We start from the raw sequence: 56276 nt of genomic DNA, 5'->3' as shown, positions 1-56276 counted from the left end.
GCTCACCTTGTCTTCTCCGGACAAGCTTTTTTCCGGATGCCCCAAACAATCGGAAAGGGGATTCATCAGAGAAAATGATTTTACCCCCAGTCCTCAGCAGTCCAATACCTGTACCTTTTGCAGAATATCAGTCTGTCCCTGATGTTTTTCCTGGAGAGAAGTGGCTTCTTTGCTGCCCTTCTTGACACCAGGCAATCCTCCGAAAGTCTTCGCCTCACTGTGCGTGCAGATGCACTCACACCTGCCTGCTGCCATTCCTGAGCAAGCTCTGTACTGGTGGTGCCGTGATCCCGCAGCTGAATCAACTTTAGGAGACAGTCCTGGCGCTTGCTGGACTTTCTTGGGCGCCCTGAAGCCTTCTTCAAAACAATTGAACCGCTCTCCTTGAAGTTCTTGATGATCCGATAAATTGTTGATTTAGGTGCAATCTTACTGGCAGCAATATCCTTGCCTGTGAAGCCCTTTTTGTCCAAAGCAATGATGACGGCACGTGTTTCCTTGTAGGTAACCATGGAAGAACAATGATTGCAAGCACCACCCTCCTTTTGAAGCTTCCAGTCTGTTATTCGAACTCAATCAGCATGACAGAGTGATATCCAGCCTTGTCCTCGTCAACACTCAAACCTGTGTTAACGAGAGAATCACTGACATGTCAGCTGGTCCTTTTGTGGCAGGGCTGAAATGCAGTGGAAATGTTTTTGGGGGATTCAGTTCATTTGCATGGCAAAGAGGGACATTGCAATTAATTGCAATTCATCTGATCACTCTTCATAACATTCTGGAGTATATGCAAATTGCCATCATACAAACTGAGGCAGCAGGCTTAGTAAAAATGTATATTTATGTAATTCTCAAATGTTTTGGTCACGACTGTATGTCAAATGTGAGTATTGTTGTTTTTCGAACTTTGTCTTGTCTTTTTTAAATTTGCTATATAGCATGATAGTGTCACTATCCATTAATTAGACCAACCGCTCATCCAGGCTCAGCACCACGTTGGTCTGGTCCAGGACACGTAGGCTCCTCTTGCCCTTGCTGGGGGGTAGCGTGCGCCCCAGGCTGTTCCTCTCCTGGCAGGCCTGTCCCAGGCTGCCCCGGGGTATCCTCTGGGTCTTCTGGGGAGGCTTCTCCACTGTACACTCCTTAGCAGAATTGTGTTGACTTATTAAGGGACTCAGGCTGTGTTAGAAATGGCACCCTAWTCCCTATTTAGTACACTGCTTTTGACCAGGGCCCATTGGGCTGATGTAGTGCATTATATAGGGAATAAAGAGCCAATTCAAACATAATCGAAGATACCCATTAGTACATCAGGACTTACCTTCCTGAGTTGACTCTCAAACACACAATAGTCGAAAAAACAAAATATGAAGCACAAAAAATAAACCCTTTTCGATACACAGGCCTTGATAAATAAATAAACAAATATGAACAAAATCTTGAATAAACCCAGCAAAATTCAGGAATTTCTTAAAGAGCAACTGCTTTTAAAAAGCAACAAATCCCTTTTAAACCTGTGGCATTTTGTTTTTTCGGCTATTGTGTGAGCCAGAAAAAGGTTTTCTAGTGTCAGACTACAAAGTGTAAATAGGATAATTTTGCTCATAAAGTCAGTCTAAAACAGAGTTTGGAACATCTGTGCRTCAATGGGTAAATGAAGATAGGGTTTTGATTTGATGATGTCCATTAGTCCACTAACATGGGGTGAACAGCTGCGGTGAATACTCTCTACCCCATAGCATAGACAGCAGGTAGCTTATTTAAACAGTCTCACTAATAGCCATAATGGCGCTGTACAACGTGACCGTGTGTGTGTTTGAAAGAGTATTTTCCAGTAAGAAACCATTTGTTTACCTTTATTAGACAACTTTGTTCCAATATTTCTGTAATTCAGTGATATTTATTCCCATAGTAATTCATTATGGATCCATAACTAAATAAACAAACATCGGTATTTTGAAAGAGTATTTTTATCATTATTTTATTAACGAAAGCATAAAGATGCCATTATTAGTTACATTGTTTTAGTTTGAACGTGCAGACTGGCACTAAGAACAGCGGGAACGTTTCCCTAGTCAGCAGCATTATTAGTGCAATGCCCCTTAAAGTGTTGTTCTGTGCTACCCAGTGTGGCGGGGTGGGGGACCACCCCCCTTCCTCCCCCATGGACTAGGTCTGTCTTCTGTGCGAGGCTCTGCAGCCCAAACCCATGCCGCCTGCCCTCGTGCCTTGAACCTCATGCRCTTTCAGTGGATACAGCTGGAGAACGGCAAGGCAATCCCATTGTGCGCCACTCTGGAACCATGACCAGTATATACAGTTGAAATCGGAAGTTTACATACACCTTAGCCAAATACATTTAGAATCAGTTTTTCACAATTCCCGACATTTAATCCTAGTAAAAATTCCCTGTCTTAGGTCAGTTAGGAGCACCACTTTATTTTAAGAATGTGAAATGTCAGAACAGTAATAGAGAGAATGATTTATTTCAGCTTTTGTTTCTTTCATCACATTCCCAGTGGGTCAGAAGTTTACATACACTTAATTAGTATTTGGTAGCATTTTGGGTAGCCTTCCACAAGCTTCCCACAATAAGTTGGGTGAATTATGGCCCATTCCTCCTGACAGAGCTGGTGTACCTGAGTCAGGTTTGTAGGCCTCCTTGCTCGCACATGCCTTTTCAGTTCTGCCCACAAATTTTCTATGGGATTGAGGTCAGGGCTTTGTGATGGCCACTCCAATACCTTGACTTTGCTGTCCTTAAGCCATTTTGCCACAACTTTGGAAGTATGCTTGGGGTCATTGTCCATTTGGAAGACCCATTTGCAACCAAGCTTTAACTTCCTGACTGATGTCTTGAGATGTTGCTTCAATATAAAAACACAAATTTTCCTTCCTCATGATGCCATATATTTTGTGAAGTGCACCAGTCCCTCCTGCAGCAAAGCACCCCCACAACATGATGCTGCCACCCCCGTGCTTCACGGTTGGGATAATATTCTTCGACATGCAAGCCTCCCCTTTTTTCCTTCAAACATAACAATTAGAGGTCGACCGATTAATCAGAATGGCCGATTAATTAGGGCCGATTTCAAGTTTTCATAACAATCGGTAATCTGTATTTTTGGACACCGATTTTAAAATATATATTTTTTTTTAACATCTTTATTTAACTAGACAAGTCAGTTCAGAACACATTCTTATTTTCAATGACGGCCTAGGAACGATGAGTTAACTGCCTTGTTCGGGGGCAGAATGACAGATTTTTACCTTGTCAGCTCGGGGATTCGTTTTTGCAACCTTCCGGTTACTAGTCCAATGCTCTAACCACCTGCCTTACATTGCACTCCACGAGGAGCCTGTTACGCAAGGGCAKCAAGAAGCCAAGGTAAGTTGCTAGCTAGCATTAAACTTATCTTATAAAAAACAATCAATCTTAACATAATCACTAGTTAACTACACATGGTTGATGATATTACTAGTTTATCTAGCGCGTCCTGCGTTGCATATAATCGATGCGGTGCCTGTTAATTTCTCATTGAATCACAGCCTACTTCAACAAATGGGTGATGATTTAACAAGCRCATTTACGAAAAAAGCACTGTCGTTGCACCAATGTACCTAACCATAAACATCAATGCCTTTCTTTAAGTATATATTTTTAAACCTGCATATTTAGTTAATATTGCCTGCTAACATGAATTTCTTATAATTATGGAAATTGTGTCACTTCTCTTGCGTTCCGTGCAAGCAGTCAGRGTATATGCAGCAGTTTGGGCCGCCTGGCTCATTGCGAACTGTGTGAAGTCCATTTATTCCTAACAAAGGCCGTAGTTAATTTGCCAGAATTGTACATAATTATGACATAATATTGAAGGTTGTACAATGTAACAGCAATATTTAGACTTAGGGATGCCATCTGTTAGATAAAATACGAAACGGTTCCGTATTTCACTGAAAGAATAAACGTTTTGTTTTCGAAATGATAGTTTCCGGATTCTACCATTTTAACGACCAAAGGCTCGTATTTCTGTGTGTTATTATGTTATAATTAAGTCTATGATTTGATAGAGCAGTGTGACTGAGCGATGGTAGGCACCAGCAGGCTCGTAAGCATTCATTCAAACAGCACTTTCGTGCGTTTGCCAGCAGGTCTTCGCAATGCTTCAAGCATTGCGCTGTTTATGACTTCAAGCCCATCAACTCCCGAGATTAGGCTGGTGTAACCGATGTGAAATGGCTAGCTAGTTAGCGGGGTGCGCGCTAATAGCGTTTCAAACGTCACTCGCTCTGAGACTTGGCGTAGTTGTTCCCCTTGCTCTGCATGGGTAACGCTGCTTCGAGGATGGCTGTTGTCGATGTGTTCCTGGTTCGAGCCCAGGTAGGAGCGAGGAGAGGGACGGAAGCTATACTGTTACACTGGCAATACTAAAGTGCCTATAAGAACATCCAATAGTCAAAGGTATATGAAATACAAATTGTATAGAGAGAAATAGTCCTATAATAACTACAACCTAAAACTTCTTACCTGGGAATATTGAAGACTCATGTTAAAAGGAACCACCAGCTTTCATATGTTCTCATGTTCTGAGCAAGGAACTTAAACGTTAGCTTTTTTTACATGGCACATATTGCACTTTTACTTTCTTCTCCAACGCTTTGTTTTTGTATTATTTAAACCAAATTGAACATGTTTCATTATTTATTTGAGGCTAAAATTATTTTATTGATGTATTATATTAAGTTAAAATAAGTGTTCATTCAGTATATTTGTAATTGTCATTATTACAAATAAAAAATAAAATTGGCTAATTAATCGGTATCGTCTTTTTTTGGTCCTCCAATAACCGGTATCGGCGTTGAAAAATCATAGTCGGTCGACCTCTAATAACAATGGTCATTATGGTCAAACAGTTCTATTTTTGTTTCAACAGACCAGAGGACGTTTCTCCAAAAAGTACGATATTTGTCCCCATGTGCAGTTGCAAACCCTAGTCTGGCTTTTTTATGGCGGTTTTGGAGCAGTGGCTTCTTCCTTGCTGAGTGGCCTTTCAGGTTATGTTGATATAGGACTCGTTTTACTGTGGATATAGATACTTTTGTACCGGTTTCCTCCAGCATCTTCACAAGGTCCTTTGCTRTTGTTCTGGGATTGATTTGCGCTTTTCGCACCAAAGTACGTTCATCTTTAGGAAACAGAACGCGTCTCCTTCCTGAGCGGTATGACGGCTGCGTGGTCCCAATGGTGTTTATACTTGCGTACTATTGTTTGTACAGATGAATGTGGTACCTTCAGGCGTTTGGAAATTGATCCCAAGGATGAACCAGACTTGTGGAGGTCTACAATTTTTGTCTGAGGTCTTGGCTGATTTCTTTTGATTTTCCCATTATGCCAAGCAAAGAGGCACTGAGTTTGGAGGTAGGGCTTGAAATATATCCACAAGTACACCTCCAATTGACTCAAATGATGTCAATCAGCCAATCAGAAGCTTCTAAAGCCAAGACATAATTTTCAGGAATTTTCCAAGCTTTTTAAAGGCAGTCAACTTAGTGAACCACTGGAATTGTGATACAGTAAGATATAAGTTAAATAATCTGTCTGTAAACAACTGTTGCAAAAATGACTTGTGTCATGCACAAAGTAGATGTCCTAACTGACTTGCCAAAACTAGTGTGTTAACAAGACATTTGTGAAGTGGTTGAAAAACGAGTTTTAATGACTCTAACCTAAGTGTATGTAAACTTCCGACTTCAACTGTATTGTCCTGCTAATAACAGGGTTAATAATATATCTGTAAGAATATCCAAGGGGTTTTTATATAATTATAAATTAATAATAATCGCTTTGTTTAAACAATTATATTTTGGAGATGATTTTGTTTTCAAATAACGTAAAATTAGTGAGAAAAAGGCCATTCTTGAACATGGGATGAGACATTGTTACTAATTTGTAAATAAAGCCAGTTTGTTATTTAGAATAATTTATTTCTGTTTTTAGAGGGAGAGAAACCAAAAACCTAGTCATCTCAGTCTCCCAGTCGAGGCCGGCACGGGTATTGAACCAGCATCTGTAGCAACACAGCTTGCACTGCCTTAGACCGTTGCGCCACTCAGACGCTGTGCAACGTGCCCGGTCGGGAGTGGCCTACACTACTACAGTAAGAGAAAAATAATCCTAACAAAATAAAATAATGAAAACCTTAGTGTAAAAACAGTTTTAGTAAGTAATACTGAAGTCGTGCACAGTTATCAGTTTCTATTTAGGTTTATGCAGGTTTATCCAAAAGCATAATCAGTGCTCTAACTCCCCCTTGCGCTGGTCTGGAGCAATGAAGTTGTGATGCAGGGTACCGTACTTAAACACAAATTAACTCTAAGTAACGAAGGATAATCTCAAAACTTTTAGTGGAACAACCACATTACAAGAGTGAAATCAGTTTTTTCTAATGAGCAACAGAAAAACACACGTGACAGTCGGAATGTTCAGTGGCTCTTTAAACATATGTATATTTACCCTGACCACCATGTAGAAGCGCCAGTCCTCCCTGAATCCTCCACTGGACTTCTCCTGGCTCCACAGGGCAGAGCTCATGGCTTTAGGGGCTGGGGCAGCTGGGGCATAGCAGGGGGAAATACAGGGTCCGCCTGTCTAACTAACCCAATATGAAGCCCCTCTCGCTTCCCTTTATGGCCGTTCCTCTATCCCCAAAGCAGTGACAAGGGCATAGCAAGGGTGAGAGAAACTAGGCCTACCACCTGAAGGGAAGTTTGTCTGGTTAGAGAGTAGACAGAGAGGGTGTTATGGTCGCTCACAGGCTCCTGCTGGCCTGGGGTGCCCTCATAACGGTCTCAACTGTCTGCCTGCATGCCTCAATGTACTTCGAAGGACCTGTGTATGAAAAGAAAGGCATGGTGTTATTATGACAATGTTGTTAAAAGGTAATGGAAAGCCTCCAGGTTAATTCTATTAAATCACTGACTTATAAATCCCAGGTCAATTTCTCTCCCCCCCAAAAAAAATTGGCCTATGGCTAGGCTATATTAACCCAAATAAGTATTGAGTTGTTTTTCAAAGATTTGCAAGAAATTGGCCTTTTCGGGAAAAGAACAAAACATTTAGGCAATAGAAATCTGGGATAAGCTCTGAATAAATKGCATTCAAAGATTAAAATTGGTATCTAAACAAACAGGATGTAGCCTCATTAGAATGTAGGCCTAATATCTGAGTGAAGCCTGATTGCACCATTAGCTACAGGCTGCTACTGTACCTCATAAAACTGACGGTGAAAACCAGTTGAGCACAAACATGATTAGGCCTAACCTAGTGTACTACCGGTATCTTGCAACCAAATAGGCCCAAAAAAATKTACTACCTGTATTCTGATTCCTGACAAACCTATTTGACATAAGGGTAAAATCGATTTGAATTCAATCGCTTTTTGACAGCTCCCCTTTTGATTTGAACGAAACCTTCCATACATATTTGCCCACTGTAGAAGTGCTCAGAAAGTGACTTTTTGTAGCTGAATGCCAAAACATTCTGGAGATAAAGGTTCTCAAAGTTGACTTTCTTTGCATACCCCACCATACCATGAAACATCAATGTCTTCATCACTGGAAAAAATAAAGAGTTTGGGATTGATATAATTTAAAAGCTTACAAACAGGGTTGTCAAACTATTTAATAGTTTCTGGAAAAAGAAAATGGCAATTATATTACATTTCTTTTCAAGAAATAATAAAATAGTTTGACAAGCTTTTAAATGATATCAAGCTGAACCGCTTATCTTTTCCAGTGATGAAGACACGGATGTCTCATGGTATGGTGGGGTATGCAAAATGGATCAACTTTGAGCACTTTTATCTCCTGAATGTTTTGGCATTCAGGTACAAAAAGTAACTTTCTTAACACTTCTTCCATGGGCAAACATGGAAGTGCATAGAAAATTGACAGGGATGCTGTCCAAAAACKGATTGAATTCAAATGGCTTTACCCTGAAGGCAATTTTGAAGCAGGCAGATAATATGCTCAAAACCTGTTGATACTCTCCTCTTAAGATGAGAAATGGGTGATGCCACACAGGCCTTGGTACTACTGTCAGTATTAACAGAAATGGAATCTAAGCCAAGCGTTATTCAAACACACTGTTATAAACATGTTACTCAAAACACATTTTGGACTTCCCCTAGCTATGTGTTAAGGGAGCTGTGAGGGGGAATTCACAGACTAAAGCAGTCAAACGCCTCTTCCTGACAAACAATAGAGTCACCTGTATTACAGTGGCGACTTGTTTGACAAACCCAATATGAAAGGGGGATCCAAGCACCACTGACATGACTCCTCTTTATGGTTCTCTGGCCACTCTCACATCTAGGCTATTCACACCTCATGTCTGTGCATCAAGCAAGCAACTTTAGGCTCTCGAGTGGCGCAGCAGTCTAAGGCACTGCATCTCAGTGCTAGAGGCTTCACTACAGACCCTGGTTCGATTGCAGGCTGTATCACAACCAGCCATGATTGGGAGTCCCATAGGGCTGCGCACAATTTGCCCAGCGTCGTCCAGGTTAGAGTTTGGCCGGGGTAGGCCGTCATTGTAAATAAGAATTTCTTCTTAACTGACTTGCCTAGTTAAATAAAGGTTAAATAAAACCTTCTTTAAAAAAAAAAAATCTATGACAGGGTGCAGCTGTGTTAGCCTTGGTTTGCATTGCAACTCCTCTTAGGCTGTGTATCTGTGCTTAACATCAATTTTCACATTTCAAATTTCACAGAGGACTTGTTGTTTATCATGCAATGTTGACCATGCCCCTATTTGAGCTTGAGGAGTGAGCATGGAGTGAGCAAAAGAACGTGACAGAATTTTACTATGTTGTGATGTTATTCTAGCAGTCTACCATAAGGAAGGAGTGGCCTTTTGCCCTTTCAAAATACACATTATTGAATGACCCTTGGTCAACAACATGCACTACTGCATGTCAGATAATGCCCAAGTAAGAAGCACTGCTTACTTGGGCATTATCTGACATGACAACTACATCTGAAAGTAGCCCACTGGTCCCGTTTGCTTTGCCTTTTAACAGTGTGAATGTGTGATGTATAACGTAGCCACGTACTGATGGTGCTGACATTACATTTACATTTAAGTCATTTAGCAGACGCTCTTATCCAGAGCGACTTACAAAATGACATCCTGAATATAAAATGACTGGGATGCAACACTGACTATCTAAACAACACACCATCATGTTTCCATTTTCAATCACAACATTCAAAAGCCCCAACAGATTAAATACAATATTATTAACAGCAGAGTAATTGTATCATTATTGCAGTTGTCTTGCAAGTTCCATCAGTGACATCACTGAATAAAGCCAGTCAGCAGCAGCGAGTGATGATGACGCGTGAGAGAAGAAGGAAGAATGTGTCACTGCCAGGCCTTGCTAAATCATGGCTGAGGAAGGACACTCATTGAGAATACACCCATGGAACATGTCAATTAGTGTAAAACAGCACATATACTAGCACATGTTTGCTGTAGGGCTAACTAGCCAGTATAGCAAACCATGCAATCTGACGTATGACGAGGAAGCAAACACGAAATGTAGCTATCATTTTGACATAACGTCGTTAGCTAGCTCGTTTTCTTACCTTATTCAAACGTCAGTTCGGTGCTGGAGTGTCATGTCACCTGCTCATTCCAATGCTGTCCTTTAGTAGCTGAGGTTTTGATACGTTTGTACAATTAACTGGCTAGTTTGTTGATAGCAAACCAGCTGAGAACTGATATGACAGCCTCGAAATTAGCTAGCCAAAGTAGCTAGTATTGCTGGCTAGCTAGCTGCCACCATGCAACACAGAGCATGGTATCTACGGCATTTAATGTAGATAACTATTTTTCTGAACGACTCTTAGACTATACTATTAAATACTGACAGACAAACGAAGCAGCCCTTATAGCGAGAGGAATAAATATTATTTACAGAACCAATAGACACCGAAATGTGTGTCGCCTGAGATTGTGCCAATTAAAAAAACATTGGCCAATCTGCATCCATCACAAGTGCCAATTGGCTGGGCTTCAGGTTAGTCATTAARTCCCACCCCCCGGGGTTTTCCCACGAGTTTGGTTGACGGGTATTGAAGAATCTGCGAATGAGGGGTTGTCTACTAGCATTTTCAAAACCGTGCTACTAGTCTCTGGCAGACGGTCTTCACTAGTTACCACAGCCACAAAGTCTTAAAACCCACATATTTCTACGATGTATCTTCTTAAAAAGTGAATATAAACCTAGCCATAACCTTAACCACACTGCTAACCTTATGCCTAACCTTAAATGAAGACCAAAAGGCACATTTWCGTTTTCGTGAATTTTTACGGAATTGCCCATTTTGACGCTGTGGTAACTAGTGATAACCCTGGCAGACCCTGTACACTAGATTACTGATAGGGGGCGCTGTGTTGAAGCCACTGTGCCTCCATCTTGGCCTGATCTTAAAGTGATACCCTCTATATGCAATATTCCAGTCAAGAAAAAAGTAACATACCTTGGGATTACTATATATTTGGGGCGGCAGGGTAGCCTAGTGGTTAGAGCGTTGGGCTAGTAACCGAAAGGTTCAAATCCCCGAGCTGTCGAACAAGGCAGTTAACCCACTGTTCCTAGGCTGTCATTGAAAATAAGAATTTGTTCTTAACTGACTTKCCTAGTTAAATAAAGATAAAATAAAGAAATATAAGGATCAACATGAAAGATGCTTATTAAATTTCAAACATTTTATTGAAAAAAACTAAAATAAATTGAACCAGAGGGATTTATCCTTGAAAGGTTGAGTATTGCTTTCTAAAGCTGAATGTATCTCCAGACTTACTTATGCAGCCCGGCCTCTACATGTTGACAACAAAATAGTTAAAGCTGTTGACCATATGCTTTTCAACTTCAGCTGTAAAAATCATACACATTATAATTTGGAAATCTGTCGTTATGAACACATAAGAATATGGTGATTTTCCTACTTTGAATAATTATTTTAAGATAAATTGTGCTAAACATTTCTTAAAGAATCCAATTTCATTTTGGAATTTCATCCCTCAATATAACTTATCCCGTTTTGGTGGCCTCAATTTTAAGTTACTTTGTAACTATAACATTGATAAGATTCCTACAAAATTATCTGCTTTTCATAGACAAGCATTCTTAGTGTGGTCGTTATTATATTAACACATTGCTTCCCCGCATAGGTATTCCATTTGAAACAATACGGATATTTTGTATAGAAACAAGTCTTCATTTTTTTAGAACTGGTTTAATAATCATATCCTGCTGGTGAGTCAACTTTTTAATGCAGGATTGTTACTCAATTTTTCTTGTTACAATATCCCTGTTACACCTAGAGTTCGCCATAGTCTTTGATGCTATTCCATCTGGAACTATCATGTTGTTTAGAGGTGTAACCAGACCTCACCTTCTTGACCTACCCTCGCTTAATCCAGTTGACTCTCCAATAGGAGACATTTGTTTCTGCTTACTCCCTCAGAACAACAGTTCTATACGTGCTTTATTTCAAATGGATATTGTATCCATTCCTTGTCACAATTTACTGGAATACATTTGTCAATAATATCTGTTGGAAAAAAGTCTGGTTATTACCACACAAATACCTGCTTGTTAACAAGGTCAAAGAGGTCTCTTTCAGAATAATCCATAAGTATTACCCTTCGAATCAGTACCTGAAGAAACTCAAAAAAGACATTAACATTGACTGTACTTTTTGTGTTGAGCATCCAGAAACAGTTTTGCATTTCTTTTGGCATTGTCTACATGTAAAACAATTATGGAAAGGTATTCACAGTTTTATAACTGTTAATATTCTTGATGACTTTGTTTTTTATGGGAGAATATGCTGCTCGGTTTMCTTAACTATAATAAGGATAATGAAAAACAATTTTATCTCATAAATCTAATTGTGCTAATGGCAAAATGTCATAATCATAAATGTAAATTCACTAATAAAAAAACACTCTTACGTGTTTTCTATAAGGAATTCAAGCAGTACATTAAGACCATTCTACATTCTTCTAATAAAAAAGCTGTTAAAACAATCAATATGTGCATCTTTTAAGGTCTTTGTATAATCTTGTCACACCCTGGCCTTAGTATTCTTTGTTTTCTTTATTATTTTAGTTAGGTCAGGGTGTGACATGGGAAGTTTGTGTGTTTTGTCTAGTTTAGGGTGTGTGTATTGTTTAGGGGGTGTTGTATAGTGTATGGGGTTGTGTTCAGGAGAGMGTTCTAGGAAAGTCTATGGTTGCCTGGTTTGGTTCTCAATCAGAGACRGCTGGTTATTGTTGTCTCTGATTGGGAGCCATATTTAAGGSAGCCATAGGCTTTAGGTGATTGTGGGAGATTGTCTATGTCTAAGTGTTTAGTGTCAGCACTTATGTTTCTTAGCTTCACGATCGGTTGTTTTGTTCATTTTGTAAGTATTTGTTTTTTCCTTCATTAAAAGAAGATGTATTTTTCACGCGCTGYGCCTTGGTCCTCTCTCTCTTATCAAGACGATCGTGACAAATCTTTAATTTGTTGTACCCCCTAGCATATGTTATCATTGTCTGTTTGTATACTTCTTGTATGTATACTGGTTTATCTGCAAACAAAAAAAAWTATAATAAAAAAATCTTGGCCTGATCTTGGTACTCCCCCGCCATTGTGATCTACATCAATTTTTGCCAAATTTATTCTATTACAATCACCTTCATACATAGGTTTAAATTATATTGTGAGCTAAACACAACATTTTTAAAACATATAAAAACATTTTCGTTAAAGTATCACCTTAGAGATTACTAATAATACTGTCACCACTACAACAACAAAATACTTAAATATGTAATTTTGTCCTTGAAAAGTTGAATTACACATTCCTATGGAGGACTGCTCCTTCTGGGGAGTGCCAATATGGCCGACCAGGTGYTTCAAAGCCAATACAATGGCCAATACAAACCATCAGCAGTACAGGGTTTATATTCATAATTGATTGCCTCCCACATTAACAGTGCTGTTGACAGGTCTGGGATCCACTATAATGTGACTTGTACAGTGTACACAGATTAATGTCATTCAAACCAGGCATGTGTGTGTGTTGACATGCAAATTACTTGTTCTGAATGCAGAAGGATGTGCAAATATTGATAAAAGCAGCATGTGAATTCTTCATATTATATTTTGGAGAAATTATATTTCATTAATTGTACTCTGAATTGCTGTTTTACTTCAAATTAAAGCTGCAATATGTAACTTTTTGGGATTCTCTACATTATACTTGCTTGTTGCCACACACTGAAATTAAGCAAACTATTAGAAATTTAGCAACCAGCAAATGGCAGAGAGATATCTGCATAGTGCATCTTTAAAATGTAATAGCCTACATTAACATTTCTCTGTAGGCAAGGTGACATAACAAGCCGTTCTTTCCCCACCATAGAGCACTGACACAATAGGACTAATGTAATCACTGTTAGTGATTCACTGATAAAATAAGAGTCGTGTCACCGCTGAATCAACCCTTGTCATCAAACATACTAGCACTGCCAGTCGGTGTACAATAGGGTATATAAGAATACTGATGTACCAGTTCAAATACCTGAGTGTTATTTGATAATTAGCCAGAAACAATAGGGTCACACAATGGTGCTTACTTAAAACAAGTGTCAGACCAGTTCCTTATCACAATGACAAATATGACTAATATGAAAAGAATGCTACCAAACAAGCTGCCTGTAGTAGCAGAGCAGGTCAGAAGTTGCTACTTATTGTGAATGGATAAAACAAGCTTGCCCACACTGTTTACATCATTGGGAACATCACATCCAACATGATCCATAATGTACATTAAAACATATAAATATCACAACTACCATTTTAAGGGAAATGCTACTAAAGAAGTTACATAAATTACAAACAGACATACACATGGCTGTAAACAATAATACTCCAGTATAGTTGACCYGCACTTGGYATCATCAGAATGTAAGCCTGGGTTCCCGCTGTGTCATCTCCTCCACCTCTTCTGGGCTGAGCTCATTACCTCTCAACCTAGAAAGAAAACAATTATTCTCTTAACTCTAATTTACAGTCTTTGGATTAGAGACCTTCTTAAGTGATTWGAGATCCATTCTTCACGTGTATGGGGAGGTATAGGAGACTACAACATACTGTACTGTATGTATAGGACATAACACTTTGTAAATTACATTTCTCAGCCAGTATATAACTGTCTAAATGATTAAAGCATAATGTTAACATACCACACTGCCTTCACACTAGTGTTGCYTTCAAGAGCCAGTATTAGACACTCCACACCTGTTCTTGTGATGCAGTTTTTGGTTAACCTGTGGAGGGCATGAGAGAGCAGAGTGAAAAATGTGTTTAGCACAACCACAACTTTCAAAATGTCAGTTGAGGCAAAACGGAACGTGGGTAGCTGCAAAGTCCTTTTCAGTATTCAGGATGTGCTATCAATATACTCACCACAGCTCCTCAAGYGTACTGTTCTTGATGAGTGGGGCAAGAGCACATGCTCCTGCACTGCCAACACCATTGTCTACCAGGCTGCCATGAAACATACATCTGACAGTAAGATTTATTCCTATGTTGAAGTATTTGAATGATAACAGGGCTGTCTGGACATATAGTTGCCCATTATAGTATGGATGTGTTAGTAATGTTCATGGTTCAACCTATCACTAGTMWMAYWWYMYSWGMSMCACMMMRRKKTKKSKSTSYYYTWKAGMRYWKKSRMWRKSSYCTSYRCMYYTWTMWCMYMTWTTWTKTYYCCMMARMSYMWAAAAMASRRAGRRWTWAWWWRRWYWRYMARWYAKATWWTWMMRSMWTKKKRWWRGSMWWAAAACAACTTTGTCATTCTCAGAGAGATAGGGTAGTCTGCTTCCTACCCCAAGAACTGTAGTGACCGATTGAACCTCAGTCCCTCCGCCAGTTGCCCTGCCCCTGCTGCTGTGATGTTATTGTTTCCCAGCCTGCAATACAAAGTCAGAGAAAGTGTTCGATTGAATATGGTATTAGCTATTGCTATGTGAGGTAACATTGTACAGTATCTTATATGATGAGAGTTGAAAAATATCCTCACTTTAGAGAGAGAAAATTCTGCTTTATCTTCAGGAGGTGAGCAAAGCACTCTGTGCAGGCATCAGTTAGCTTGTTGTTGAAGAGCCTTTCAGAGATATTAATCAAGATCAATAAAGGTTATTCATCAGTTTTTACATCTGCATATTTGACATAGAACGTTTACAGCCACCATATCCTAGCTATAGGTCACCTGACAGTGGAAAATAGATTTGGACATACTCACGCAATCTTCTGAAAACACTCACACTGGATGCCTTTTTCAATCAATTTACAGATTCCCTCATCTGATATGTTATTGTGTCTCAGGCTGAGGGAGTGAAATAAAAAATAATCGTATTATTAGGCCTTAGTTTAGTGTCCTGTGTGTTATGTTACTGGCACAAGGTAACATGTTTATGCTAAAATAATCCCATAGTGAGTGTCATAGTAAATAGCATGGTAAAGCTTTCCACACTTACTATACAGAGTGGCAGACATGCAGGCAAGGCAGCAGCTGCTCCACCCCAACGTCTCCTACGTAGTTGTAGTCTAGCTGGAGCCCCATAGGGTTCCTAAGGTGCTGGAGCAAGTAGGCCAGTGCAGTACACTCCACAGAGCCTATGTTACAATAGGTCAGCTTCAGGTGTTCCACCTCTAGCTTAGCCATAGTGTCTCTGGCGATCCTGCTGTCCTGCATCTCATGGATGCACTTGATGAGCCACACGAAGCCCGGCATGGCGTGCATGCTCTTCTCCCCCTCCACGGGCCGAGGGATGGATTTAAAGTGCTTCTGCATGCCTTTGGCCAGTCACCACCTGCTTGGACTTCCTGTCCAGAGTGGGCCCAGGGCAGGAGAGGAGSAGCAGGCTACGGTGGCGCTGAGACAAGAGCCCAGACACAAAAGTAGCTGTTATCTGGAGGTTTGGGGTCTCTGCTGCCGTATTGGCCTCCTTCAAGGCCCCTTGTTGGGTCAAGCAGTGCCCCAGACATGCCCTGTGAAAGCCAGGCTGTTGCTGCCTGTCCTGGGGCTGAAAGAGCTTAGGGATGGTGGAGCGGTCCGAGTTATTGTTCAGGACAGCGTAGAGAGCAGCAAAGAAGCACTGCATGGTAATGTGCAGGAACTGGTAGTGTTTGCAGTTAGTGGAGGAGGAGAGGTCTTTACTACGTATGAGGAGCCCCATGCAGATATCTTCCTCGGTCACACAACACTTCTGTAGCTCTGTGCCTGTGAAGATGTAACAAGAGGCCCCCAGGCCATCCATGGCTAGCTGCCCCAGATGCAGGGCAGTATCCTGGTGCTCCTGCACCCATCCTATCCCCATGGTGTTCCTCTGAGAGGCCCGGCGCTGGAAGAAGTGCTGCAGGATCATGAGGTAAACATCTGTGATGGTCTGGGGACTGCCCTCTCCCTCTCCACAGCCCAGCAGCTCCTTATAACACTTGGACACAATCTAGCAGAAAACCGGGATGTGACACAGGCCCAGTAGAGCTGTGTTGCTTCGTAGAGATTCCAGGACCCTGGTGGCCAATGTCGGGTTGCGATGATGCTTCCTCACGAAGCAGTCGATCCCGCCGGGCGAGAAGCCTTTCAAGAGGACTTCCTTGCGAAGGTACCGCTTCAGGGCAGGACCCACTGCCTCCGGCCGGCTGGTCACCACCTTAGGATGGGGATAAACTTTATTGTCCCTGAGGAGAAAATTGTCTTGATACAGGAACTGCTTCAGCAGCAAGTTGAAGAGCAGGGTGGAGGCGGGGGCACACTGGGTGTGGCAGCAGTGCCTCTGCTCTGAGTCTGAGAAGCTCTGCATGAACTCATCCAGGCCGTCGAAGGTGAAGAGGATGAGGTGCGGATGGTCCAGGATGAACTGGAAGATTCGGTCCTGGTCCCCGTCCGGCCAGCAGCAGTGAAGGAACAGCAGCTCTCTGAGAGACAGCTCCCTCTGCTCCGAGCTCAGCCTGCGGCAGCTGAAGGGAAAGAGGAGGAAGAAATCATGTAGAGCCGCCCCCCTGGCCCAAAGGAGGTGTAGCCTCTGGAGAAGGGTGCTCTTCCCACTGCCTGCCTCCCCAGAGACTAGCACAGTGTCAGCCTCCTGGTTCAGGGTGCCCACCAGGCCCACCATGTCCTCCAGCCCCAGAGCACCAGTCTGGGGCTGGGCCTCACTGCCACCCTGGGCAAGCTCCAGCTGACCCTCTGTGACCCTCTGTGTCTTCTAGAGACAGACTGCTGGTTCCTCCAAACGTGCTGAGGAAATGTGACTGGGCCGACAGTGCTGTGCAGCTTCTTCTGATAGGACAAGCACTCTGCAGCAACACACAAATAATACGAATGATTGACATACACAGGACATCATAGCAAACAATACAATATCTAACAAGTATTAGTGTAACATCTATGTATTAGTGCTATATGCAAATGCCTTGCAAGTAGCCGTGTGACTTTTAGTGCTTTGTGATATAATACAGTACCTTTGGGAGGAGCCTCTTGGTTAGATGGTGAGGGATGGTCTTCTGTTTGCTGAAAGTATTGCAGTAGTGTCAGGACCCGGTTGCGAACTCGGGTCTCCGGTGTGAGAAACAGTCACTTAGCAAACTGAGCCACTAATAGTCGGCAGAACCCAGAAGATGAGGCAGACACAGCAGTACTTGAGACTGTGTTTTAATWAAGAAAAAAGGAAAGTTCTTCAGGCAAAAATATAAATCCACAACGTCAAAAGTAATACCAAGAGAAAAAGGTAATCCTCCAAGTCAAAAGGTAAATCCACAAGGTGGTAGGTACAGCAGAAAAAAGCCTCAAAAGATAATCAAAAATAAATAAACGAGTACAAAAACAGAGTACCACAAGAGAATCCAACTGGAGTAACAAATGTACACAGCATTGCTGGGGCTGGGTGCTAACATTCAAACACAGATCAAAGAACTGAGGAAAACTAAGGGTTTAAATACATTCAAGGGAAACGAGGCACAGGCGCAAATAATAACTGGAAACAAGGGAAAACAAAAGGGTCAAAAAAGCACAATGGGGGCAWCTAGTGGCCAAAACCGGAACAATCCTGGCCAAATCCTGACAAGTAGGACCTTTGTTGCAGGCTCCCCCCTTGATCTGACCTGGTAGAAGCCTTGCCTACATGACAAAGAAGTCAGTTAATTCACATTCACCCATACTATCTGAACCTAAATAACATGTCTAATTACAAAAAAGTCTAAGGACAGCATGACCTGTTTGGATGTGCAAACATGAACTTAATTCCAAGAGGGACAGGGAAGTTGTGTAATATCATTGTACTCTACATCATACCAGGCATGTAGACAGAAATAAAGCTTTTATACTGGTCTCAGGGTGCGGTTGGTTACCTGTTGTGAGGGGGTGTACACAAGTAGCTGCACTTCATCGCAATCAGATGGTGTAAAGCTGCCCGTATCCAGCAGGACCTCCAGAGCTCCTTCAATAGGGTCCCTTAGCCTCCTCACCAGACCAGGCCTGTCTGTCTGGAGGGTCTGGATAGCTGTACCATGTGGTTATTTTGTACCTTCTCTAGTATCTTCTAGATCGGCAGTATGACAGTTTCCAAAAGAGAGGCCAGCTCTTTTGAAAACAATAAAATTAAATAAAAATGTAATGATCTGTATCTATGTAATGATCTGTATCTATGTAATGATCTGTATCTATGTAATGATCTGTATCTATGTAATGATCTGTATCTATGTAATGATTTGTATCTATGCAATGATTTGAATCTATGTAATGATCGGTATCTATGTAATGATCTGTATCTATGTAATGATTTGTATCTATGTAATGATTTGTATCTATGTAATGATCAGCAGGTCGAGGGTTAGAAGCAGCCAGGGTGTGGCTGTCTGATGCCCGGAAAAGAAGGCAAGAAGGCAAGTGTAAAGAAAGAAGAAGAAAGTGATAAAAAGATAGAGAGAGACAGAGAGAACAAGATAGAGAGAGACAGAGAGAAAAGATAGAGAGAGACAGAAGAGAAGATAGAGAGAGACAGAGAGAAAAGAGAGAGAGCGAGAGAACAAGATAGAGAGACAGAGAGAACAAGATGAGAGAGACAGAGAGACACGATAGAGAGAGACAGAGAGAAAAGATAGAGAGAGACAGAGAGAACAAGTAGAGAGAGACGAGAGAGCAAGATAGAGAGAGACAGAGAGAACAAGAATAGAGGAGACGAGAGACAAGTAGAGAGAGACCGAGAGGAACAAGATAGAGAGAGACAGAGAGAACAAAGATAGAGAGAGACGAGAGAACAGATAGAGAGAGACAGAGAGAACAAGATAGAGAGAAGAGCAGAGAGAACAAGATAGAGAGAGACAGAGAGACAGAAGAGAGGACAGAGAGAAGAAGATAGAGAGAGACAGAGAGAACAAGATAGAGAGAGACAGAGAGACCAAGATAGAGAGAGACAGAGAGAACAAGATAGAGAGAGACAGAGAGAACAAAGATGAGAGAGACAGAGAGAACAAGATAGAGAGAGACAGAAGAGAACAGATAGAGAGAGACAGAGAGACAAGAGATAGAGAGAGCAGAGCGACAAATGAGAGAGAGACAGAGAGAACAAGATAGAGAGACAGAGAGAGCAAGATAGAGAGAGACAGAGAGAACAAGATAGAGAGACAGAGAGAACAAGATAGAGAGAGACAGAGAGAACAAGATAGAGAGAGACAGAGAGAGCAAGATAGAGACAGAGACAGAGACAACGAGAGCGAGAGCAGAGAGAAAGTTTCAAGCTAGACACAGGGATACCGGAGATGTTATGGTTAAAAGGAGTGACAGATGTGGGATTTATTAAAGGAGTTTTACCTGTAACTGTTACWCCTAAATTATTTTATTGACGTTATTGAAGGCAGTATTTATTGAAACCAGAAGTAATAGCAGGGATTATACCTATGTTTAATTAAATAATGGATAATGATGTTATTATTGGAGGAGAAGATGTTTTTTGAAACTTGTCCATGTTTTCAGTCCGAAAGGCTCCACTCTTAGTGGGATAGAGAATGGTGCTGGACTTATAAGGAGTAAATAGAAGTATTATTTTAAGAGTTTCTTGTGTCCCTGATTCTAGTACTCTCCTAAATCTGGTAAAATTAGAAAAGTAGATTTTTCTCTGTGATTGATTTGGTAAATTCGTTTTTCTTACATTTTAGTTCACCCAGATAGTTAATGGTGATTTGGATTCTGAGTTTTATTCTCCTTTAGGTAGTTAGCTGTTGTTGTATGTAGAGGATATTTTTGTGAGAAATTCAACACAACAAGGCTGTAAAATTTATATTATAGTATTATTATATATTTTTTAGTTGAATAAGGTTATAAAGTTAGCAAGAATAAGTTGTAATTATGGTAGACTTATGTTAAGTATTTAGGACATATTTTAAGCCAACAGGGCAGTGAAATAGATAGAGATAGAAAAACAGTGATTTTATAAGCGTTAAAATTATTTATGAAAGAAATATGTTGCAGTTCTTAGGGATGGCAAATTACTGTAGATAATGGATCCCATACTATGCAACATATATTAAAGTATTGATGGGACTGATTTAAGTTTAACCCATGTTATTGTTGGATAAATTACAGTGGACTCCCGAAGGAGAGATTTCATTGGTACAGATAAAACATATGCTATGTTTAGCATTCGTTTATGGGAAAGAAAAGACACGTAAGAAAGAGAAMGAGCGTCAGACAGATAGTAGGAAAGGCAGACGGAGAAGGGCTCCCCCGCACCTATGCTGAGACCTTGATGGTTTGGGAGTAGTAGGAAGAGGAGGGGGGGCCAGGAGGAGAGCAAGATAGAGAGCAGAAGGCAAAGAGAAAGAAAAGCAAAAGAAAAGCCATGGAGATTCAGAATGGATAGAGGAGGAGGATGGAGAGAGTGGCCAGTACCCTATGATAGCATTGTCAAACCCACGGGCTGGGGATGATGGGGCACCGGTCACTCTGGATGTATACAGGGCATGGACACAGAGAGATGTGGTCCGAGCCAAAGAGGGTGTAGTGCATCCTAAGACAGGTATAGAAGGGTTCAGAAGAGATCTGGRAGGTCTAGCAGCCAGCTTTAAGCTAGAAACAGGGGAGATTGAGAGAGCAGTAAGACAGCTGGTGGAGAAGGACTGGGCAGCGGTCTGGGGACAGTGGGTACCTGGACATAATGATTTGGTGGTATTGCCCTGGGCAGCAGATGGGCCGTATGTCAACAGAATAACACAGCTGTGTAATAATCTGAGGGAACACTATCACCGACATACCGATTTTCGCAAGGTCCGCGAATGTAAGCAGGGAGACAGTGAGACCATAAGTCAGTACCTAGAGAGGCTGAAAGATGTATYCAATGCCAACAGTGGGTTAATAGAGCCACYGGTAGCCCAGGGGAACRATACAGCATATCACCAGCWACTGAAAATAGCTTTCCTCAGTGGAATGCGCCAAGAGATAAGTCGTACCATAAAAAAGACTCTAGTAGGGTGGGGAAGAGCAACTCTAGCAGAGGTAAAGAGATATGCCGTTCACTATGAGCAGCATGGGAAAATTGACAGAACTAAAAAAGAACAGAAGGGAGTAGAGTACCTGATAGCAACCCTAGGGGAAATAACGGGGAGGAGCAGAGACTGTAGACAGAAGAGGAAAAACAGGGAAACGCAATGACAGAGACGGAGAGGATCTGTGTTTTAATTGTGATAAAACAGGACACCTGGTATGAGAGTGTAAGGCTCTCCTGAGAAATGAGGGACAGAGATAATACCGTGATAGACAGAAAAGACAGAATAAGAATAGGAGGAGACAGGAAGACTCCGAGTAGGAGAAAGAGAGCAAGGACTTATTGGATCTAGACTGTGAAGTGTTTGAATTGGCTTAGCTTTAGGATATTATTTTGTGGAAAGACTGTCTGCCCCATTAGTTTTAAAAATATGAAAAGTTAGGAGGGCAGGCAGGTATTTTAGTTTTTATTTTATGTTTATGTTTAGTAAGTCGCTAGGAAGAGATATGATGATTTTGTTGAACGTAGTTGTTACCCCAACTGAAAGGAGGATGAAAGCTTAGGTGGTTTCAGGAACTAAGGTGTTAGACACTGAACCATTGCCCAGAAATGATTCTACACAGCAGGCCGAAATAGTAGCATTGACTAGAGCCTGCGAAATAAGAAAGGAGAGAAAAGTTACTATTTACACAGACAGCGCATATGCATTTAAAACCATACAAAGCAGCACAGATAAATCTTAAAGAAGATAGGACAATTGACAGAGAATTGTTACAGGATAGCCAAGAATGAACACCCCAGAAAGAATTGGACATGTGGAAAAAGAAAAGGGTAATTCTATGAGGTAATGTCTGGTATAAGGATWATTTATTTATTTTTATTAAAGTTACTGTTTAGACATGCAGTAATATTGACACATGGGTAAAGCCATGTGTCAACAGGGGGATGGTAGAGCAGGTTAGGAAACATTTTGTGGCCTATCGGGCCTATGGTATAACTAACTACTTGGGGAAAAAATTAAAGATTTGTTCACGATGTGTTATCTGTGCACAGAATAATCATCAAGGTAGAGTAAGAGCACCACTGGGGGAATACCCCCAGGTAGAATATCCATTCCAACAATTGGAAATGGACTTCATTGACCTATCTCGAAGTGAGGGAAAGAAGTGGTGTTTAATAATAGATAAATATATTAAATGGGTAGAAGCGTTCCCAACTTACTTGGCGGACACGATTATGGTAGCTAAAATATTAGGTCCAGATATTATCCCTAGAGTTGGTTTACTAGGATCTATTTCTTTAAACAACCGATTACATTTTAGCTAATCAGGTAGACCATATAGAATTCCCAAATTGGGTGGACCAGAGCAAGCAGATATAGAAATAGAACATACCCTAGCAGAACACATGAGAATGTTGTTTGTTAACCACACCCGTATGTCAAAGCTTTTGTGTCCTAAAGGCGAGTTAAAGAAGAAGGTGATTCCCTCGATCCAACCGGGAGACTGGGTGTGGATTCAATCCTTGAGGATAAAAGACTGGAAGCAGCCCCGTTGGGAAGGCCCATACCATACCACTGTTAACCATCGCCTTTGCCATTAGAATAGCGGAGAGAGCTACTTAGGTCCACGTTACCCACTGCAAAAAGATAGGAACACATACAAACATTGTTGAACACACACAGAGTTAGGGGGCAGAACCGAGTACTAATAGGGTCCGGGGGTTACCCCCCTAACAAAGATTCCCTTTCCTGACCTATCATCACTGTGTGTGCTCATAGAGGTGTGAGTATGGGGTGGTTCCTTGCAGACCGACTAAGGGCAGGAGAGGGTTGGCGGTTTTTGGGAATATTAGGGACTCTGAGCTGCATCATAGTCTTGGTAATCTTTCTGATACATCCAGATCCACCACCTTCCGGTACTAATTATACGACGCCGTTGTCATTGATAAGAAGTAAAAGACAAACTATTTAACACACTGACCATCAAGGACGAGTGACTTACAGAATAGGAGTCAAAGAAGGTCAAGATGTAGGATTTAAGGTAAATATTAAACAATTCCCTAGGAAAGCAGACAACTGTACAGGGATTGGATTGGCCAGATTGAGATACTCGGCCAACCCACCTCGGTTCACTTTAACTCCTGATGAGTACCAGTGTTATAGATACAAGAATGGCACCGAGAACTTAGATGATTTTAATGGATGTAAGTCTGATAGTTAATGTGACTGACTTTGGAAGCACAGGAGAAAATTCTTAACCTCACAGCACCTATAACTGCTGTATGGTTGGCTTGTACCAGCAAAGGACGCATACGACAGAAACTACCAAAAGGGTGGTTAGGTACTTGCGCCCCAGTGCTATTGGTCCAACCAGTTAGAGTTGGTCATCAGAGGCCAGTTATAGGAGGCCAAAGTAGGCACAGGAGGAGTTTTGACCAGGATGGGAGTAGCCCTGTCTAGATGAATGCTATTGGCATCCCCAGGGGAGTTCCAGATGAATACAAAGCTATGAATCAAATAGGTGAAGGCTTTACCACTACGTTATTTTGGTGGTTGACAATAAATAAAAATGTGGATTGGATTAATTACATCTATTATAATCAACAGAAATTCATGAATGACACCGGGGATGCAGTTATCTGACCAATTATCCGCCACCTCCCTCATGACCTGGCAAAATAGGCTGGCTCTCGATATGTTATTGGCAGAAAAGGGCGGGGTATGTAGAATGATAGGGGTTCATTGCTGCACGTTTATTCCTAACAACACATCACCAGATGGGACAGTTACAAGAGCTCTAGCAGGGTTAACGGCTCTAAGTGAAGAATGGGCTGAGAACTCAGGGGTTAATACATCTGTGACAGGGTGGTTCGATGAAATGTTTGGTAAATGGAAAACTATAGTAGCTACCATTTTGGGGGATGCTATTGTTTGTATGGGTATGCTCGTATTATGTGGTTGTTGTCTTATTCCCTGTGTTCGAGGCTTGGTGAGCAAGGCGTTGGTGAATGCAGTGACTCAGCAGATGTTGAGGTACGGACCTATTCCAGACTCCGACCAATGGGMTGAGGCCTGGTGGACACTGATGATCCCTTCGATGCCGATAATTTACAATTAGAAAAAACTTTTCTTAGTTCTAACGTGTGAAGGTTATAGTGAAAATCTCAAAAGGAAGAGTTATAACTGGAAGTAGAAATATAAATATACCCAGGTGAGGTGAAATAGACGTTGTAAATACATTTATGGGTGTGATGATGTGATTTTTTTAATAAACAAATGTTGTATCAAGATGTAATATTTAGTCAAAGGGTGGATTGATAGAATAATTTGTATGTTTAAGATAATGACTAAAGTATTCCACCCTGAAACCATATAATTGTATGAAATGAGTCATAATTCAATAATGTGTGTGACTAGGCCATTGTGTTACTATTTTGCAATATGAGCTGGGTATAGTTGAGACATCCAAGGCCAACTGAACTGTCGACTTGTGAGAACTCTGAAACCAATAACAGGAAAGAGGCCTCCCCAACCTAGGTAGGGGAGTAACTGTTAGAAAGAGCTAGGCTTGCAGAAGATAATGAGAAACTATGTGTTAGTATTGTTGAAAAATACAGCCCACCTAAAGAGAGGTGGAGTTTCTACTGATGTGAGTTCATGTGTTGTGTTGTGTTGTGTGGTGTGTGTGTGTGTGTGTGTGTGTGTGTTGTGTGTGTGTGTGTGTTGTGTGGTGTGTGTTGTGTGTGTGTGTGTGTGTGTGTGTGTGTGTGTGTGTGTGTGTGTGTGTTGTGTGTGTGTGTTGGTGTGTGTGTGTGTGTGTGTTGTGTGTGTGTTATAAAAAGATTGTGTTCTCATTTTGAAGTGAGAGCGCTCTCTGAATAAAGTATTGATCTATTGCAGAATCTGAGATTTTGTCTAATTCTTTATTAACCAGAGATTTACGACCTCTGGGGAATAGACAAAGCTTGAGTGTTAGTTGAGTTCAACCATTGGGATAAAAATTCTCGTGWCAGTCTATAAACCAGATAAAGTCAAACAAGTTTAGAGAAGGCAAAGAGATAGCTAAGGGTTGTGATTGCACAATTGTCATACATTGAATTTTGCAGAGAGCATGTGAGAAATAGGTGAATCCAAAACGTGATAATAAGCCTCAAAGGCAACCGTGACACCTGCATTCAACTTTGCATCTGTAAAATAAAAACCCTTTATGCTGAATAGACCATGGATAAAATTGTAACTTGCGTTTCAGCGGGAGACTTGTCTGATTTCTTCGAGATCATCACCTGTCTACTCGAGTCCTGCGAAACAGGATGGTCCACTCAAATGGAACAGGCTGAAATCTGTCAACTCCTGTCTCACTTCCTCATTCCACAATTCCTCATTCCTCATGCCGCTAGATTTCCCGCTGTAAATTATGGCTTTTTCCTAAACCATTTAATAACGAATCTATAAACATATTAAGTTATTGTTTCAACGTGAAGCATTTGCAGGTTCTCTGAAAGTATTGTATTACTGAGAGCTATTGAATTATGAGAAACTACATGTGCATGTACCTTTTATCTAAAGGGAAAGTGAAAGTGACATGTCAATGAAACGTTTAGAATTTGTTTAAATCCTGGCTCTTTATTCCAATGATTTAATGTCCCTTCTAATAGGTCTCAGTCAGTGGCGACTCGTCGTTCATGGCAGGTGGGGCAGAGACACACATTTTCTGCAAAAAAATACAATAAAAATAAATAAATGTTATTTTGGTGTCACATATCAGTTTGAAAACAATGTAAAAATATATATATATCATTGAGTTAATAAAGCTGCACACAAACATGGTCTCATTTTTGTTTTCTTGAGTAAGGCAGCTCCAAAATACAGTGTTTCAGCCTAGCTCAGTGCTTTCTGTGGTGGTGGTGCAAGCCAGTAGAAAATACGTAGTGTTTAAGGGTAGTGCCAGAAAATTCTAGCCCCTTGGGTGCTGCCATAGAGTTACATTAGAAGTGCCCATACAATAAGGCTCAAGGTCATTGGCCACAGATAAAATGATGTGAAATCACTTTATATGTACAGTAGCTTTGATTGAACTGATCATGTCAACATCATACTTTCAAAATCTTAGCTAGCAGTCATCATCATGAATTAAGTCGACAATCTACTGGTAAATCCTTTTGAATCTTTGTCATATGAAGAGAAATAATGAAGAGAAATTATAGATAAAACGTATTGGTGCTCATCGGCCATTGGACATAAACATTACACAACAAGTTGGAAATCACAAATTCAACAATGAGTGGTTTGGAAGGAATCAGTGACGGTGGCTAACTGCAAGCATTGCAAAGCAATCACTATCCTGCTATTCAGTGGAGTGGCAGTGTCGTCCCAAATCTGGGATTAAGGGGCTCTTTTCCAAGTTTAAAATGATTAACATTCAACATTGGCTATGCTGTCAATGAAGCATGATTTGTGCTGCGCTCAAAACAACTGTTAACTCGGAACTGCAAAACTTGACTTCAGTGAGTTCAAGACAACTGGGAAATCGGGAATAAACGAGATCCGACTGGGAAAATACATTTTGAATGGTCATCCACTCGGAAATGTAAATCTGTTCTCTTTCGAGAGCTATGACCTGAAGATCAATTAAATCATCATGATTCAAAAAAATATATTTTTCAGAGTTCCCAGTTGTTTTGAAAGCGCCATAAATCCAGAGAATGCCAGACTTTGATGACAACATTTTCCCACAAAGGACCACCACGCCACTTTCCTGTTCAAGTGAGCACAGTACAACAAGGTGAGTCCAAAAATGAATTGTATGCTGCTGCATAAATGCTGTAATATTCCAGTGAGATATGTCTATTGTAACTAAGAAAGTAATAATAAGTGTATGTTGTGTAGTAACATGTTAGTAGGCCATATGCCTCACCCTAATAATTTGGCATATTGACCTCTCTTAATTGTGCCTACTCTTCTGACTTGGTGGTGCACATGTAGCCTATAACCTGTTTTAGAGAAATGTAATCATTGAATATTGTAAGAGCTTTCATTGTCAGCTTATATGCCCCCCTTATTTATCCTACAGTTCTGACTTGGTGTACAGGGTGAACACTGTAAGAGCGGCACATGTTCTGAATTCTGTTGCTGTACATTTCAAAAGTGCTAAACAAATAGTTATATTGACTACGTCCATCCTAGCTCGCTCATTAATGTCTTAATCCCCTCATGCCATAGTTTGTACATCTCAATTGTCATTAGAAACCACATTTGTTTAAAACTTCTTGTGAATAGGGGGGCGCTGTTTTCACTTTGGGAAAAAATCGTGCCCAAATTAAACGGCCTCGTACTCTGTTCTAGATCATACAATATGCATATTATTATTACTATTGGATAGAAAACACTCTGAAGTTTCTAAAACTGTTTGAATTATATCTGTGAGTAAAACAGAACTCATTTGGCAGCAAACTTCCATACAGGAAGTTTGAAAACGAGGGTCTGTGTCAGGGCCTGCCTATTCAACTGGCTTTTATTTATCGATCTGTATGCACTTCATACGCCTTCCACTAGATGTCAACAGGCAGTAGAAGGTTGAATCGGGTGTCTAGCTTGATGTGAGGCCGAATAAGAGCTTTTGGAGTGGCAGGTCAGCTCTTTTGTCAGTTTTCGACGGCGCGCGAGGGAGCTCCACATTGTCTTCTGAAAAGCGTTCGGTATACACGGCGAATTGCTCCGGCTCTGATTTTATTTGATACATATGAGAAAAACATCCTAAAGTAGGATTTTTCAACCGAGTTTGATCCGTTTATTCAACGTTTATTGGGAATTTTGGAATTTTTTGTTCCATGCGCAAACATTTCTTGGACACGTGAGCTCCACAATGCTAGCCAAAGTTGCTAATTCGACAGAAGAAATGGACATTCTAAAACCAAACAACGATTTATTCTGGAAATAGGACTCCTTGCACTACATTCTGATGGAAGATCAAGAAAGGTAAGAGATTATTTATGATGTTATTTCGTATTTTTGTGGTAAATGTTGGCTCCAACAAGGCGGAGAATATGTGAGCGCTGTCTCACAATACTGCATGCTGTATGTTCTACTAAAGTTATTTTTAAAAATCTAACACAGCGGTTRCATTAAGAACCAGTGTATCTTTCATTTGCTGTACAACATGTATTTTTTAGTAAAGTTTATGATGAGTTCTTTGATTAGATTAGGTGACTGTCCAAAATATCTCCGGAGATTTTGGTGAATTGTTGCTACGTATTCACAATGTATAACCACGATTTGCAGCTCTAAATATGCACATTTTCGAACAAAACATAAATGTATTGTATAACATGATGTTATAAGACTGTCATCTGATGAAGTTGTCCAAAGGTTAGTGATTAATTTTATCTCTATTTCTGGGTTTTGTGAAAGCTACCTATGCGGTGGAAACATGGTGAAAACATGTCGTTGTGTGTTTGGCTATTGTGGTTAGCTAATATAAATACATATTGTGTTTTCGCTGTAAAACATTTTAAAAATCGGAAATGATGGTTGGATTCACAAGATGTTTATCTTTCATTTGCTGTACACCATGTATTTATGTATTTCACGTTGCTCTCTGTAATTATTCTGGCTGCTTTGGTGCTATTTGTGATGGTGGCTGCAATGTAAAACTACGATTTGTAGCTCTAAATATGCACATTTTCGAACAAAACATAAATGTATTGTATAACATGATGTTATAAGACTGTCATCTGATGAAGTTTTTCAAAGGATAGTGATTAATTTTATCTCTATTTGTGGGTTTTGTGAGAGCTACCTTTGCGGTGGAAACATGGTGAAAACATGGCGTTGTGTGTTTGGCTATTGTGGTTAGCTAATATAAATACATATTGTGTTTTCGCTGTAAAACATTTTAAAAATCGGAAATGATGGTTGGATTCACAAGATGTTTATCTTTCATTTGCTGTATTGGACTTGTGATTTCATGAAATTATATTATATGATATCCCTGTCCCGTTAGGCTAGGCTATGCTAGTCAGCTTTTTTGATGAGGAGGATCCCGGATCCGGGAGAGAGAAGCGGTAGAGCTTTGCAAGTCAGCCATATTAGCACTTTTTTATTTTGAAAGGCACTAAATGAGGCTGAATAAACTGTTTTGCTGCCAGACCAGGCTCCGCTGATAGCCAGGTGTAGAAAATATTTTGGGACAGCTTTATGTAGGCCCTAACAGTATGTGGGCACCGTTTGTCACCGTTATAGTACACTTAATGTATTGTTTAGTGTTGTGTTGTGTAGTGACCTTTTGTTATTTTTTGGCCTACCAAGATTTACATGCTAAAATTGCCACAGCTCTCAGTTAACAGTAAAACAAACAGTAAACCTCTGTTTCTGACAGAGGCATAATAATGAAGACTAGTTTATCTGATCAATTTCGTATCAATGTGGCAATATTAGGGGGATGTCTATAGCTTTATAAGAGTACAAAATGTATCCGATTACAATAATTATAACCATTGGGGTATTTGTAGGTTTAGTTGAGGTTTAGAGTTTAGTGAATAATTTGCCACAAATATAATGCTTTTAGTTTTCTAAACATTAAGGACTAACTTATTTCTTGCCACCCATTCTGAAACTGAATGCAGCTATTTGTTAAGTGTTGCAGTGATTTCACTTGCTGTGGTAGCTGATGGCATGATTTGTGTTAATGTTTACAAAGCACTTATCAAGGAGCGTGCCCCTCCACAACAACCCAGTGGCATACTGAAAAGGTCTTCACTGCTGACCTATGTGGGTGGAAGTCACACATTTTCAAATAAAAGAAGCAAGCTATAAATCAAACTAAACATTGTAGTCCAGTCTTTTGAATGAACATATGCATATCTTTCAATCAAATAAATAACAGTAAGATCATATGACCACGATTCAACTTGTGAAAAGCCTTACAGTCGAATGAAATGTACACCTCACATGTAATGCATTGAAGTGTAAGTCRAATCTAAGCTAGTCTAAATGGTCCATGTCCACTAGGGCTGATGTCGGGCGATGAAACAACRGAAGCAATTCATTTTCAATGGAAGACAATCGATGAGAAGCAAAGTGGGCGGGGGGACCGTTGGACGATGCGAACATGACATGGGAACATTATGCAAATACTCTGCGATATCGCAGTGCAATTAACCAATCGTAGCTCACTATAGCTTACAGTCTGAAATGGCACCCTACCCCTGGTGGCCTGCGGACCGAATTTGTCCCACAGGGGGTTTATATGGCCCCTTAGGGTACCATTTGCATCTGAAATGGCAACCTTTTCCCCATAAAGTGCACTACTTAGGGTGTCATTTTGAACACGAACATAGTCTTCAACAATTTTCCAGTTAAAACCATCAGTTAGAATATTCTGTCCTGCACTGAGGAAATCTAACAGTTAAGGGGGAGGAGTGTGTGAGCCTAGAGAGGGGTCAAATTCCTCTGACAAGAAGGGGGCGGGATTGGATAAAAAATAACGGGGCACACAAAGAGTTTAGGGGCGTTGGTGGTTTTGTTATGAATTTCGTCAAGGAAGTCAAAAGTAGACTATTTTAAAGATTATCGAAGGTTTCAGAGATCTTAATAACATCCAACAGTTATGGCAGGTAAAACAAATATCATTGCATTGCATGGTTAGTAAAAACAAGACAATCTGGACTCTGATCTGCATGTTTGCATTAAAAACAAACACAATCTTTTTTGGGCCTTCCTCTGACACGTCTTAGGGTGTCATTTTGAACACAACAATTTGCCAGTAAAAAACATCAGTTAGAATGTATTGTCCTGCACTGAGGAAATCTAACAGTTAAGAACTTTTGTATGTGAACTTTTGCATGTCAACAGCAATCTGTGTAATATGCTCTTCCCAAAGAACATTTAAATCTATTCAATCAATTGGATTGAATTACAGTAGGTTCAACAGTCTATTGCAAGACTGTTTACTCAAATGTTCTTTTCAGATGAAGAGGCCGTGCCCGGTGCAGAGGGTCCTCTTGTCGCAGTGACTTTTCAGAAAACTGCTCACAAAAAACAGAAGTACCTGGAGTCTGAACCCAAAGCATTGGGGGTAAAACATCCTGAGCAAATAAATGAAGTGTTGTCTGTGTAGTCTGGCAATCCATTTAAATGTCACTATAATGTATTATGATTTATGAAATGTTATTTAATGTTATTTAATATGTAGCTCATTTTACTTTACCTCTCTCTGTTCCTCTTCTCAGGTGGCTCAGATTGCTCTCAGTGTATTCTACATAAGTTCTGTCATTGTCATGTTCACCAACAGCATGACCATGTTGGTTGAAGATTTAACACATGTCATTGGATCAGTGTTTGTGAGTGACCACCATACATGTGCCCCCTGCACTCACTTGATTGATATTAAAAGACAAGCAAATGAAAGAGTTGAGTGTTGAGACTATGAGTTTGACGTGACATTTACTGTTGTACTCTCTTCAGGTGATCATAGCTGGTAGTTTGGCCATAGCTGCACAGAATCTCCATCTTCCCACTGTAAGTTATGCAATTTGTAGGCGTACATGTTCTTTGAGAAAACAAGTGAGATATACTGTATCAGTGGCATTTATTCTGCTCTCAGTTGCTCTCCTCTCCTCCTTCTGTCTCAGCTGAAGGCCTGTCTGGGGATGCAGGTAGTGGCCTGTGTAGCATCAGCGTTCAACTTGATCGTCTCTGTGTCAAACTTGGCTGGACACAGATATGGTTATGGCTGCTGGAAATACGTTGAAATCAACAGCACTGATCACAACAATACTTGCTATTCAATCACTGTGAGTATGTACAGACAATATGTCAGTATGTGTTGGAAATATTTCAATGTAAATGGATATGGAGAAAGAGGATGTTCAAACTGTGATGCTCAGATTACATGTTATAGTGGGCTGAGATTGAGAATGTCCTATCAAATGTTACAAGCAAATATTACTTATCAAATGTGTAAAGAGGCAAATATGTCATACAATAGGAAAAAACATGAAACAAAGTACACATTGCTCCAATTCTTGTCAACAGGATTCTACTGCACATTACTTTGCTGAGTTGGTCCTGATACATACTGCTCTCATCGCTATCTCTGTCACGCTGGCTGCCTACTGCTGCAAGGTGGTCAACTGCTGCTCCCCGGGACAACGAATGGTGAGTCAGTGTAGAAATGGAACCTCTAGAATCAGAAACGGACTGGCCATAGGTCAATTCTGGCAAATGCCAGACGGATCCATTGGCCAGTGAGCCAGTCTAAATTGGGGTTTTATCACAGAATTATCATGATTTGGCTTATGATGGGAACAAAAAGGGAAAGAAAATGATCCAGTGAGTTGTAAATGCCCAGGCTAATTTCTAGTCCCGTGCAGTCCATGCCTTCCTAGAACCTTCCTTGAAATGCGAAGTTCGGTTGGAGGCCAACCAATACTATGCTTGTGGTGTGTCTAGAATGAGCTGAGTGGCCTTTTCTCATCGTTTCAAATATTGTATTTGACCAGATACCGAACAGGTCATCTGAATTATCATCAGTGGTTGAATGTTGTTTTAACATGACGGTTCTAATATCTTAATTGAGTGTGTGAGTTCTCTCTTCTAGCCGGTGATCACAGTCCAAGTCCCTCCTGCTCAGCAATGAGGAAAGATTCTGTGTGAGGACCAATCAAGACAAGAGATCCAACCCTACTAACCAACCACCAAAAACATGTTATTCTTCCATCAACAAAAATATTGTAGTCCTATATGTCTACACATACAATGAGTGCACAAAACTTTAAGAACACTGTGCCTCCCACAGTTGTGTAAAGTTGGCTGGATGTCCTTTAGATGGTGGACCATTCTTGATACACACGGGAAACAATTTAGTGTGAAAAACCCAGCAGCGCAGCAGTTCTTGAGACAAACCGGTGCCCATTCACTCTCTGAACGGTAYACATACACAAAACATGTCTCAATTGTCTCAAGGCTTAAAAATCCTTCTTGAACCTGTCTCCTTCCCTTCATTTACACTGACTTAAGTGGATTTAACAAGTGATATCAATAAGGGATCATTGCTTTCACCTGGATTAATCTGGTCAACCTATGTCATATAATGAACAGGTGTTCATAATGTTTTGTGCACTCAGTGTAAGTCACGCTGATGGATTTCTTTATGTAATTAAAAACTCTTTGACATGATGTAGCCTAATGTGAGTTACATGTTTAGGGGTCCTAGCAGGTGCAGGAACCCTATTGTTCTGTTCGTGTTCTTGTTATATTTCCTGGGTCTTCCTCCTTTTGGTCAATATCTCCACAAGCGATTGTTAAAAAGTTGATCATTGGAGGGTTTATAAATGGCTTACAATTCACCAATAAAGTATACCCATCAATTTATATTACAATGCCGCCCCTTTTTGGCTAACAGAGAACTACAATTCCGCTAGATATGAAGTGCCCATTTCTCCTAATCCATTTGTAGATGGTAGACTTAGAGTAATGGTAAATGGATAACTATAGTGTTATGAAGGGTTAGAGGTAAGAGGTACAGGGGCAAGCGTACAGCTACAAAGTCTTATACAAAGCCTAAAGAGCTGAATGAAATCCAAGAGATGAATAAACAGACACATTATTACAGTGATTATATGGATGAGGGCTCGATTCAATCAGATTCACGTTAGCCGTCACTCGTATATCTGGTGTTTTGACGGTGTTGGAGGGGGGACCTGTCAAATTTAGACCTGTCAAATCCACAAGCAGCTCCAGGTGTGGTGACACTGATGGTTTCTCAGAACKGATGGCTTGTACAGTTGTGGCGAGAGTACAGCATTTTAGCTAAGCCTAACCCTTTTCCAAACCTTAACCTAATTATCCTAACCTGCTAATTTAATTCTCCTAACATGTTACTTTAATTCTCCTCCTACTATACAGCCAGTCATTTTTGTGCTTAATCAGAATAACATAGACCCAGCACAATGATCTAAGAGCTGGGGTGTGCAAAACCCTGCATGCTTTCTGTCACACATCCTAAACAATTTCCTGCCTTGAAAATGTTTTGAAATGCATAACCTGGTCAAACGAACCATAAAAACAACAAGGTAATAGGATTGGTGGACAGTAGTTGACATGTTGTTGTTTAGGATATTAGCTTTTATTTGTTCCATCCAAAGAGCAAAATAGATAGATAGGTAAGACTTGACTTCCTGGTTTTCTGAGGTTTGTCTGAAACTTTGCTGTTCCTGTGTGTCGACAGCTGTAGAGGAAGTTACAGGACCTTCCTTTAATGTCTCCCCTTAGAGAAATAATGTGTTGGTGGATGATCATGGAGTTGAGGAAAATAAACCTAGAGCACCAGTTGACTGTAGTTTATCAGTCCTCTGTTCATTATGAGTAGGTAACAACAGGGCAACAACAACCTGACTCTGACTCCTATCAACCTGCCTCATTAGATGGATACAGGCTGCATCTCAAATGTACCCTATATAGAACATTACTTGGGGTGCCATCTTCATCCAAAATTGTACCATTTTCCCTATATAATGCACTACTTAGGGTGTCATTTTGAACACAGACATAGTCTACGACAATTTTCAAGTCAAAACCATCAGTTAGATTTTCCTGTCCTGCACTTCTGAAATCTAACAGTTAAGGGGGAGGAGTGTGTGAGCCTAGAGAGGGGTCAAATTCCTCTGACAAGAAGGGGGCGGGATTGGATAAAAAATAACGGGGGACACAAAGAGTTTAGGGGCGTTGGTGGTTATGTTGTGAATTTCGTCAAGGAAGTCAAAAGTAGACTATTTTAAAGATTATCGAAGGTTTCAGAGATCTTAATAACATCCAACAGTTATGGCAGGTAAAACAAATATCATTGCATTGCATGGTTAGTAAAAACAAGACAATCTGGACTCTGATCTGAACATGCTTGCTTTAAAAATGCTTGCTTTAGAAATAAAAACAATCTCATACCAGAACATTTGCATGTGAACAGAAATCRTCTCAATATGCTGCTCCCAAAAAACCATTGCAGTAGGTTCAGCAGTCTATTGCTCGACAGTTACCCGAATGCTCTTTTCAGATGAAGAGGCTGTTCCTGGCGCAGAGGGTCCACTTGTCGCAGTGACATTTCAGAGGAATCCTCACCAAAAACAGAAGTACCTGGAGTCTCAACCCAAAGCACTGGGGGTAAAACATCACGTTCGTCGTATGAATCGGACCAAGGCGCAGCGTGGTATGCGTACATTCTTTATTATAATAAGAATGAAAACTGAACAAACTAACCAAAATAACAAAACGACACGTGAAGCTATACAAAACGAATGCTGACAGGCAACTACACATAGACAAGAACCCACGAACCAAAGGGAAAATGGCTACATAAACATTATCCCCAATCAGAGACAACGATAAACAGCTGCCTCTGATTGGGTACCATATCAGGCCACCATAGACATACAAATCACCTAGACCTACAAAAACCCTAGACATACAAAAAACCCTAAACAATACAAAAACTAACGTACCCACCCTAGTCACACCCTGACCTAACCAAAATATAAAGAAAACAGAGATATCTCAGGTCAGGGCGTGACACCTGCGTTGTCTTGGCTGTGTGCTTAGGGTCATTGTCCTGTTGGAAGGTGAACCTTTGCCCCAGTCTGAGGTTCTGAGCGCTCTGGAGCAGTTTTTTTTAATCAAAGATCTCTCTGTACTTTGCTCCGTACATATTTCCATCAATCCTGACTAGTCTCCCAGTCCCTGCCACTAAAAAACATCCCCACAGCATGATGCTGCCATCACCATGCTTCACCGTAGGGATGGTGCAAGCATTTCTCCAGACGTGAAGCTTGGCATTCAGGCCAAAAAGTTCAATCTTGATTTCATCAGACCTGAGAATCTTGTTTCTCATGGTCTGAGTCCTTCAGGTGCCTTTTTTGCAAACTCCGAGCGGGCTCTCATGTGCCTTTTACTGAGGAATGGCTTCTGTCTGGCCACCATAAAGGCCTGACTGGTGGAGTGCTGCAGAGATGGTTATCCTTCTGGAAGGTTCTCCTATCTTCACAGAGGAACTCTGGAGCTCTATCAGAGTGACCATYGCGTTCTTGGTCACCTCCCTGACCAAGGCCCTGCTCCCCCGATTGCTCAGTTTAGCCGGGTGGCCAGCTCTAGGCAGATTCTTGGTGGATCCAAACTTATTCCATTTAAGAATGGAGGCCATTGTGCTCTTGGGGACCTTCAATGCTGCAGAAATATTTTGGAACCCTTCCCCAGATCTGTGCCTTGACACAATCCTGTCTCAGAGCTCAACAGACAATTCCTTCGACCTCATGGCTTGGTTTTTGCTCTGACATGCACTATACACTGTGGGACTTTATATATGATTTGGAAAGTGTGTGCTTTCCAAATCATGTCCAATCAATTGAATTTACCACAGGTCAAGTTGTAGAAACATCAAGTATGATCAATGGAAACAGCATGCATCTGAGCTCAATTTCGAGTCTCATACCAAAGGGTCTGAATACTTATGTAAATAGGATATTTACATTTTTTCTATTTGTATATACATTTGCAAAAATGTCTAAAAACCTGTTTTAGTTTTTCCATTATGGGTTATTGTGTGTAGATTGATGAGGGAAAACATTTATTTAATCAATTTTAGAATATGGCTGTGACGTAACAAAATGTGGAAAAAGTCAAGAGGTCTGAATATTTTCCGAATGCACTGTAAATGCTAAAGTGATGCTGATATTAGATGTTAGAGACGGCTGATATTGAGAATGTCCTATGAAATGCTATATGCAAATATGACTTATTGGATGTGTAGAGGCAAATACACAATATATATAAAAGTACAGTATGTACCCCATCAAATTAGTGGATTCGGCTATTTCGGCCAGACCCATTGCTGACAGCTGAATAAAATCGAGCACACAGGCATGCAATCTCCATAGACAAACATTGGCAGTAGAATGGCTTTACTGAAGAGCTCAGTGACTTTCAATGTTGCACCGTCATAGGATGCCACTTTCGAAGTCAGTTTGTCTCATTTCTGCCCTCTTAAACTGTCCGTCAACTGTAAGTGCTGTTAATTTGAAGTGGAAATATCTTGGAGCAAAAACGGCTCAGCCGCAAAGTGGTAGGCCACACAAGCTCACAGAACGGGACCTCCGAGTGCTGAAGCACATAGTTGGTAAAAATGGTCTGTCTTCAGTTGCAACACTCACTGCAGAGTTCCAAACTGCCCCTGGAAGCAACTCAGCATGAGAACTGTTCATCGGGAACTTCATAAAATGAGTTTCCATGGCGAGCATCCGCACACAAGCCTCAGATCGCTATGTACAATGTCAAGCGTCGGCTGGAGTGGTGTAAAGCTCACCGCCGTTGGATTCTGGAGCATTGGAAACGCGTTCTCTGGAGTGATGAATCACGCTGGACGATGGACGAATTTGGGTTTGGTGGATGCCAGGAGAACGCTACCTGCCCCAATGCATAGTGTTAACTATAATGTTTAGTGGAGGAGGAATAATAGTCTGGGTCTGTTTTTCATTGTTTGGGCTAGGCCCCTTAGTACCAGTGAAGCGACATTTAACACTACAGCATACAATTACATTCTAGATGATTCTGTTCTTCCAACTTTGTGTCGAAAGTTTGGGGAAAGCCCTTTTCTATTTCAGCATGACAATGCCCTCATGCACAAAGCAAGGTCCATACAGAAATGGTTTGTTGAAATCGGTGTGTAAGAACTTGACTGTCCTGCACAAAGCCCTGACCTCAACCCCATCTAACTCCTTTGGGATGAATTGGAACGCCGACTGCAAGTCATGCCTAATCGCCTAACATCAGTGCACGACCTCACTAATGCTCTTGTGGCTGAATGGATGCAAATCCTTGCAGCAATATTCCAACATCTAGTTGAAAGCCTTCCCAGAAGAGTGGAGGCTGTTATAGCAGCAAAGGGGGGACCAACTCCATATTAATACCTATGATTTGGAATGAGGTATCCACATACTTTTGGTCATGTAGTGTATGTCATACAATGGGAAAGAAAACATGAAAGAAAGTACACAATACTCCAATTCTTGTCAACAGAATTCTGTTATACATTACTTTGCTGAGTTGGTCCTGATACAAACTGCTCTCATCGCTATCTCTGTCACGCTGGCTGCCTACTGCTGTAAGGTGGTCAACTGCTGCTCCCCAACGAATGGTGAGTCAGTGTAGAAATGAATCCTCTAGAATCAGAAACAGACTGGCCATAGTCAGATCTGGAAAATGCCAGACGGGTCCATTGGCAAATAGGCCAGTCTAAATTGGGGTTTTAGTGTAGAATTTTCATGATTTGGTTTATGATGAGGACAAGGGGATTTTTTCCCTCCAATTTCATGCAGTCCATCCCTGCTTACAACATACATCACCTTGAAATGCAAAGTTTGGTTGGAGACCTACCAATACTATGCGTGTGGTGTGTCTAGAATGGGCTGAGGGGCCTTTTCTCACCATTCAAATATTGTATTTGATCAGATAATCTGAATTATCATCAGTAATGGAATGTTGTTATAACATGACTGTTATAATGTCTTAATTGAGTGTGTGAGTTCTCTCTTCTAGCCGGTGACAAAGGTCCAAGTCCCTCCTGCTCAGCAATGAGGAGAGATGCCGTGTGAGGACCTATTAAGACATGCAATCCAACCCCCTAACCAACCAGCAAAAAACATTATACTTGTCTTATACTTCCATCAACTGACATATTATAGGCCTATATGCCTACACATATGTCAGACCGATGGATTTGTTATTTTTATTAAAAACTGCTTGGAATGATGTAGCCTAATGTGAGTTATATTTTAATAGGGGTCCTAGCAGGTTGGTGGAACTGTGATGGAAAACATTTTGTTGGTGCTTTTCTATTTACCAATTTCTGTGTTCTATGTTTGTGCTTTCTATAAACCAATTTCTGTGTTCATGCAAGTGACTGATTAAACTAATCCTCACTATCAGTATCTGCAATTGGCAGTATGCCCAGAACCTTGTTTAGAGAAAGGGAAATCCCAGTTTCAAGGTCTCAGCTTAGAGAGAAGAAGCTTTGTGAGGTATTGGTCTGTCACATGCATGACCCAGTATTGGTTGTCACATGAATGAAGCTAACATTAATTATGAATGATGTATAAGCTAAATCATGCAAATATAACTTGTCAGTATATAAGGGAACTAACGGGACTGCCCGTTAGAGCTCACTTCAGACCGGTACTTTATGCATCTAAGTTTGACTGTGACCTCTCCAGCTTGCTGACAATAAAGAGTGATTCATTTATAATTGACTTTGAGTGTCCATGTGTAAGAATTTACACAACAGAACCCCTACATTATGATCTATGGAGGGTTTCTAAATGGCTTACAAGTTATCAATAAAGGATATCCATAGGGGGTTTGAACAGGCTGTGTGGGTTAGAGCATGGTCTTTTCAACACCAGGGGGTCGGAGTTGATTCCCACATGGGCCACATACTGAATGTAAGTATCACTGGCAATTGTAATATAAGTAGCTTTAGATACAGTGCCTTCGGAAAGTATTCAGACTCCTTGACTTTTTCCACATTTTGTTATGTTATAGCCTTATTCTAAAAAAATTGCAAACATTTCTAATAACCTGTTTTTGCTTTTGTCATTACGGGGTATTGTATGTAGACTGCGGAATATTTGTATTTTATTTTATCCATTTTAGAATTAGGCTGTAATGTAACGAAATGTGGAAAAAGTCAAGGGGTCTGAATACTTTCTAAAGGCACTGTCACGTTCTGACCCTAGTTCTTTTGTTAGTTCTTTGTTTTAGTATGGTCAGGGAGTGAGTTGGGTGGGTTGTCTATGTTCCGTTTTCTATGTTGTGTTTTGCGTTTGGCCTGGTATGGTTCTCAATCAGAGGCAGGTGTCGTTAGTTGTCTCTGATTGAGAATCATTCTTAGGTAGCCTTTTCCCACTTGTTTATTTTCTGTGTCTGTGTGTTCCACACGGAACAGTTTCGGTTGGTTATTTCACGTGTTGTTTATTGTTTTGTTTCAGTGTTCGATTGTTTTAATAAAGAGCATGAACACGTACCACGTTGCGCATTGGTCCTCCGATCCTTACTACTCCTCCTCGTCTGAGGAGGAGGAAGACAGCAGTTACAGGCACTGTATATGTCACTGGCAATTGTAATATAAGTAGCTTTAGATAAAAGCGTCTACCRATGACCATATCATTATCATATGGTATCACAATGTAAAGAACCCAATTCAATATCATTCCCATTATTTCAATGTGCAAATACGGTGGAAAAAGTAGAAGTAGCTGGAACGTAAAAGTTATTGAATTGTTTCTATTCAGTGAGCAACTAGCTCTCACAGTCCATGTTTCTCAAACTTCAAATTTCGAAGTTGCTGCAAATGTCAAATGTATAAGTATTTAATGTTAAATTTAGCCATTAACTCCAAATTTGTAAGGTTAGGTATCAGGTTTCAGGTAAGACCCAAGTACAGACTGTGTTGAAGTAACAATGTTTATTGCAACAACAGGGGAAGGCAAATGACAGGTCAAGGCAGGCAGGGGTTGATAATCCAGAGTAGCGGAAAAGGTACAGGACGGCAGGCAGGCTCAGGGTCGCTGGTTAACTTGAACAAACCAGACGAACTCGCGCAGACAGAGAAAACACAGGTATAAATACCCATTTTACATTTACATTTTAAGTCATTTAGCAGACGCTMTTATCCAGAGCGACTTACAAGTACATACATTCATACTTTTTTTTATTTTATTTTTTATTTTTTATTTTTTGTACTGGCCCCCCGTGGGAAACGAACCCACAACCCTGGCGTTGCAAGCGCCATGCTCTACCAACTGAGCCACACGGGGCCCTTGGGATAAGTGGCAGTCAGACATGGTTTTAACTCTAGACACGGGAAAGGTAGGAAAAATATGGAGGTATGAGGCAACAGAGGACGAACAGCAGAGGGGCTAATGATCTTGAAAGGTCTCAGCTTCTGGGGTAGTAGCCGTGGCACTATAGCGGTGGGCCAGCGCCTCAGGCTTGACCTCCTTAGATACCGGTCGGTGCTGCGGAAGCGAAGTGGCCCGGACCTTACTGAACCCCTCCCGGAGGTCCTGGTACTCTACGGAGCTGGCGGAGAGGTCCGGGGAAATTTCCAAGCCCCCAGGAAGATGTCTCGGGGCAGGTAGAGCTGACTCCAGGCAATGAGTGTGGCAGGACGGGCTCCAGCCCACAATGGCGCCAGTAGCCCAGTCAGTGGAGGGATTGTGTTGCTGGAGCCAAGATAATCCCAATACCACGGGAACCTGTGGAGACTCAACCAGCAGGAATTGGATCGTCTGCTGTGGTTCCCCGACACTCATAGGTTGAAGGGGGTGGTCTGGTGGGTGACCCGGCCTATAGAGCGCCCGTCCAGCACTCTAACACCCATGGGAATGGAGAGTGATTGAGTGGGGATGCCCAGTTCGGACGCCAGTATAACGTCCATGAGACTCACATCGGCCCCCGAGTCGATGAGTAACTGGAGAGACTTGGACTAGTTGCCCCACCAYAGGATGGCACGGAGAGGGGGGCGAGCAAGGGGAGATGAACAATTATCTTTAAGGCCCACCAGAGTACTCACTCCTACAAATGAGCTAGGTCTCTTGAAGGGACAGGTAGACACATAATGACTGGCAGTACCGCAATACAAACAACTCTGGATCTGAAGTCTGCATACGCGTTCGGCTGGAGACAGCCTAGCCCTGCCGAGCTGGGCTCGGGAAGAGGTGAATCGGAAGTCTTCGGAGGTCCTTGGAGGGACTGGGGTAAGCCCCGGATCCTCTCGGGGACGTAGACGCCGGGAATTCATCAGATGCTAGGTGGGATCCCTGAGTGAGTGATTGGGACCGCAATCGGACCTCTTCTCCCTCCCTCCCGTAGCAGACCATCGATCCAGATGGTTAAAGTAATGAGTGAGTCGAGATCCGTYGGTAGTTCTCAGGCTGCCAGCTCATCCTTTACCTCCTCCGATAATCTGTGCAGGAACGTGTCAAACAGCTCATCCGGGTTCCAGTTACCATCTGCTGCTAGCGTGCGGAACTCCCCCGCATAGTCGAAAATGGTGTAACTTCCGGCAGCCTCTCCCCCAGACACCGTAACCTAGAAAACTTTTCTCACCTCCGCCACGAATACCTCCAGACTGAGGCAGAAAGCGGATTGTTGCTCCCACACCGCCGTGGCCCAGGCAAGTGCCCTTCTGGACATCAGCGTAATAATGTACGTTATCTTTGAGCGGTCCGAGGGGAACGAAGAAGGCTGCAATACATTGCTAAACTTTTACCCAGAAAGTGAGCAGGAAGATTGCCTTGAAAGACATGGAGTAGCTTTTCAGACCTTTTGCCTCAGCTTTGGCTTTGTTTATCAGGCTGCAGGTAGCAAAAAGCATGTCTAGGGCCTTGATGATAGACGGCAAGTTGCCACTGGTCGGACCGCAGCAATACACGCACTCCATCGCGTGTCTGAAAGACGATTAAGACAGCAGCCAGTCTTTTCCTTGAGAATGGTCCATCGCTCTGGGCTGGCACTGAACAGATTGTAAAGACGATACTTCTGGGCACAACAGAGCTGCATGTACACCCACAAGATTAAGAGTATGGAAGGCACAAGGTGAGTATGTGGCCAGTGGATTATTTTGCAGTATGTGTGCTTAAACTCCCTTCACTTTGTCTGACATACTTGCACCATTGTCATAGCCTTGACCACGACAATCTGCTGTCAATACCATGCCCTTCCAATGCACTCAAAATCATTTCAGAAATGTCACTGCCTGTCTTTCTAGCACAGTCTTTAAGTTCAAGAAAACGTTCCGTTATTTCTGAACTTTATGTTTGTGTACATATCTCACCAATAATACATTTTGCTCAGTATGGGAAATGTTTGGAGTTACATCACATATAACCGAGTAATAGATTGCATCTTCTCTTTCATAAAGTATTGTTTTCAAAACCCTTTGACCACATATTCCTATGAACTCGTTTTGGCTCTCAGGGCTGAGGTAATGAGTCAGTTGTGCTCACTATTTAGTTTCATTAAATAGTACCCGCAAAACACCAGTCTCAATGTCAACGGTGAAGAGGCGACTCCGGGATGCTGGCCTTCTAGGCAGAGTTCCTCTGTCCAGTGTCTGTGTTCTTTTACCCTTCTTAATCTTTTCTTTTTATTGGTCAGTCTGAGATATGGCTTTTTCTTTGCAACTCTGTCTAGAAGGCCAGCATCCCGGAGTCGCCTCTTCACTGTTGACGTTGAGACTGGTGTTTTGCGGGTACTATTTAATGAAGTTGCCAGTTGAGGACGTGTGAGGCATCTGTTTCTCAAACTAGACACTCTAATGTACTTGTCCTCCTGCTCCGAGGCCTCCCACTCCTCTTTATATTCTGGTTAGAGCCAATTTGCGCTGTTCTGTGAAGGGAGTAGTACACAGCGTTGTACGAGATCTTCAGTTTCTTGGCAAATTCTCGCATGGAATAGCCTTCATTTCTCAGAACAAGAATAGACTGACGAGTTTCAGAAGAAAGTTCTTTGTTTCTGCCCATTTTGAGCCTGTAATCGAACCCACAAATGCTGAAGTTCCAGATACTCAACTAGTCTAAAGGCCAGTTGTATTGCTTCTTTAATCAGTACAACAGTTTTCAGCTGTGCTAACATAATTGCAAAAGGGTTTTCTAATGATCAATTAGCCTTTTAAAATTATAAACTTGGATTAGCTAACACAACGTGCCATTGGAACACAGGAGTGATGGTTGCTGATAATGGGCCTCTCTACGCCTGTATACATATTCCCTTAAAAATCAGCTGTTTCCATCTACAATAGTCATTTACAACATTAAAAATGTCTACACTGTATTTCTGATGAATTTTATGTTATTTTAATGGACAAAAAAGTGTCTTGCGATAAATTACATCCATAGGTTTACAACCAGCTCGGTGGCTGTGTGGGTTAGAGCATGGTGCTGTCAACACTAAGGGGTTGGAGTTGATTCCCACATGGGCCACATACTAAATGTAATTATCACTGGGAATTGTAATATAAGTCACTTCAGTTAAAAGTTTCTACCTATTATCATATGATATCACAGTGTCAAAAACCCAATTAAATATATTTCCCATTATTTCAATATGCATGTATAGTGACAAAGTAGTGGCTGGAACATTAAAGTTGTTCTATTGTTTCTCTTTAATGAGAGCACAACATGAGCCATGTGCCTACATTAATGAAGCGACTCAGAGTAGGACTAATGATCTAGAATCAGTTTAGCCTTTTAGGTCATAATGAATATCAGATTCCATGGACATGGGGACCTGAACTGAGATCAGCACCATAGCAGCACTAAAATGTGGCTATATATGAAGTGCACATCTCTTATAATCCAGATGGTAGATTTGGAGTAATGGTAAATGGATAACTGTAGTGTTATGAGCTAGGGTTAGAGGTAAGCCTGAAAAGCTGTCATCAAGTCCACAAGCGGCTCCCATTGTGGTGACAATGATGGTTTCTTGGAATTTATGTTTTCTACAGTTGAGGCTAAATGGAGTATAGCATTTTAGCTTGGCCTAACCCTAACCCTTTTCCTAACCTTAACATAATTCTCCTAACCTGCCACTATAATCGAGCCACAACCATAGACGTCATCAGTTCCGAGAAACCATCAGTGTCAACACACCGCCAAAACATCAGCTATGAGGGTGACGGCTTGCGAGGGTTTACACTTGATCTGATTGAATCTAGGCCTTAACTGCTGTACATTTGATTTGAAAGGTGAGCATTGTTCATTCAAGAGACTGGACAACAGTTTGAAGTTTGATTTAAAGCTTGCTTGTTTCAGTCTTTGCTTACTTTGATTCAATAATTTTTTTGTGAGTTCCCCTCATACTGACTGCCTCATATTGTAAGAGGACATCACTGCTGGTATTCTGAACCATGGATATAGGAGAGGCCACATCTTCTTTGAAGGTCGTTTTGGGAATGTGTTCCTCAAAAACAAGCTGTTATATAGAGGAAATGTCTAACAACAAAAACAGAATTTGTACCCAAATGATTATTGAGTAGCTAAAGTAGTTTTAAATGCATAATGTGAGGGACCACACATAATTCTGCTAGGTCCTAGGAGATGTGTAGCACAGATTAGGGTGCCAGTCAAATTGTCAAACCCAATAATATATGCTGTAGTGGTCTAATGCAACCACTTGAGGGAACTGTTGTGTAAATTAGAGCACGCTATCTGTTGACGAGACTGGACTGTGAGGCCCCATCTCTTACCGTTTTCCTATGACACATTTTCTTTAGATTCCCCTGACGCTAACCTTTCATCCGTCACTTTCTATTATCTGTAAGCTTCAAACATTCTATAGAACTCAGTCACAGAAATGACTGATGCACAAATTAGCAGATATAGGGATGTTTTCTTCACCCACATCATAATTCTGTTTGCAGGGTTCACTGTGATCATTTAGCCAGTTAATTGTAATTCGTCTAAATTGGGAAATCATTTGACATGAGATGATGATTAATTGACTGTGTTTTGACAACTCATTCTAAATAAAACAGCTCAGGTGGAAATTGTAATGCTGTTTCCTCCAATATCAATAAAATACTAAAATACTAATGAATACTAACAGTATGCAGTGGAGGTGTGGGGGAAATAAATAGTTTAGCCATTGGGAGCATGTATCTATGCATCATGCTCACATGCTGTGTTTCTGATGTAATCTCATAAAAACACAACCATGGAAACAGCAGCATTCTGATTGCTATCTACTCCTCATGCATTCTTTGATCTGAGAAATAAAATACCAGCGGAACATTTTTTKGGGGGGGACTGTCTGTTGTTGTATTATTATTATATTATTATTGTTTCCTCCTSTGTGCCATGATTAGTTCATTGTCTTTTTCATTATGTTCTGAGGGCGAAATCTTCAAAAGTCAGACAAAGGAAGTATGTAATGAAAGACAGACTGGGGTGTATGATTTTAAAGTCAGTTTCTTCCTAAATATGAAAAGGAGGCAATCCTACCACAGGGAGTAGCAGTGTCACACATGCATTGTCTTTATCCAACCAGCACAGCATAGTTATTGCTATATCTAATGTTCTGTGATATGAACTAGGGGTTGTGGCCTGGTCTGAGTCAATTTCAATWAAATTTTACACTGTGCTTTTGTAACCATTCATTTAACCCAGTCTGACCATGGGCATGAATATCTGTGACGATTTAATGAAAAGTTGTTTATTGTGAATTCCTGGATGTGGTACGTACAGATGTTATTGTGTTGTTCATACACAGTCTTTGCATTTTCTAAATGATGCACTGTGACTGTAGACACAGCTTTATGATTTGTGTCAAATTTAGAATTTAGAAAGCAGACAAAATACATCTTGTAGAGTAATATACAGCATTTGGCAGACATCACTGATTTATTTCTTCTTCTCTTATAGCTGAAACCATAACCATTCCAGGAGCAATGATGCGAGCCAAGTCTCTACAGAGTACAGACCATTCCTACTAATTTCCTCCCTCAGTGATGAGGTGATTCTTGGGTCTATATGGGTCTCCAACGGTGCGGGACAACTTCTTGAATCTTGCCCAGACGTATAATAATGTATTTCACAGATATGTTACAGAAAGTCTGACTGTATTGTGTGTCTAATGCTTAAGGGGTGGGTAAAAAATCACAAAATTGTTTGCAATGGAGGGTAATATATCCTGTTAACTCCTGGAGTCTATACAGTCCTGCTGATATCATCTAGGAGCTAATTGTATCTCTCATTCCAATTAGAAATCTCTGAACAAACAAACAGGGAGTCAGATGACAGAAGAGCTAGGATCTAGCTGTCACTGTTATGCTTGTTCTTTAGTGTAAAAAGATAGTAAGGACTAGTGTCTGGGTGCAAATGTCTTGACACACCAGTCACCACCAAGCTCCTATGCTCTGGGTCATTGGTTGTAATGAAAGGCCAAACTGATGTTGATCTGACAATGTGGTGCAGGCCTGTGAGCTCTGCAACCACACTATGTATCCAGCTACGTACAGATCCCTGGACCTGAGCAATGGACCAGTAAAGGGGAATCAAGACAGCGATGGGACTCCAAGTTTCTGTGGTCCTCCAGGTCACCCTGTGAAAGAGAAGGAGAGAGAGGAAGAGGGGGATTTAGAGGGAGATAATGTTCATTTTTCCACAATACCCACAGAGCCCCAGCCAAACCCGACATGGCGGAAATGTTCATCAGCATGTGGTTTATTAGACATTAAAGTAAGGTTCTGCTCCATATGGACTCAATTCAGCTCCCTGAGCTGCACTAAAGCAGCTGCTAAGCACTAAATAACTTAACTCCACACAGCCATTTTAACCTTGATGGCTATGAATAACATAGCACAGCCCAGCCATTGCAGGCCTATGGCAATGAATAATGTAGTTCAGCACAGTCGTTTCATCATCATGCATTTTTCTGCTCTTAAGATATCAAAAACATGTGGTGAGCTTGACGTTAGGCCAGGTGCATCGAGTGTGCACGTAATGTGGTAGAAAAAAATGTAGGCTAGGAGTTGTTTTGAATACTAAGATATTGAAATATAAGATGTGTGATTGTGGATGTGACTTCAAAATAAATCTGGACCGTTCTTGCTTTGTGCTTGGTGTTAGATCAGTCAGACAAGGATAGGACTGGGAGGGTAGAGTTGGTCTATCCATAACCTGATAGGATCAGTCACAGAGACATTCTCTATTTCCTTATCAGTGTTTGGACAGGAATGTACTGTAGGCTCTCTCTGACTGGTACCTATTACTACCTGTCTGTAAATTGGCTCCATGGTTCCTTAGCCATCATCAGTAGCTGTAAATGTCAAGCGGCCATCTTTCTTTTCTTTTCTTTCTCCGAGTGCACTGTGAGGTCAGAGTATGCATCATCATATTAAACTTCATGGACTGCTGAAATTCATTGGTTCTTTAAATCCCTGCACTGAGAACTTGTGGTGTGTTGATAAAAATTCAAACATTAAATACAGTGTAGAGGGTCCTCACTCAAAAAAGAGAGATGAACTCTGCTGAAATTCATGGAAATCTGGAAGACTAAATCAAAGGTGTGTGTGTTAATCAAAATGATAACAGCTTCCCTAGACAGACTAACTAAGCCACCCTAATGAGAGCGAGAGGGGGGATGGAAGATACAGGTGGGTACATTATTCTCCCAGTCAAATTATGGAGAGGTTAATTGGCAACAGGCTTTGCTGTAATAATGGTAAGAATGGRAGACTGGTTTTCTGTCTCTTATTGACTCATATGTTGATAAGATTGGTGTCCAATTAGTCAGTTCTCTCCAAGGCCGGTGAGCGAGGAACTTAAAAGAATAACCTATTTTAAAGGGAACAGAGCAAGGATGTGTGTGTGTGTGTGTGTGGCCGCAAGTGTGGGTGTCAATCGGGATTTAATTGATAGGAAGATTAAAGCTCACATCTGAGARACGAAGGAGCTTTTTTCGGGCGSCAGAAAAGTCRAAAACAGAAGGAGAGTCTGRTCTCCTCTCCAGTGCCTGCCTGCCTGGCCGAGGTTTGGGGTGCGGTGAGCACGGCCGCTCAAGGTTAGCACTGGGGCCCCCGCTGAGCGCCTGCTGTCTGAGATGGGTCCTACTTGTTGGACATTCATTATCAAACTCTGTTTGCTCCTTTCATCTGCAGCACTCTACGTAAACTACAGAGGCACCTTGCAGCTTGACATCTCTCCATTCATGCTGTACCTTTAACAGCATGCTGCCACTTCAAAGAGGAAGAGCTGCCTTTGATGTTGCAAAAAGAAAGAACCTCAATGATCTACTAAAACCAATGCAGCAACTTTTTGGAGGGAGCAGGCTGGCTGCTATTCATCTCCAACTAGCTCACTGTCTTTGAGTTTGAGAAGGGTTCTTCTTCTTAATGTCCAGCCTCTCTTCTGTTCTTCCTGTCCATGGCAAGTCTTTCCTTTGCAGTCCCTTACTTTGCAAGTCCTTCCTTTGCAGATCCAGCAAACACAGAAAACCCAAGTCAGCATTCTTTAGAGACGACACCAGAGCAGGTGGTTAATTCAATGCAAAGGGCTTTATTGGCATGGGAAACATATATTTACATTGCCAAAGCAAGTGAAATAGATAATAAAATATAAAAAATAAACAGTAAACATCACACTCACAAAAATTCCAAAGGAATAGACATTTCAAATGTCATATTGTGTCTATGTACAGTGTCTCTGTCTGTTCCTCCCATAATCGAAGGTCTTACCTTGTCACGCTGCTGTAATCAGATTAGTGTCTCCCCTACAACTTAACCTACACAATTTGATCGTTTAATTGTATTTAAACTTAAACAAACAGTCACAAAGCTGACTATTTCAATCATCATACTCAGTCATAAAATAGTTACTGATTACATGCAATGCCAGCTTGCGGTACATAATATGTGGCTCCAGAATCCAGTAATGATGCCATGTAACAGGAAATACACATGGYGTGYACAGACRCACAYGCACGCRAGCACTCGTCCATCTGGGACCAATCTAAACCAGTTGTTTCCTTTGAATCCAATGTTGCAGTAATTTGCAGTTTTTTCAAAGGATCTGTAAGCTTGTGGAAATGACAAATGTTTTTTTGTTTTTCCTGTTTGTGACAGACGAGGAGCCTTTAAATCTGATGCAGAAATCACAGATATAAAAGGAGAAAGTAGGCGTTCTTCTTGACTGGCTTGCGGCCATCTTTAATCTAAAACATTGCTGGGAAATTGGTCAAAAGGCCAGTTTGTTGGCCATGTGTGTAGACTGAAGAACCTCACTCCTGGGAAGATGGAGCAGGGGGACAGGGCAGGCTGGACTACTAGAGGCTGGGGTTGTGAAGGCTAGGCCGCCCCTTACACCCCTCCCACCAGCCAGCCAACCACACCTCAACACACAGACAACAAGTGCATCTACATTGATTTTCCACTTTGATCTGTGTGCTGAGATCTGTTGATTTTTTCCTTTTCAAATCAAGAGTAATTTCCAATCTAAAAGCGGCAATTACAGTCTGTTGGATATAAAAGGCCTGAAGCTACTGGCACCCTTCATCCACCCAGACACTGAATAATTCACCACAGCAGAGTTCATTAGCAATCAGGCTTCCTCCATTACAAACATATCCTTAGTGGCTGGAAAATCCAATGGCAAGCAAACCTGTGGAAATGTTATTATTACTGTACTGACTGACTGACTGAATCTCCTGGCATGAGAACACCTGGACCATTTAGTTAGTACTGTGACGATTGGGCGCTTACTTTTCAAACTGATTAAACATCCATCATCCTCTTGCATTAAAATATTATGAATTTAGAGAAAAGTGTATTCTGATTGTTTAAAGGCGGAAGACTCATTGTGATTTGAAAACGTTCACATACTGCACCTTTGGTCCAAAGACATTAAGAAATGACTTCACCTCCCTTTCTATGAGTGACAGCTAAGCGTGTGCTCAGAGCTGGAGAACAGGTCCCGGCTATTTAAAAAAAWATATATATATTATTTCACCTTTATTTAACCAGGTAGGCCAGTTGAGAATAAGTTCTCATTTACAACTGCGACCTGGCCAAGATAAAGCAAAGCAGTGCGACACAAACAACAACACAGAGTTACACATGGAATAAACAAACATACAGTCAATAATACAATAGAAAAAGTCTATATACAATGTGTGCAAATGAGGTAGGATAAGGGAGGCAAGGCAATAAATAGGCCATCGTGGCGAAATAATTACAATATAGCAATTAAACACTGGAGTGATAGATGTGCAGAAGATGAGTGTGCAAGTAGAAATACTGGGGTGCAAAGGAGCTAAATAAATCAAATAAATAACAGTATGGGGATGAGGTAGTTGGATGGGCTATTTACAGATGAGCTATGTACAGGTGCAGTGATCTGTGAGCTGCTCTGACAGCTGGTGCTTAAAGCTAGTGAGGGAGATATGAGTCTCTAGCTTCAGTAATTTTTGCAGTTCGTTCCAGTCATTGGCAGCAGAGAACTGGAAGGAAAGGCGGCCGAATGAGGAATTGGCTTTGGGGATGACCWGTGAAACATACCTGCTGGAGCGCGTGCTACGGGTGGGTGCTGCTATGGTGACCAATGAGCTRAGATAAGGTGGGGCTTTACCTAGCGATGACTTATAGATGACCTGGAGCCAGTGGGTTTGGCGACGAATATCAAGCGAGGGCAAGCCAACGAAAGCATACAGGTCGCAGTGGTGGGTGGTATATGGGGCTTTGGTGACAAAACGGATGGCACTGTGATAGACTGCATCCTATTTGCTGAGTAGAGTGTTGGCGGCTATTTTGTAAATGACGTTGCCGAAGTTGAGGATTGGTAGGATGGTCAGTTTTACAAGCATGCTTGTTGTGATATAGGAAGCCAATTCTAGATTTAATTTTGGATTGGAGATGTTTAATGTGAGTCTGGAAGGAGAGTTTACAGTCTAACCAGACACCTATATATTTGTAGTTGTCCACATATTCTAAGTCAGAACCGTCCAGAATAGTGATGCTGGACAGGCGGGCAGGTGTGGGCAGCGATCGGTTAAAGAACCTGACCCTGTCCCAGGCTAATTGCTAACGAGCCGGCTGGTGGATGAGGCTAGGTCAGGCCTAACAGTGATGACCCACGATCAACACTGTAGGATCAGAGATGAGGGGGCGATGCCGCCTCTTCACCACACACACACACCACACACCCACCGAGTGATTACAGGGACGGCTGTTTAATCCATCCAATTGTCATCATCAAATTTTTAACAAGTGAGTCCCGGTGCAAATGTCAACAGACAGTGAAAAGTGATATTCAGTGCCAGTGACTGATTACAGGGGCAGACAGCTTTAACTTTAGCACTTTGTCAGCTCCTTAATTCAATTGAACTTGACATTATTGAAAGTGGCTTATTTTTACCCCTTTCTTTTCTACACATGAAAGGCTGCCACACTAATTAGCCTTTCATTCTTTCTTCTCTCTTTTTTCATGCTCTTGAATCGGCAAAAACCGGCGTATTCCCAATAATTTGCATTATCCTGTGAATCTGGGCTTTGAAGTTCTGAATATGCTGTAAAGAAATAGGGGCCGCACTTATCCGCGCATGGAAAAACATTTCAAAGCCATAAATACGCTGGAACAGATGTACAATGATCATTGGATTTGCTTTTTTCTCTTTGCTCCTTAGTATCTGTAATAGACACCTCGTGTCCTCCTCATCCTTAGCGTTAGCATTCTCGTCATCTACAGAAGCTAGCACCCCACGGCCAATCCGCACTCAAAGCTCTCATGCCTATCTGCTTGGAGACAAAGAGAACGCATTATGGCAGCCTCTCATTTTCCACAATATCATTGCTCTCCTGCTTTTGGCAAACAACAAGATAGCGTTCATTCTCCACCCTCTCCCCAACACCCCTACCTCCTCTCACCCGACTCCCACTCCCATCGCTCAAACAACACACAATCTAAGGCGTTCCACATGTGTATCTTTAAAATAACCGATCTCAGTACTTTTTAAATTGAACTCCGGGGTCAAAAAAAGCAAAAGAGGTTCTCTTGGTATTCACACTGCTCTTGAATTTGAATGAGGACTCAATTCTTTTGCAGGTTCACTTCACCTATTTTGTGGTCCGAGTCCCCTCTGCATATCATTCACATTGCTATGTTTAGAAAGGAACCAAGATCTTTTTCCAACATTCACTCAATGCATTCTGGGTTTTTACAAAGTACAGGACAAGCCATTCCATCAGAATGTGTTATCGGACGGCTAGATATACCTACTTACATTTTGGAAGCTAATAGATTGCATTTAGTTAAAGATGAGACATAATTATAATCAGAAAATAATAACAGAATAAATAGCAGAAGAATACCTGCAGATTTAAAAACCAGTTGAATGTAACTAAATGTATTCTATGTAATTATTTATCATGAGAGCATACTAATGCTGCATATCTAAGAAAGGTTCAAATCTGACTTTTCTGGTAACAAATAGTTATAAATTGCTGAGGTGTAGTCACTTTTGAGGACACAAGCTCAAGTACACCGTGCAAATATGAAATCTGTTATACAATGTATTTCCTATTCAACAAATCTGTATGAATAAGGCTTGACATAACTCGCATACTTTCTAAATATAGTATAATCAAATTATACAATGACTAACTATAAGAGTTCACCTTCCTTATAACTGTAAAATACATATTTGTATATTTAGTGATAGAGAAAATGTGCATATTTTCTAAAGGTCTCTCGATCAAAACATCTGCCCCCATCACTGTGAACATCTCACAGAGCTTTAGCTTGGCTTCCTGACAAACAGAAAGTGTGTTTTGTTTAAAATCTATTCATTATTTTAGATTACTGGCTATAAATCAATCTCTAAATGTGCTACAGTGACAGAACTACTCTTACCTGCTGCGCTGCGGTGTAAGGATTCCAGGCATATGCATTGTTAGTGGCTGTGATGTAGGGTTCAGCCAGGAGTTGATGGACAGTCGTAAGAGCAAATGAAATGGTAGGAGGGACATCCCAGCTTCAAGTGGTGTCAGATTTCACATCCTGCTTTACACAGGCAAGAGAGACATACTCCTGTGTCTGTGACAATCAGGTCTACCGCTTAATGCAAGCCATTTTGATCTACAGTATGGTGTCAACAGATTTATAAGCGAAAACGTTGGTCGGAACCAATACCAGAACGATGCAGGTCCCCAAAACAGGGGACTTTACATTTAAGAGGTATAATGCTGTAATTGAAAATTGTACACCCAATGTAGGCTCGTGCCCCCTTGAGATAGGGTACAAAATACAATACTATGTTGTGATTCTCACCAAATATGTTGTCTTCTTACACTATTCAAACCCCACAATCGAATAAATAGCTTATGAAGCTCTCCGACTAATAGATCACATATTGCAAACAAGAAATCTGAACTAAAAACTTTACACATATTTGGAATTTCTGTGACCAATCGATAATCAATATCCAAAAACCGCACACGTTGTTTGTGGCACCATTGTGAGGGGTTATGGCAGGGGAAACAGTGTTGCAGTAGTCAAGTGGAGGGATAATTGGAGGGGAAACGGTGTTGCAGTAGTCTGGTGTGAGAGGTAATGGCAGGGGAAACGGTGTTGCAGTAGTCAAGTGGAGGGATAATTGGAGGGGAAACGGTGTTGCAGTAGTCTGGTGTGAGAAGTAATGGCAGGGGAAACGGTGTTGCAGTAGTCTAGTGAGTTGAGTGGTTATGGCAGGAGAAACTGTGTTGCAGTAGTCTGTGTAGGTTAGAGGGGAAACGGCCTGTTGCGGTGAGTCTTGTTGACGGGTTCATTGGAGGGAAACGGTGTTGCAGTTTAGCTAGTGTGAGGGTTGTATGGCAGGGGGAAACGGTGTTGCAGTAGTCTAGGTGTGAGGGTTATGGCAGGGGGAAACGATGTGCCATGAGTCTAGTTGCATGGGTTATGGCAGGAAACTGTGTTGCCGTAGTCTAGTGTGAGCGGTTATGCACGGTGAAACTTGCTGTTGCAGTAGTCTAGGTGAGGTCTGTGCAGGAGAAACAGTGTTGCAAGTAGTCTAAGTGTGAAGGGGATATGGCAGGAGAAACAGGTGCAAGCTAGTTCTAGTTGTGAGGTTATGGCAGGTGAAACGGAGGTGTTGCAGGAGTCGGTGTGACGGGATTATGGCAGGAGAAACAGTGTTGCAGTGTCTAGTGTAGGGTTCATTGGCAGGAGAAACAGTCTGTTGGGGGGCCAAAATTTATTTTTTCTGTATTGAGGTATGGCAGGTGAAACTGGTGTTGCAGTAGGTCCAGAGTGAGGGGTTATGGGGCAGGATGAAAACAAGTTGTTGCAGAGATCTAGTGTGAGGGGTAGCAGCTGAAAACTGTGTTGCAGTAGTCTAGTGTGAGGGGTTATGGCAGGGGAAACTGTTTTGCCGTAGTCTAGTGTGAGGGTTATGGCAGGGGGAACTGTGTGCAATCGTCTATGTCGAAGGGGGCTATGGCAGGGGAAAACTGATGTTGCAGTAGTCTCAGTGTGAGGGGTTATGGCAGTGACACTGTGTTGCAGTAGTCTAGTGCTGTGGGTTTTATGGCAGGGTGAAACTGTTGCGTGTCTATGTCTCAGGCTTATGGCAGGGGAAAACCAGTGGGCAGTATCTAGTGTTGGACGGGTTAATGGCAGGTGAAAACTTGCAGTAGTCTAGTGTGGGGTTATGGCAGGAGAAACTGTGTTGCGGAGTCTGTGTGAGGGTCTATGGCAGGAACACTGTGTTGCAGTAGTATATGGTGAGGGGTCTGGGCAGGGAACGCAGTGTTGCAGTAGTTCAGTGTGAGGGTATGCAGGTGAAAACTGTGTCTGCAGCTAGTTAGTGTGAGGTTGACGGCATGAAACTGTGTAGTGCAGTAGTCTAGTTGAGGGTTATGCAGGAGAAACTGGTTGCAGTAGTCTAGTGTGAGGTTATGACAGGAGAAACTGTGTGCAGTAGTCTAGTTGTGAGTTATGGAGCGTGAAAACTGTGTTGCATAGTCTAAGTGTGAGGGTTATGGCAGATGAACTTGTTGCAGTAGTCTAGTGTGAGGGGTTATGTCAGGGCGGAAACTGTGTTTGCAGGATTAGTCTATGTGAGGGGTTACTGGCAGGGAAACTG

At 41.4% G+C, this 56276-nt stretch overlaps 2 protein-coding genes and 1 pseudogene across 5 annotated transcripts in view; 1 reads left to right on the top strand and 2 right to left on the bottom strand.

The window, feature by feature from the left end:
- The window catches only part of LOC112074514 (ubiquitin carboxyl-terminal hydrolase CYLD), a 30046-nt gene extending 19960 nt beyond the window's left edge, over positions 1-10086 (bottom strand). Inside the window, exons 1-3 of one of the 4 annotated variants that reach the window (XM_024141677.2) lie at positions 9649-10086; positions 6515-6889; positions 973-1139 (exon numbers count right to left, since the gene is read on the bottom strand). In XM_024141677.2, coding sequence (XP_023997445.1) covers positions 973-1139; positions 6515-6592 — 245 coding nt within the window. In that variant the 5' untranslated portion in view covers positions 6593-6889; positions 9649-10086. Of the gene's footprint in view, positions 1-972; positions 1143-6514; positions 6890-9648 lie in introns of all 4 variants that reach the window. The other 3 variants (XM_024141676.2, XM_024141679.2, XM_024141678.2) reach the window with 3 other exon arrangements.
- Positions 10087-12912: 2826 nt separating this feature from the next.
- Positions 12913-23191, bottom strand: LOC112074511 (nucleotide-binding oligomerization domain-containing protein 2-like; annotated as a pseudogene).
- A 7871-nt stretch (positions 23192-31062) lies between these two features.
- Positions 31063-39892, top strand: LOC112074513 (membrane-spanning 4-domains subfamily A member 4A). The gene is made up of 9 exons (XM_024141675.2): positions 31063-31216; positions 31571-31677; positions 31832-31942; positions 32067-32120; positions 32234-32395; positions 32637-32759; positions 33202-35430; positions 35653-35805; positions 39183-39892. Exons 1-7 carry the CDS (start codon positions 31210-31212, stop codon positions 33238-33240), a joined length of 603 nt encoding a protein of 200 aa, XP_023997443.1. The 5' UTR covers positions 31063-31209; the 3' UTR covers positions 33241-35430; positions 35653-35805; positions 39183-39892.
- Positions 39893-56276: the final 16384 nt, after the last annotated feature.

This window comes from Salvelinus sp. IW2-2015, unplaced genomic scaffold (genome assembly GCF_002910315.2).
Source record: "Salvelinus sp. IW2-2015 unplaced genomic scaffold, ASM291031v2 Un_scaffold2666, whole genome shotgun sequence".
In the NCBI taxonomy this organism is placed as follows: Eukaryota; Metazoa; Chordata; class Actinopteri; order Salmoniformes; family Salmonidae; genus Salvelinus; species Salvelinus sp. IW2-2015.
This window is presented reverse-complemented; position numbering and strand designations above follow the sequence as displayed.

Excerpts from the sequence above, each read along its gene's own strand:
- LOC112074513 (XM_024141675.2), top strand. Across the intron at positions 31,943-32,066 it reads ATGTCATTGGATCAGTGTTT|GTGATCATAGCTGGTAGTTT; the intron begins GTGAGTGACCAC and ends TACTCTCTTCAG. Across the intron at positions 32,396-32,636 it reads ATACTTGCTATTCAATCACT|GATTCTACTGCACATTACTT; the intron begins GTGAGTATGTAC and ends TCTTGTCAACAG.